The sequence below is a fragment of the Chenopodium quinoa genome, unplaced genomic scaffold (assembly GCF_001683475.1).
Source record: "Chenopodium quinoa cultivar QQ74 unplaced genomic scaffold, ASM168347v1, whole genome shotgun sequence".
NCBI lineage: Eukaryota > Viridiplantae > Streptophyta > Magnoliopsida > Caryophyllales > Amaranthaceae > Chenopodium > Chenopodium quinoa.
The window spans coordinates 1,648,100-1,717,606 of NW_018745523.1; the positions used below are offsets into that span (position 1 = coordinate 1,648,100).

The window sequence follows — 69,507 nt, forward strand, 5'->3', positions numbered from 1 at the left end:
CATCGTTGACATTGAAACCAAAAAAAAAAAAAAAAAAAACGCAAGAGAGATCAAATGGTAGTGCATGTTGAAAAGAATTCATCACTTGATGATATCAAATAAAAATATATTGCCTATTGGGTAAAGCATATCCTCACATCTCCATGCAAATCCGAAAAATAAATCAAAATGAAGGAAAAAAAATGTATGTTTGATTTCCTTAGACCCCGTATATGTTGGAAAAAAAGCTATTGTAATGAAGAACAACCATTAGACAATGAAGAACTTCCTTAGAATGATTATTACTCCCTCCGTCCCCTTTTGATAGTCTTTTATAGATAAATTTTAATCCCAAATTGTTCACCTCATTTGTTTTTTTTCCAACAACCATTATTATTAATTTTTTTACCAAAATTCCCTCCAATTTGCAACAATTTTGTGCAAATTTAACTTTTCCATGTAAATTTTGTTTTCCCATGTACTTTTATTACTATCTCTCTCTACTTTTTTGCATACCCAATGTCAATTTACTTTTTCAATGTACTTTAATTATTCTTATTTGTGTTTATTAATTTACGTGAAAATGCCCTTAAAGGACTATAAAAGGGGGACGGAGGTCGGAGGGAGTATAGATTATGAAACCTCCTTCGGTTGTGTCATAGTTTGGGACCCATTACATAAAAAGCGAAATATACCACCATAGGTATTGGAAAAAAAAAGGTAAAAAAACACAAAACAATTGCCCTGAAATACCCACATGCAAATGCGCGTGAGCAATCGGGCTGTGGCATTTTGCAAATAATTTGGAACTTATATAAAAGGTACCAAATTTAATGAAATCTTTGGCGTCCTTGGTGATGGGATCCTTAATGAAATAATATAAATTCTTATATGTGGTTCTCCACACCATATGGCCAGCCATCACATAATTACTTCGTTTGTGTAATAGGGGTTATTTGGTCCGTATTAAAGGGTTACTCTGTTAATGTTAAAATGGTTACTCAGTTAGTGTTACAGGGGTTACTCAGTCAGTATGACATGGGTTACTCAGTCAGTATGACAGGGGTTACTTGTCAGTATTAAAAAGGTTACTTTGGTATTTTATAAGTGGCCACATGATTTGGCCAGTCATACACAAGATGGATTGATAAAATAAATAAGTGAATTTAAGATATAATTTTTTGGATAAAAAATTATTTTAGAAATTTGTCTCTAAAAGGAATTCTAATTTCCATATATTTATTTTAGAAATTTATATCTAAAAGGGCTTCTAATTTCCATATATATAAAGTAGATTATAACTTTTTTTTTTAAAAAAAAATCTTATAAATGTTTTTACATTATAAAATATCTTTTAAAAAAAACGTTGTACAAAACAAATCCATTTATGATATTTTAATTAACTAAAATGAGACATCAAAATTTGAGATATCAACTTTTTTCCAAGCGTCTATTATATAGACAACAGATAAAAATTAGTGTGTCATGTAGTAGGTTTGATTTGTGACCATAGGATGAGAGTTTGATCTGTGACCATAGGAGGAGCGATATACTAGTATAATACTATCTCCAATTCAAATTACTTGAAATTTTGGAATATTTTATATATCACAAATAATACCCCAAAGTTGCGAATAATTTGAACCGGATGTAGTATATAAATGGAGTTAGTTGTCAAAATATAAAGGATTTAATAATCCCAATAATAGTTGATTTAACTAGAATATCCCAACTAAGGGCCTGTTCACATTTACTGAATTGAGCTAAACTGCACTGAATTGAACTGCTTGGAGCTGAACTAAACTGAACTGAACTGATTGGAGCTGAACTAAATTGAGCTGAAATGAATATTTTATGAGAGAGGGAAATTAAGAGCTGAACTTAACTGAACTGATTGTAGCTGAATTGAACTGAACTGAACTGATTGTAGCTGAATTGAACTAAACTGAACTGATTGAAGATGAACTGAACTGAAATTAAGTAAATGTGAACAGACCCTAAGGATTATTTTCTAACAATCTCAACTTTGGCTCTTATTTTCTTCCACTAGACCCAACTGGTCAATTACGGGTCAACAACTTGTTATAACAGGTCATATGCGACGTGTCAACACACGATTTGTCAAATATAAAAAATTCAAAAATAAAAAATAAATAAAAAAAGCGTCGGTAGAAATACATATATATGGAAATTTTGTAAAAAACTACCTATTATAGTCCAGAATTTGCGAGAAACTACCTATTAACAAAAATGTTGTAATTGACTATCTAATTTTCGAAAAATGTTGTAATTTACTACCTTACGCCGGATTATAAAGGAGTATGATCAAATTTCTCCGGTGTTGACTTGGTCACGTGACCATCACGTGACACTTAATGACCATTTTCTTTCACCAAGTGTCACGTGACCAAGTCAATGCCGGAGAATTTTGGTCAAACTCCTTCATAATCCGGCGTAAAGGTAGTAAATTACAACATTTTAAAAAATTTAGGCAGTCAATTACAACATTTTTTTTAATAGGTAGTTTCTCGCAAACTCTGGATTATAATAGGTAGTTTTTCACAAAATTTCCTATATATATATTTATATATGTATGTTGGTATGTAATTGTCTCATTAAAAGCGTCGGTAGACTTGAAATTAGGGGTGTGCAGAAATGGACCTGGACCGGACCGGACCAGTTGATTCCGGTCTGGTCTTCGGTCCTCACAAATTAAGGTACGGACCGGAAAGTGTATTTTTGTAATTTTTTGAGTGAAAAATTTAAATTTTATGTTTAAAATTCTAAAAAATTTAGGTACAAAACTTGTAATTTATAAATTTTAGGTGCAAAATAGGAAAGCACGCAAACAAAAACAAGACGTTAAAAATGTATGTATATATTAAGATACTAAAATGAAAAAGAAAAATAAAAAAAATAATGTAACCGCTCCATCCCGGTCCAAAATCGAACCGAAATAAACAGGTCTGGATCAGAATCCGAACCGGTTGATTACGGTCCGGTCCCGGTCCCCCAAAAAAAATCAATTCTGTGTTCCGGTCCCGGTCAGGTTTTGGACCAGTGCACAGCCCTGCTTGAAATTACGATGAAAAATCATGTGTGATTTATTTTGTGAGGCCTACACCATTGACTTTTTTTTTCTTTTTTTTTTTTGGAGGAAGCCTACACCATTAACTTCTACACAAATATAAGATTAAAAAAGCATGTCCATTATAAAAGTATAAAAGCACGTACATTTCCACATAATCATCGACCAAACACCCAAACAAGCATAACCTGGCCTAAACACGTACTATACTTCCTAATGGGGTAGTACATGTTGATCAATACACTGATCCTCCTTTTTTTTTTTGGCTTTATTTTGCTTCATCTGTCGCAATAAAAATGGGCTTCCATTTAATGGCCTCTTGTTGGGATGCTTCCTGCACTCCTCAAAAACCACCATAATATTAATGACTTTGCTTTTCATCTTATGGAAAATTTTAACATGAATTTCCATTTCATGGGCCCTTGGTTTGCCAACATGCACATCCTAGTAACTGTTGATCCTCCTAACCTTAACCACATATATTGCAAAAAATCTGGAACTTATATAAAAGGTACCAAATTTAATGAAATATTTGACGTCCTTGGTGATGGGATCCTTAATGAAATAACACAAATTCTTATATGTGGTTCTCCACACCGTAATAGGGGTTACTTGTTCAGTGTTAAAGAGGTTACTTTGTTAATGTTAATAAGGTTACTTTGTGAGTGTTATAAAGGTTACCCAGTCAGTATGACAGGGGTTACTTATCAGTATTATAAAGGTTATTATATTATTTTATAAGTGGTCACATGATGTGGCCAGCCATACACAAGATGGATTGATAAAACAAATAAGGGAATTTAAGATATAATTTATAGGATAAAAATTTATTTAAGAAATTTATCTCTAAAAAGACTTCTAATTTCAATATATTTATTTTAGAATTTTATCTCTAAAAGGACTTCTATATATATATATGTGTGTGTGTGTAACTTTTATTTTTAATAAAAAAAAATCTTATAAATTAAATGTTTTTACATCATAAAATACCTTTTTAAAATTTGTACAATACAAATCCATTTATGATATATTTTAATTAAATAAAACGAGACTTCAAATTTGAGATTTCAACTTTTTTCCAAGTGTTCGTTATATAGACAACAGATAAGAATTAGTGTGTCATGTAGTGGGTTTGATTTGTGACCATAGGATAAGAATTTGATTTGTGACTATAGGAGGAGAGATATATAATATATAAATGGAGTACGTTTTCAAAAAATAAAGAAAAATAAAATACACTTTAATTATCCCAACTATTGGTGATTTACCTAGAATAATCCCAACTAAGGATATTTTCTGACAGTCCCAACTTAGGCTCTTATTTTCTTCCACTAGACCCAACTAGTCAATTACGGGTCAACAACCTGCTGTTATAACAGGTCATATGCCACGTGTCAACACACGATTTGTCCGAAATAAAAAAAAATCTAAATTTTTTTAAAAAATAATCAGAAAAATTAAAAAAAAAACAGAAAATACAAAATAAAAAATGAGAATATTTCATTGCGTGAGTGGCTTGCTGCGAGCATGTACGAGCTAGTTCGAGGCCAACACGCTACTGCTGGCGCGTCAAGCAAGCAGCAGCCCGCTAGCAAACAAGGCATGTTTGCTGGGCCGCGCATGTTAGCGACCAGCTAGCAGGCCCAACCAAGGAGCCAGGTGCCAGCAAGGCAGCCTTGATGCCCAAGGCTAGGCACGCCAGCTGGCGCGAGCTGATTGGGCCGTGAGATAGAGTGTGAGGGCGGCTTGTGGGAAGCTTGGGGAGGAAGGAAATGGTCCCCTCCCCTTGTGGTCATCACCTACCCTCTCCCTCCTTGTTGCAACTTGTTGATTGATTATTGATTTGCAATTTTATTTTTTTTTGAATCAAAAATAAAATGAAAAATGATTTTTACCAACTCTCCCACATTGATGGGAGAATGGAATGTTTTCTTGGAATTCTTTGCAAATACCCATGTATTGGGACTTGAGAATTCCTCTTGAGTTGGAACATAAAAAGGCATATCCATAATAGTGAGAAAACCTTTAAGTTCACATAAAACTCGGGTAGTTGTTTTTGGTCCGAACTCGGCTAATCTCCGAGTTAGCGACTGTTTAGGTCGTTGTTGCGGGTGGACTATCGTTAGAGGTCTACGCACTTGCGAGACTCAGCTTTCAAAGAAAGAGCTTGTTGGAACGAATGAAGCACGCATCAAGGGCAAGATGGTCTTTTCACTTTATCTTGTTATTTATGTCTTTTAATTATATTAATTGTGAGCAGGTCTAGGAGTCGGGTTTTGTTATGACTTTCCGAAACCCAACATGGCAACCCTTAGCAAGCTGGATAATAGCAAAGCGTGCCTCGTGGCAAGTGCTTCAGCATCCTCGAACTTGCTTACCCCTAAGACAAGTAGAGGCAACAACATCACCAACATAATAACACATTACACCCCTAAGCCCCACGCCATCAAGCCTGAAATATATATATATATATATATATATATTTCTTTTTTTTTTTTTTTTTTTTTTTTTTTTTGAGGAAGCCAACACCATTAACTTCTACACAATACGAAGTATAAGATTAAAAAAGCATGTACATTATAATACTATAAAAGCACGTACATTTTCACATAATCATCAACCAAACACCCAAACAAGCATAACCTGGCCTAAACACATACTATACTTCCTAATGGGATATTACGTGTTGATCAATACACTGATCCTCCTTTTTTTTTTTGGCTTTATTTTGCTTCATCTTTCGCAATAAAAATGGGCTTCCAACTATATGGCCTCTTGTTGGGATGCTTTCCTGCACTCCTCAAAAACGTCCATAATAAAAATGACTTTGCTTTTCATCTTATGGAAAATTCTATCATGAATTTCCATTTCATGGGCCCTTGGTTTGCCAACATGCACGTCCTAGTAACTGTTGATCCTGCTAACCTTAACCACATATATTGCAAAAAATCTGGAACTTATATAAAAGTAGAGCTGTCAAAAATTGATCCGACCCGAGAACCCGACCTGAACCAGCAATGATTTGAACCCAACCTGTATCCGAATAATGGGGTGAAACTAGTGATCTGTAACCCAACCTGAACCTGACTTGATCTTGACCGAAAACCGATTTGATCCAATACTTTATGACCCGAACCCGAACCTGCACCCGACCTGATAGTAACCGTCAACCGATTTAATCCGACCCGACAACAATCCGAACCCGAACTAGTACCCGACCCAATTAAAACCTGTACCCGAGTCATGGAAGGTTTAATAAAAAAATTTATATCTTTTATTCAGCTTATATATATACTGATATAATTTTGTAAACCCTCAATCCGATTTAATAAAATATTTTGTTCAGCTTATGTACCTTTTGTTCTCTATTATTCGTATATAGGTTTAATAAAATCTTGATGATGCTTGATCAAATTATGAAAGGCGTAATTATATAGTACAACTTGACCACATCGATATTTATTAGAATTGAACTTGAACCAAAACCCGACTTAACACTAACCCGAACCTGAATGTACCATCTTATTAACCCATCCAAACCCGACTCAATACAACTCGAACCTAAAATTGAACCCGATCTGAATATGATCCGAATTGAACCCGGCCTATATCCAAAAAGGTGAACGGCCCGTTATATCTTGAACTGAAATTGTCCCGGCCCGAACCCGAACTTTTTCTCAAGCTAGATTAACCCGACATAACCTGATCTTGATTTAACTCGAGACCCAATTTGACCCGACCCGAACCCGACTTGAATACCCGAGTTGACAGCTCTATATAAAAGGTACCAAATTTAATGAAATCTTTGACGTCCTTGGTGATGGGATCCTTTATGAAATAACACAAATTCTTATATGTGGTTCTCCGTACCGTGTGGCCTGTGGCCAACCATCACAGAGTTACTTCGTTTGTGTAATAGGGGACTTGTTCAGTGTTAAAGGGGTTCCTCTGTTAATGTTAAAAGGGTTACTTTTTGAGTGTTATAGAGGCCAGGTTACCTAATCAGTATGACAGGGGTTACTTGTCAATATTATAAAGTTTATTTTATTATTTTATAAGTGGTCACATGATGTGGCCAGCCATACACAAGATGGATTGATAAAGTAAGTAAGCAAATTTATGATACTACCTCCGTTACATATTAGTTGCAACTTTTGCCATTTAGGGGTGCTACACATTAGTTGCAACTTTCTATTTTTTCCCTTTTTAGTAAGTTTTTTCAATAAAAGTACGAATATACCCTTATTAAAGAGTTCAAAACCACAATTAGCTACCAAATCAGGTTTCATTAAATTCCTAATAAAACTTATTTAACATATTAATGTCACCCAATTAAATAACAAAAATCATCTAAAATCACTATTTCCCATTTCATCTCCCACGAAAAATCAGACACCCACCACTACCTTTACGGTCGCCTTTTTCAAATCAATCACTACCTTCAACGTCATCGTTTCCAGATCAAATACTACCTTCAACGTCGTCAACGCTCATCACCACCGTCAAAGTTGCCTCCTCCTCCTCCTCTTGTGTTCCTTTTTCGTTCTCTTTTTTTCTTTTTTTTTTTTTGAAAAAATTTCATTCAAATCTGATAGTTTAAGGGGTGGGTAGGCTAGTTTGGGGTGGCTCCAGGCGGTTTATGGGTAAATTAGGGTGAGTGAGGGTGGTTTCGGTGTGGTTTTAGGTTGAATGGGAGTGGTTTTGGGGGTGAGTGAGGGTGGTTGTTCCGGGTAGTTATAAGGTGGTTCGAGCCAAGATGGAGTGGTTTCGGGGTTGTTTGCGCTAAGAGAGGATGATTTCGGGGTTGTTCAGGTGGAGAGCGAGTGGTTTCAAGGTGGTTTGGGTTGAGATGGGGTGGTTTGGGGTAACTACTATCAGCCGACGGTGGTGGGACTGCTATTGTCGGTCGACGGTGATGGGACTGTTGTTGTTGGTTGACGGTGGTGGGGTGGGTGCTGTTGATGGTGGTGGGTAATTTATTAATTACCCTTCACTTTCTCTCTCCTACCTTACTTAATTACCTATTCTTTATTTCATTAATCTACCATTATGAAATTTTGTCTTAAAATCCGTGTCAAGCTCAAAGTTGCAACTAATATGTAACGGGGGTAGTATAATTTTTAGGATAAAAATTTATCTCTAAAAAGACTTTTAATTTCTATATAATTATTTTAGAAATTTATCTCTAAAAGGACTTCTAATTTCCATATATATATATATATATATTTAAAGTAGATTATAACTTTTTTTTTAAAAAAAATCTTATGAATGATTTTACATCATAAAATACCTTTTTAAAAGTTGTACAATACAAATCCATTTATGATATATTTTAATTAACTAAAACGAGACATCAAAATTTGAGATTTCAATTTTTTTCCAAGTGTCGGTTACATAGATAACAGATAAGAATTAGTGTGTCATGTAGTGGGTTTGATTTGTGACCATAGGATGAGAGTTTTATTTGTGACCATAGGAGGAGATATATATATAATATATAAATGGAGTAAGTTGTCAAAAAATAAAGGAAAAATACACTTTAATTATCCTAACTATGGGTGATTTACCTAGAATAATCCCAACTAAGGATTATTTGCTAACAGTCCCAACTTAGACTCTTATTTTCTTCCACTAGACCCAACCTGTCAATTACGGGTCAACAACTTGTTATAACATGTCATATGTCACGTGTCAACACACGATTTTTCCGAAATAAAAAAAATCTAAAAAAAATTAAATAATAATAAAAAAACAGAATTACAAAATAAAAAATGAGAATATTTCATTGCGTGTGTGGCTTGTTGCGCGCATGTACGGGCTAGTGCGAGGTCAACACACTACTGCTGGCGCGCCAAGCAAGAAGCGCCCAACAACAGCCCACTAGCAAGCAAGGCATGCTTTCTAGGCCGCACATGCTAGCGACCAGCTAGCAGGCCCAGCCAAGAAGCCAGGTGCCAGCAAGGCAGCCTTGATGCCCAAGGTTCGGCGAGCTAGCTGGCGCGAGCTGATTGGGCTGAGAGATAGAGTGTGAGGGGCGGCTTGTGGGAAGCTTGTGGAGGAAGGAAATGGTCCCCTCCCCTTGTGGTCATCACCTACCCTCTCCCTCCTTATTGCAATTAGTTGATTGATCATTGATTTGCTATTTTTTTAAAAAAATAAATAAAATGAAAAATTATTTTTACCAACTCTCCCACATTGATAGGAGAGTGGAATGTTTTCTTGGAATTCTTTATAAATACCCATGTATTGGGACTTGAGAATTCCACTTGAGTTGGAACTCAAAAAGACATATCCATAATAGTAAGAAAACCTTTAAGTTCACATACAACTCGAGACTCGAGTAGTTGTTTTTGGTCTGAACTCGGCTAAACATCGAGTTAGCGATCGTTCGGGTCGTTGTTGCGGGTGAACTATCGATGGAGGTCTACGCGCTTGCGAGACTCGCCTTTCGAAGTAAGAGCTCGTTGGAACGAGTGAAGCACGCATCAAGGGTAATATGGTCTTTTGACTTTATCTTGTTATTTATGTCTTTTAGTTATATTATTTGTGAGCCGGTCTAGGAGTCGGGTTTTGTTCTGCGAAAAGTCGGACTTTCCGAAACCCAACATGGAAACCCTTAGCAAGCTGGATAATAGCAAAGCGAGCCTGATGGCAAGAGCTTCTGCAATGTCGTCAGCCTTGAACTTTCTTACTCTTAATGTGAAGACAAGTAGAGGCAACAACATCACCAACATAATAACGCATTACACTCCTAAGCCCCACGCCATCAAGCCTGAAAGTGGCATCGTCAGAATAGTTTTTTATTACACCTTGCGGTAAAAAATAAAACACATCTATACTTACATACTAAAAAGCGTTTCTAAAATCGTTTATGTGCCAAATCATCACTTAATGACATGTCATTACAAACTAACAAATCATTCCAACTATTATTGATAGATTAATATTAAAAAGCATTTGATGGGTTTCAAACATTAGACCTTGAGGATACAAGATCTTACTCTTTCCCATCTTAGCTAATAATAATTCATGTCATTTATAAAAATAAGGAAAATTTGGATTTTAGTACCTCAAAAATGGGGGTAATTGAATTTTGGTACCCATTTAATTTTTTTTTAAAAAAATTGGTACCTAAAAAATGAGATAATTGTAGCTTTCAGTACCTCCGTCCAACTTCTGTTAAGTTTTCCGTTAATGGGGCCCAGCCATGCTCATGCCACCTTCCAGCCGCCCCCTCCTCCCCCTCAGCCACTACACTGCCAGCCTCCCTCCTTATACCTGCCCAACGGCGACCACCAAGCTACAGCAGGCTGCCGCCGCGACCAGGTCGAAGCCTAGCCACAGCAGGCTACCGCCGCGGCTAGGCACGAAGCCTAGCCATAGCAGGCTGCCGCCGCGGCCAGGAATGAATCCCAGCCACAGCAGGCTGCCGCCGCGGCCAGGAACAAATCCCGGCCACGGTAGGCTGCCACCGCGGCCAGGAACGAATCCCAACCATAGTAGGCTGCCGCCGCGGCCAGGCACGAAACCCAGCCACAACAGGCTGCCGCCGCGGCCAGGAACGGGGGGAAGGCTGTGGTTGCTCTAGGGTTTTGGGGAAGGGGAAAACAGGGGTTATGGGCCCTTATGGCTGGGATTGGAGGAGGGAAAAGGGAGGGGGTGGGGTGGTCGACGCCAGCGCCGGTGCCCGAGGAATTTGGCCACCAACAACCGGAATCCGGCTCAGGGGAAAGGGTGGCAGTGGCAGGTGTTTTTTTTTAGAAAAATTTGTTTTTTCTTTTTTTTATATAAATAAATTAAATTATTAAAAAATTAGTAATGGGCCCCTTTAATGGAAAACTTAACGGAATGTAGACGGAGGTACTGAAAGCTACAGTTATGTCATTTTTGAGGTACCAATTTTTTTAAAAAAAAAATAATTAATTAATGGGTACCAAAATTCAATTACCCCCATTTTTGAGGTACTAAAATCCAAATTTTCCTAAAAATAAATATAACTATAAATGGCACGCACCAATTACAAAGAAAACGAGATAAGAAATTTGAAAAAAAAAAATAAGAGGAATTAAATCAACATTTCTCAAACAATAGAGTAATAAAAATTGCTTTCTATACTCATTGTTAATTAATAACATTATGTTTAACATTTATGCATAACATACATAATAAATGATTATATATTTCACAAAAAAAATAATTTAATCTTTCGAAAAAAGAACAATTTAATCAAAGCGGTAACCTAGTGCAACGCTCGGGCCGCACACTAGTTTGAAATTAAAAGGTGTTGGTCCCTTAAAAAAAACGTTGGTAGATATATATATGTAATTGTCTCATTAATTGTGACTTAAATTAGGAAATATAGTTGAAATTAACATGAAATTAGGGGTCTCAAAAACTTACCCAACCCGAAAGGTTTACTTGAAACCGAACTATTTTCGAACTGGTTGGACTCGGATATTTTTTATCCGAATCCGATCTGGAGTCGACTCGACGTTATCTCGAAACCGACTCCACCTGGTAATTTATGATCCAAACCCAATTTGAAATCGACTCATATTTAAACCGAAACCAATAAGACCCGATAATATAAGATTTGAATTCGATCTAGCCCGAAATGAAATCTACCTGAAACCATTTAGACTTGAAAAAATACCACTTTTTACCCGACCTTTAATTATCCGATTTAAAACTTCCTATGACCCAATTAAAACCGACCCGAAATTACTCATAATTCAATTAAACCCAGCTTGTTTCTAATTAAACATAACTTTTTGTTCTATCTTGAAATCAAATTCTTTATCACTATACATTTGTGGTAGAGAATGGTTGATGGCTCAACCTTGGAATCATATATCCTTACATTTGAGTTACATTGTTTGATGAAGTCTTTCTAAAGTCAACATTCAAGTTGTGAATTGTAGAATTTGTAGAGAGAACAAAGAAGGGAGTCATAGAAAAAAATGATAATTGATTAATTGATACGGAGTACTATAATAAAATGGTAAAAAAAAATATAAACAAATGAATAGTAACAATTGAGATACCACAAAAGTAAGGCAAAGCAATAAGAATATGTTTGAATGGAGTCAACATTATAGGAACAGTACATTGATCGATATATTAGTGAGTTAATCCATGATTTTAGCACTCTAAAGTAAAAAAAAAAATCCTATATTATCATTATATACCATAAAATATACTTCCAAAACGTATAAAATTTGAAACTTATAATATAAATATGTATGTATGATATATTAATGTGATTTGGTGTGTTATATTCACCTGATTTTGACGAAGATGTATTTATTTCAGCTTAATTGAACTTCTAAATTTATATAAAATAATTCTAAATTTATTTGAATTTATATAAACGTATCTAAATTTATCTAAAATCATACTCTGTATTTAAACTTAGCTGAAATTATTTGAATTTATAAGAAAATGTCATAATTATATGAAACAATCTGAACATATATTAATTCATCTTAATGTATATGAAATTATTCAAACTTTTCTGAATTTATTTAAACTAATGTGAATTTATCTGAACTAATATGAATTTGTATAAAATTATCTGAAATTATATGATATTATCGATTTGAACTTAAGGTCTGTTCACTTTAGATTAATTTCAGTTCAGTTCAATTCGGCTCCAATCAGTTCAGTTCAACTCTAATCAGTTCAGCTCCTAATTTCCCAAATTCAAATTATTCGACCCAAAACCGAAAAGTATTATAACCGAGAATGAGCTAATAATCGAAGCAACCACATTCAAATTTTAATCGGAACTGAAGTGATTTGAACCAAGATCTAATCGAATTCGAAATGAGCCGATCCAAAGTCAAATAAATTCACTTTGACCCAAATAAACCCAATAAAATCCGGATCCGAGTTCATCTTAACTCGATTGACTCGACTTGAATTTGACTCGACCCAATTTGATTTGTATCTGACCATACTTGAACTCAACTTTAACCCGAATCTGACGAATCTCAACCCGATTTGATTTGGTTTGTAAGATTAAAATGACCCATCATTACCCGACCCAAACGTCCCGACCCATTGTGGGTCAACCCAAACTCCATCTGGGTACCCGATTTGACACCTCTGCATGAAATGATATGATTTTCATGTGTGATTTATTTCGTGAGGCCTACACCATTAACTTCTACACAAATATAAGATTAAAAAAGCATGTTCATAATAAAACTATAAAAGCACGTCCATTTTCACATAATCATCAACCAAACACCCAAACAAGCAAAACCTGGCCTAAACACATACTATACTTCCTAATAATGGGGTATTACATGTTGATCAATACACTTATCCTCCTTTTTTTTGCTTTATTTTGCTTCATCTTTCGCAATAAAAATGGGCTTCCAACTAAGTGGCCTCTTGTTGGGATGCTTCCTGCACTCCTCAAAAACGTCCATAATACTAATGCCTTTGTTTTTCATCTTATGGAAAATTCTAACATGAATTTCCATTTCATAGGCCCTTGGTTTGCCAACATGCACATCCTAGTAACCGTTGATCCTGCTAACCTTAACCATATATATTGCAAAAAATCTGGAATTTATGTAAAAGGTTCCAAATATAATGAAATCTTTGACGTCCTTGGTGATGGGATCCTTAACTCCGATTCAGATGTGTGGAGTTACCATCGAAATGTGGCTCATTTGTTTTTCCATCATCCTCAATTCCACCACTCGTTGATCTATATAACATGGGAAAAAGTCAAGAATGGACTCATCCCATTTCTTGATCATGTTGCTAAGCACTCGATTGAGATTGACCTTCAAAATATATTCTTAAGGTTCATGTATGATACAATGAGTAAGATCATGATGGACCATGATCCGGAATCTCTTTCAATCGATTTGCCTGATTTTCCACTCTTAAAGGCTGTGGCTGATCTCGAACACACTATTTTCACTCGTCACGTATTGCCAACATGCATATGGAAATTCCAAAGGTGGTTGAATATAGAGGGAGAGAATAAGTACAAGCAAGCATGGAAAATCCTTGATGACTTTATTTACAAGTGCATAAATAAGAAAAGAGAAGAAATGAGGAAAGCAACATCTAAACCAAAGGATAATGAAATAGAGGTAAGTAGAGTAGATCTATTGACCTTATTTATAGATAGCGATGAAAACACTATTAGGTCAAAGAGCCATAATGATAAATTTTTAAGGGATACAGTTTCAAATTTTTATCTAGCCGGAGGAGAAACAACAAGTATTGGATTGACTTGGTTTTTTTTCCTTCTCTTGAAAAACCCACAAATTGCTCACAAGATTAAAATGGAACTAGATGGTATAATGATACAAGTGAACAATAACTATGATAGATTTCTAAGCAATTTTATAGAGTTTAGTGGCCAGCTAATACATCTTCATGCTACATTATGTGAATCTTTAAGACTCTACCCAGTTTTAACAAGCAATCACAAGTCACCAATTGAGCCAGACATCCTTTCTAGTGGTCATCAAGTGAATCCAAATACGGAAATTATCATCAACGCGTACGTGATGGGAAGGATGAAATCGATATGGGGAGAAGATTGCAACGAGTTCAAGCCTGAAAGGTGGATAACTGAAGGTGGAACGATTAAACGTGAGCCATCGTACAAGTTTGCGGTGTTTAGTGCAGGGCCAAGGTCTTGCATGGGAAAGCAAATGGTTTTCACCCAAATGAAGATTATAGCTGCCTTCATCATCCAACACTACAATATAGAGACCGTACAAGGATATTATCCTGTCCTCGATCACTCTATACTTCTTCGTTTGAAAAATGGTTTTAAGGTTAAGATAAGTCGTTCTCAAAATTAATATGAAGTATAAGGTATTATATGTGGGCCTGCCAAAAATGTACGTAGGTTCAAATATTAAATAATCATGGACTTTGTCCTTGCTTCCATTGTTAGATTTGTTACATGTGATATAGAATATTTCAAGGTTGTTTAAGATATACAAGTAAATTAAATAAGTATTGTCATGAATTGTGTAAAATTATCTTCCCTGATAGGTTGAATTGATATTATATAATATGAATTTGTATTACTTCCTCCGTTTTTTTATTATTGCACCATACATGTTGGGCTCATTTTTTGGTAGTGGGAAAAATGAGGAGAGAGAAGGGTAAAAGTACAAATAAGGCCATGTGATGTAAACATAAAATAAAGAATCAAGTGTTAAAAGTAAGGGTATATTGGATATTTACAGTGTGAACACACATATTTTGTTTCTTTAAATGGAAATGGTGCAATATTTGTGAAATTTCCTTAAAAGATAAGTGGTGCAATAATAAAAGAATGGAGGAAGTATATAAAATCTCACATATCTCTGTGTAGATAAGCTGGCAAACGTGTCATATCATGTTATTCCCATGTTCGTGTTCGAAATTATACGGGTCAGAGAACCTTAACACTAACCAATGCTAACCCGTCGTATAATACATGTGTCGTGTTGGGTAGGGCTGGCAAACAGAACAGGTCAGATCAGGTTCGTGTTCGTGTTCGGGTCGACTAATTTCGGGTCAGCTACCCCCCAACTCAAACCTAATCCATTTAACTTTTCGGGTTGAAAATCCCAACCTGAACGTGATATTTTCGAGTTTGGGTCAACCCGAAATAGACCTTATTTGACCTTTTTTTTCGGTTTTGAATCAGGCTGCTTTATACTAAAATTAGTCTAAAACTGACCTGATTTTTATCTTCAAATAATAATTGGATCGGTGCTTCAATTAGGTGAACCGTATAGATTATATGAATATATAAGACTGTAGAAATTTTGTAAATCGTATACATTATATCAACAAAACAACAACAATAGAAAATAATAAAAATATTAAGTGTATTAAACTTGTAATTTAATATTACAACAACAAAAATCTAAAAGTAAAACAATATACGGAGTATAAAATTCTAAATTAGTAAAAACAACAAGCATAATCCAATGAAAGGGAGGAGCACTTGAAGTTTGAGCACTTGCAACTTGAAGCTTGATGTCCGTGAAGGAGAGGAAGACGTGAAGGAGGATGCACTCGCAACTTGCAAAGGATTTAGGAATTGATTTCTTGAGAGTTGAAGGGAGAGAAAATTGATTTTGACAATTGATTTACCTTAGGAGATTGAACTTTGAAGCCTTTAAAGAGAGAAGATGAGATAAAGAGGACGGAGTATGGAGCAGCGACTACATCTAATAAAAGTGATCCTTATGGTTTACTTTTTATAAGGAACATGAATTTTGGCTTGGTTTGGTTACTTTATTTAGAATTTTTTAAAATGTTTAATCATGATTTGTTTTCGGGTTATTCAGGTCAGGTTCGAATTAACCCGACCTGATTTCAACCCAATAATTTTTTCGGGCTATATGGATCGTTTTCGGGTTCGAATTTTCAACCTTAACCTGACTAGGGGTGGCAATTCGGGTCAGCAGGTCGGGTTCGGGTCAGATTTCGGGTCGATTTCGGGTTATGCTTAGAAACTATTAAAAATAGTGTAAAACTTAATATTATTACGAAATATGAAATTTGGGTCAAATCGGGTCGAATTCGGGTTGTTCGGGTTCGGTTCAGGTCGGGTTCGGGTCTCTCTCAATAACTTCGGGTCGGATTCGGGTCGGGTTTTCGTGTCGGGTCAGGGTTTGCCAGCCCTAAATCTGACCCATTTAATTTTCAGGTCGACCATTTAATTTTTTGGATCGAAAATCTCAATCCTAACCCGCTATATTTAAGTCGGGTTCGTGTCGGGTTATCGGGTCGGGTCAGCTTTTGCCACCCCTAGTGTTGCGTTGAGTTGTTGACCCATACAGTTTAACTATTCTTGTCAAAAGAGGTATTAACACTAACCCTCCTTTTTTCGTGTCTAGTTCATGCTGTGTTATTGTGTTCTAAGTAAAAACGTTAGCCTCACTCAAAAAATTATCATAAATTATTGGTCATTTTTCTTAAGAGGGGTAATTCGTGTTAATTTTGTATTGAAATTCTCTGCACTAATGACCCAACCTGGTTAATTAGACGTGTCGTGTTGATTCATTTAATTAAATTTGTCGTAAACTTTTGACAATAATTCAAGCCAATATTCTGAGGTTCGGATTGTGTCGTATCGTGTTGATTTCTGATTTGAGCTTGATACATTTAATGGAGTAATCCATAGTAAAAGTTATTTAGTAGGCATGCTCACTAGTAGAAAAACATTCATTCGCTTTGCCTTATTTGCGTCATTCATAGAAACAAATGAAGCGAACGATATATTTTGGCTTCATCCTAAGTGATTTGCGTCGGACATTAATTAGTAATTGTTGTAAGGTGTACATAATGACGACAATGTGTTGCTTTTTGCAATGTCTAAATGGAAACTTTTTCATGATGGCATTGCAGCCAAAGCAAATTTGGCTAGAAGGGGTATTCAACTGAAGGAGGTTTGTGATCACTGTGGGGTGGCCTCGGAGGACAGCCATCATCTCTTTAGTTCTGTATTCTGGCAAAGGAAATTTAGGTGAATGGCCCTCTTTCTATTTGCCATGACTCTCTTGAGACCAGCCTTTTGAAAGGTTGGATTCAGCACTATATCCTGCTCTTTTATAGCGAGGATGGTAAGCACAGTCACCGATGTGCGTTGTTTATTGCAATTTTATGGGGACTATGGAAGTCAAGGAATGAAAGATGTTTCAAGAATGCTAGGAGCACGAGAGCGCAAGTGATGGAGCTTATAAGTCTAGCGATGAAAGACCACGAGACTTTCACACAGCAAGGACACTTGGCTAGGGATGTGGAGACTAACAGTGGGAATGACCCAATCTTTCCTCCGGGGTTCAATTACGTTCATTTAGGTAAAGAGACGGATGGGTTTGATGATTTCATAGTAGAAGTGGATGGGTCCTGGGATAAGAAGACTACAAGAGCGAGCATTGGTTGGGCGGTGAAAAGCAATTCTCAAGGCCATGAATTGGAGGAAGGGGGGAAACATGGAGCAGCATCATCGGTGCTCCATTGCGAGGCTTGGGCTTGCCTTGAAGCAATGAAATGGGCCCATGCCAAAGGTAAGCAAGGGATTCTTATCTTATCCGATTCAACCTCTCTTCTGGACAATTTACAAGATAATCTAGGTAGAGATATTCTAATAACCTGGATTCTAAAATAATTAAGGGAGGTTGGATCGGCTTTTCGAAGGTGCACAATCTTAAAAGTTCGGAGGGACCAGGTTCAAAAGGCGGACGACATAGCTAGGAATTGTCGGTCTACCTTGTCTAGTTTTCTGTAGCACTTTGTTTTCCTTTTGCTATTGTCAAAAAAAAAAAAAAAAAAAAAAAAAAAAAAAAAAGACATATATAGTAGTTAAAAAAAATGGAATATGAATATTTTATGGAGTAGTACTGCTTATTCTAATGTACATATATAATTTGAGGCTTTTTCAGTCTTGTCATGATTTTCGTGGAATAATTGATGCATGGTTTGATCACTTACCCGGCCAATGATTTTGCGTTACATAATGCCCAACTTTGATACATCATTAAGGTACAAGTATGATGACTTATTTCAAAATTGACTAATATGCTAAGCTAGATGCGATCTTGAATTTATATTTTTTAGAACATCTTCAATGAACACTTTATATTCATTAGAAGAGAAAAGGTAATAAAAGAAAAAATAAAGAATAACATACATAGATAATCAAAATAACATTCTCAACAAACTTTTAAGATATTACAACGATAAAATCAAGATCTCACATAAGCTTTATTTAATTTTTCTTTTTACAAAGGCAAGTGAATAGTTTGGTATGGTCGATGTTGTCCATTTCTAGAGTTAATTACACATTGTCAACAATTTTGACAAAATATTCTACTTTTATGTATGGCCTAAATTGTACGTATAATTTTTTATTTATTTATTTATTTTAAACGGTAAGATATGGGGGATCTCCACCCTATCATTGAAATGGAGGATGAGAGTCAAACTCGCCAACCACTTAACCACCCCTCCATCTCCAATGTCCTATCGTTGCACGCAGACTTTAATAAAATTGAAAACTTATTAAAGTCTGCAATTGAAGTAGCTACATAGGGGAACAAATTTAGCAACAATACTTTATTTATGTGGGCAATGAAGATTATTATTAACGTGATGCTTGTCGGAAATAAATTTGCAGCACGAATTGACTCAAGCTTGGAGCACCAAGTGTATGGTGGATTGTAGTGCGACTTGGTGTCATTATCTACAAATATTTTTACCAAAATTTAGTGATTATTTTCAATTATCACAATTAATTAAGCTCTCATGCACATTTAATAGAAAATAACATTACAAATTAAACCAAGCTAAGCTATCTTTTTTCTTTCCCGGAGTCTTTTTAAAGGGATACACAGGAGTTCAAATTTTTGAATTGCCTTGTCCGGCCGATCATTCTGCTGGCATCTCGCATTCACACCCTCGTTTGACTGCCTCTCGGGATGTAGTTGTCCCGCTTGAAGGAGATACCCGACTTCTTTGGCTTTCGTTTAGCCAACTAGTGAATACCTTGCCTTGAGAAATAGAGTAAGAAAAAACCTAATTATTCCTCCAATTTTCCCTCATCTAAATTATCTTTTGTGAGACAAACAATAAAGTGAAAAGATCAGACAGATCAAATCGGAGGAAACAATTAAGATTTGTGTGGGGTAATAGTTTTGCTCTAATTAATTAATACTCCCAGTATCTCTTTGGTAACTTTTAAGTTCAACAAAGCATTTAAGATCACAACCCATTTTTGTTGGATCCCTATTTTAAAAATCATTTCGTGGTCATTGGCTCATTGCGTATTTCATGTTTTATTTGTTAGCATCAGCATTATTGATGTGTTTATAATTACAACCAGTATTTGTGACACTGTTTTTGTATCTGATAATATTCCTACGTCAACTTTTAAAGGTATGGAGTTCAAATGCTACCAACTAAGGGTGAAAAAATTCATGAGATTTGAGGGTCAGGTTCAATGAGATCGGGTCGGGTTTATTTTAAATATGAGTCATATTAAATTATTGTGTCTAGAAAAGTTGAAATTTGAATTTGGTTTATTTCGAGTCGATTTCGAATTGGGTGGATTGGGATGAGCAGCGCATTGAATAATTCCTGACAACATAATGCTATGCTGGCCTAGGTTTGCTTATTGAAAAATAATCGGAAGTGAATCAGGTATGAAAGAAAAAAAAAAGAGAAAAAAAAAAAACAAAGTTTGATTTCCTTAGACACCGTAAATGTTGGAAAAATAGCTATTGTAATCAAGAACAACCATTAGACAATTAAGAACTTCCTTAGAATGATTATTATAAAACCTCCTTCGGTTGTGCCATGGTTAGGACCCACTGCAAAATAGATATTGAAAAAGAAGCTCAAAAAACACACAAAACAATTTCCGCCCCGAAATACCCACATGCAAATGCGCTTGACGACTGCCGCAAATATTGCTGCGAGTGCAGCTCGAACTGCGGACGTAACATTACTAAAATTATCACTCCAACGAACTGCAGACGTAGCATATACTTCCTAGGTAGCTCGACTCTCTCCGACTCGCATTACTAAAATTATCACTCCAACGATAAACGCCCATGAGAGTATGTCGGTTGAGTTTTCGCTCACAGATCAAAAAAAAATATCATTACAATATGTTGATAAATGAAGAGAAAGAGAATTAAACACTTTATAAGGGGATATTGCTCCTCATATTTCTTATTTTGAATAAAATACTACTCATTTATATGTCATTCGAAGTATGGTTTTTGATTGGAATCTCCTTGAACTTGAGAAGTGGCCGGACTAGCTTATCCATGTGAGGGGGAGTTTGAAAATGCGCTTATAGCACAACGGCACAATCTTCTCACAATATTATCCCACGTGAATAAAAGAAGATCCTGAGAGTTTAATATACTTCGTAAAAGACAGAGGGGCCAATTCACCTATTTGTATGTGATAATAAAAATTGCAATTATATCAAATTTCTAGCGTTTCATATACAAATAAATTTTTAAATAGTGCGCTTTGTGCAACTGGACATATCATGTAGCCGCTTGTAAAAAAACAAAGTAATTCCTATAACACTGATTGAGTAACCCCTATAACACTGATGAAGTAATCCATGTAACACTAACCGAGTAACCTTTATAATACTAATAAAGTTACCCCATAATGGTTGGCCACATGGTGTGGCCAGCCACATAGTGTAGTATAAAACTTGATGATTTTTAAAAGGGACGGAGGGAGCAAGGAAGAAGCATATAGAAACTTTTCTATATTTTTCTATTTAAAGAACTCTTTCACATGAAGATGAACCATCCCATTTAAACTCCCACCAAACCTTACAAAGAACTATAATTTCTTAGCAAACAATGACATACTTGGTTATCTTTACTTTGCTCATTTGCTTGTTTATTTTTTGCTACTTTTTCCGCAACAAAAATGGTATCCCAACTAATTGGCCTCTTGTTGGGATGCTTCCTGCACTCTTCCAAAACTTTCACAGAATCAATGAATTTTTCATTGAAATTATGGAGAAATCATCTGAGCTAACGTTTCTATTTAAGGGCCCTTGGTTCAGCAACATGAACGTTATAGTTACCGTTGATCCTTCCAACGTTCACCACGTGCTTAGCAAGAGCTTCGGAAACTATGTCAAAGGCCCTAAATTTAACGAAATTTTCGAATATCTTGGAGATGGGATCTTTAACTCGGATTCTAGTTTGTGGCAGTATCATCGAAGATTGGCTCATTCTTTCTTCGGCCATCCCAAATTCAATTCAATTTTTATGAAGAAAATTTGGGAAGAGATGGAAAGTAGACTCATCCCATTGCTCAATAATGTCTCTAAGCATGGTGTTGAAATCGACTTGTATGATACGTTTAAAAGGTTTACTTTTGATAATGTATGTAACATTCTCTTGGACTATGACCCTAAATTTCTCTCACTCGATTTGTCACCTATTCCACTCTTCCAAGCCGTGAATGATGTAGAAGAGGTGATTTTTCGGCGTCATGCTATGCCAACATCTATGTGGAAATTTATGAGATGGTTGGGTGTAGGGGAAGAGAAATACCAAAAAGATTGCCAGATGATTTACGATTTCACTAACAAGATGATAGCTATGAAGAGAGCAGAAAGGAAACTCGATAATCCTAAAGAAGAAAGTGAGGTAATATTCGACAACTTATTGACAATTTATATGAATGAGGTAGAAAATCATACAACTCCAACAAATAGTAGCAACGGTGATGAGTTTTTAAAGGATGCGTTTTTAAATTTTTTCATAGCAGGAGGTGATACAACTAGTGTTGCTTTATCTTGGTTATTTTACCTTCTTACCAAAAACCCACATGTCACTAATAAGATTAGAGAGGAATTAAATGCTATAATGGTAGAAAGAGACGATGATGATAATAATGACGATTTTTTAAGGAAGTTTACTAAGCACAAAAATGAGCTAGTATATCTTCATGGTGCAGTATGTGAAACATTAAGATTATATCCATCTGTACCATTCAACCACAAGAATTCAATTGAATCGGATATACTTCCTAGTGGTCATCGAATTAAACCGAATATGCAAATCATCTTCAACATGTATGCCCAAGGAAGGATGAAATCAATTTGGGGAGATGATTGTAACGAGTTTAAGCCCGAGAGATGGATAACGGAACGAGGAAACATTAAGTTCGAGCCATCGTACAAGTTTTCTGTTTTCGGGGCAGGGCCGAGGATTTGTCAAGGAAAGGACATGGCTTTAACCCAAATAAAGATTGTTGCAGCTGCCATAATTCAAAGGTATGATATAGAAGTTGTCCAAGGACATCAAGTTGTTCCTGATGTCTCCCTTAAACTTCAAATGAAACATGGTTTTAAGGTTAAAATTGTTCGATGTTAATAGTAATAAAGTGCGTGATTGTTGAAGATAACGAGTACGATTATCTTAGTGAATTTGATGTATTGTTGTTTTGTATTGTGAATTCGCATTGTTTCTATGATTAAAATGAGTGTATGTGTGTGTGTTAATTTTTTTTTTTTTTGGTAACAATATGTGTTAAAGAAATAAATAAATTTTTAAGTGTAGCTAATAATTTTTATCCGATTAAAACCTATTTTTAGTGTACGTGCAGTGTTAACATCATAATGAAACAGAGGTTGTATGAGTGTATAAGATTGAATGAACTTTCTTAGTGTAATAGTGTCATAGGTAACATCCAACACTACAATATACAATATGGGCTTGTTTGGCAATTGGCTTTTTTTTTATGGTTTTTGGCTTTTGATTTGGTTAACAAGCCAAAAAATATGTTTAAGTTATTTGTTGTTGGCTAAAAAGCTAAACATTCCCTCGAAAGCTAGTAAGACTAGCTTTTTTGTGTTGGTTGTTAGCCTTTATACTTACTCTTACATTATTTTTTTTCCCTAGTTAACTACCAATTTTGACAAACATATCTATTTAAGAGCTGACAATCAAACAAAGCCAACACAAACAGTTAGTCAGACCAGCTAGTTAAGGGTAACAGTGTTGTCAGCCAGCCAACAACCAACGTAACAGTCAATTGCTATAAAACAAGCGATATCTACTATCGTATTTTATTACTTGATACACTTTCGTTTTGCAGTCGCATTCTATTGCTTGGGCCTGTGTTGATTTACTGAAATGAGTTGAACTAAACTGAGATGAACTGAGTTCAGCTGAACTGAATTGTTTATAAGAGAAGGAAATTAGGAACTGAACTGAACTGATTGAAGCTGTATTGAGCTGACACTACAAGAAAAAACCCATTTACCGATGGGAAATACCGATGGCTGGTAAAATCCATCTGTAAAATTATAAATTACCGATGGTTTTATCAATCCATCGGTATTTCTCCCAATGGCTTTTTTCCATCGGTAAAATCTTATTTTTTTATAAAATAATCAATAAAAAATTACCGATTGCTTTTAGCCATCTGTATTAAAAAAATTACCGATGGCTAATAGCCATCGGTAAATATTTACAAAAAAAAAGTCAGAGTTAAAACCCTAGCAACTCCTTCCTTATTCTTTTCCTTATCTCCTCAATTCCGCCTCTAATAACACTGCTCTCCCTCTCTCCTCCTCTATCTACATCTATCTCTCCTCTCTCCTCCATGATACTCTCTTTCTCTCTCCTCCATGATACTCTTTTTCTCCTTTCTTTCTGTCGCCCTATTCTCTCTCCTCCCTCTATGGTTTTTTTTTCTCAATTTAGTTGATAGTTCATGGATAATTCGACAGGGTTCATGGGTAATTCGGCGTTGTTGCGGTCTTTATGGTCAAATTCGACCATAAAAATTCCATATTTGGAGTTTTTATGGTCGAATATGACCATTTAAACCTAAGTAGGTGAAATTGAACCATGAAAATCAAAGGTATGTTTAGTTTTGGTTGATTTCGTGTTGATTTTTGCTTTACTTACTTGATTTTGGCTCATTTTAGTTGATTTTGTGGGTTGTATTGTTGAAATGGTTTTATGGGTTAATTTTTGTGTATAATTTGTTGTGGTTTTTGCTAATTTTTGGATATTAGGTGAAATTTGACCAATTTTGCTTTAGATTTGTAGTACTCCGTAATTTTGAGTGTATTTTGTTTTTTCTCCCTTTAATTTTCGTGGTTGTTTGGTTAAATCTTATTCTTGGGTATATGTTTGATTTTTGTTAATTTTCTGTTGTTTTTGTATTGATTTTTTTTGTTCTTTTTATGTTGTTGATTTTTTTTTTTGTGGGTTGCGGTGGTTGGTGGTATGTGTTGTGGGTGGTGGTAGTTGTTTCACTATGGTGGCAGTAAGTGATTTAGGGTGGAAGGTGGTTTATGGTGGTGGTGGTTTTAGGTGGAAGGTGGTTTTGGGTTGGGGAATAGGTCGGGGGAGGGGTAGAGGGTAGGGGTTTTCATTTTTTTTATTTTTTTTTATTTTAAATTACCGATGGCTTTTGCCATCGATAATCGAAAGATACCGATGGCTTTTGATCATCGAAAAAAAAATACCGATGGATTTTGCCATCGGTATTTAAAAAGGTACTGGTGGTTTGTAGCCATCGACAAAACCATCGGTATTAAATTTACCGATGGCTTTTCCATCGGTAATTTTGATTTTTCCGATGTATTGTTATCCGATGGCCAAATACCGATGGCAGCCATCGCTAAACAAGTTACCGATGGTTTTTTATAGTTTTACCGATGGATTTTTTCCATCGGAAAAAGGCTCATTTCTAGAGATGGCAATATTAAGTGGATATCCGCTAACCCGCTCCACCCGCTTAAAATAAATGGACGAAAACCCGAATTAAATAAATGAGAAGCGGGTGACGGATGAAGCGAATGATGGATCGGATCGGATGTGGATGATATTTTTTTTAATCATATATTAAATTTTTAATCAAAGAATTTTACTAATAAAATATAGAATGTGCAAGAAAATTACTTGTTTTTTTTTTGTTGCAAATTAATTTTTCAAACAATATGTTGTTATTATTTCTTTTTTATTAATAAATTAAAAAAATTATTATATAAATAACCGAAAATTAAAGTTTATCTGAGTTTTTTTTTCATTTTAGTACTCATCCATTTGTCATCCGCTCCACCCGTTTCATCCGCGGATGATGGACGAACGGATATGGATGATGGGTGAAGCGGATGACGGATGGATGTGGATGGAGCAATTAGGATAATGGATGGGTGCGGGTGAAGCTCCACCCAATCCAAATCTGATCCATTGCCATCTCTACTCATTTCTAGTACTGTGAAATGAACTGAACTGAAATTAAACTGAAGAGAACAGACCCTTACTCCATTTCTTTTTTTGAAAACCTTTCACAATATTTTGCTGATTTTTTTTTACTCCTAGTGTACCCCCTCCTGCCCCCCCACCCCCCCCCAAACTCCATACTTTAATATTTCTAGATTTTCTCTCCTCACAACTAGCTATCATACCTAATTCTTCCACCAACTTCACTTTTTCATAATTTATTACTTTTTCTAAAAATTCGCTCATAAAGAAATAGAGCATGTAATAAAATGTGGAGGGAGTATTGATTTTTGTATTTTGTTTCTTACATCTAATTTGTATTCTCAATATAATATGTTTTGAGTAGCTTTCTTGTATGATTTGCAAAAACCACTATCAATTGTATGTATTAGAGCAAAATGCGACCAGTATTATAGAGTAAGCGCATTAAATGGCAACCTCAACATTTAAATATAAATAAAATCATTAAGATGTATATGATTACTATGAATACTATCACAAAATAATACTTTCTCAGTTTTTATTTAGTTGACACGTTTAATTTAGACACACATATTAAGGAGATGAGAGAAAGTGAAAGAGAATGATAAAGCAAATGGGGTACACTTAAAAAACAAGGGTATAAAACTTACCCAAAAATGAAATGTGTCAACTGAAAAAAAAAACTTGCTAAAAAGAAATACGTGTTAACTAATAAAAAACGAAGGTAATATATGGAATTATAGTAATCAACCTATCAAGAGATAGGGTCTGGGGTGCCTGGTGGCGGGGCTTCCTCTAAAGTTGCCGATTTCTTGAAGATGCATGAACTATATCATAGAGGTGATCATGGGCTGTGGGTTGGGCTTTACTCAAAAAAAATCGGCCTGTTTTTTCTCTTTCAATATTGGAGTTGTTTTCCATATCTAACCCTTGGCTTTTATCATTATCTTTGTTTTTTGAACCTTTATATTACACAAATCTTATTTTTTGAGCATTAGGTTTGTTCTTTTTTTTGTGTGTGTGTTGAATTGTTGATACAAGAAATGAGGAAGATCCTTTTTACGTAGTTTTTATGGACAAGGTTTTGCTAGACTCCCAAGAAGCACTACTACTTTGGGGCTTTCGTTGAGCTTTATCTGGTAAAATTATTATTATTATTATACGGGCTTTAATGACCCAATTAAGATTGGGTTTCAGGACCTTGCAAGAAAAAGCCCAAAGATAAATGTACAAGCCTGACTATATCCGGATCCGACTCGGATAGCACATCTGGCTTATGGTGGGTGAGTCTCCCAACAAGACTTTCTGCACACGGCGAGACTCAAACCCGAGTCCTCCCTTAAGTGACATCAAGTTGCTTACCACTTGAGCCGACTTTTATTGATCTGTTAAACATGTGATAAAGAGATAACAGATGTAGAGGTGTCAATTTGGATATTTGGGACAGATTCGATAAATTCAGCTCAAGTTAGATCTATTTTAAAGTTAATTCATGCTAAATTATTGTGTTCATACGATTTGAACTTATAATCGGGTTTTTTTCGGATCGTTAGGATTAGACGCCTCTAATGAGAGGTACTCCCTCATTTTCTAAATAATTACATCATTTTGATTATTGCGGTGCATAAATACAAATTTTGACTTGATTTATATTTCTAACCATTTTGGTGCCAAAAGACAAAAACTGAGCAAAAGTTAAACATAAACCTAATGTATGTATACTTTTGTTGGAGTATACACAAAACACAATGCATAAGCATAATATTAATTTAAAAAAAAAATAGACTAATACTTGGTACAACATTAGTTATTATTCTTATTAATGGTGTATTGGTACATGCATCAGTCAAAATAATGCATTTATTCTAATATCAAGGGAGTTATGAGATTTCATCCGTAGTCTTGATATTCGTGATCCAACTCCCTCTGTCTCAAAATAGTTCAAAAACTTATCTAAGCATAAAGCTTTTGTAAAGGTATTATCAATAAGAGAGTATTATATATGATTGCTTAAAGATGGGTATTATTTTATTGAATAGTGTAGAAATGGAATGTCTATTTTGCTCACCATACTTTCACTTATTTCAAGTCATAAAAGTTCAGTTAAGTTCCATTTAGGAAAAATAAGTTTTGATAAAAATAACTCGAGTTCAGATCATAGATAAAATAACTTTTAATAAGTATTATAATTTCAAATTAGTTCAATTAAGTGAAAATCATGTGAATATAACACACCCTAATGTAATAAGATAATTTTTAATTAAAAGCTTCCTATGAGAAAATGTGAAGACTTAATTTTTATGTAGTGAAAAGATTAACGTTTAAAATAATAGTGTGGCGGGCCCTAACTATTATATGGCCTTTACTCCTTTACAGTTTGTTTGGATAAAGAAAGTGGATGGAAAAGAAGGGTAAGGAGGGAAAGGAAGGGGAGGAAAGAATGGTGAGTTTTCCTTCTAAATCTCTCCATTGTTAAAGGGATTAATTTCCTACAATTTAATCATTTCATTTCTCTCCCCTCCAATTCCCTCCCTTCCTCATTTGCTATCCAAATGAAAGATACTCCATCTCTCCATTTCTCTTCCCTTCCTTTCCCTCCATTTCCTTCAATCCAAACACATCGTTAGTCTTATTCCCCACTCTTTACATGTTGTATATGTGTGAATAAGGCTTTTTTAAGCTATAATTAATGATCTGTATAAGTTGGACCAACTATAATCATGGAAAACTCTTGGCGCATAGGCCTTATGTATTAAGGATGCAAATAGGATGATATTTTTGTAAATAATGGAAACTTGAGGGTGGAAAATATATTGGCAAAAAGTACCAAAACATGCATAATAGTACATTAAAAACACTATTCAAACAACTTATAATTTAATAGTACATTATGCATATAGAATAGTACACAAAAATGTACCATTGTACCAAAACCAGATAGGAAATGTACCACCGAACCCCAGATTGCCCTCCTAAGTGCATGCCAAATACATAGGTCCTATGCGCCTAGTGAAAGGAATGATATCCTTTGAACAAGTGTACTATTCTGTTAGTGGGTTCAGAATTATTAGAAAGCTAATATATTCAGTAAGGTCAAGTGATCGGAATGCCTGGGTGGAGGCCGCTTCCGATCAGTAATATTAATGCATAATTAATATTACAGCTTAATCTTGACTAAACCCTTCAGGTCACACCCAAGCAACTAACGAACCGAAGCGACTAATTAATTATGAATTAATTAATAAGTCAACCGAGTATTTAATATTTAGACGTCGGGAAATTCGATCTTAGAGCGTTGAAACCAAACGTCGAAAGTCGAGTCGGAAAATAATAAAAGACGAGGCATGAAAATAATAAATCAACAAAGACCAAAATACCCCTAGCATCGGAATGCCCCGAGCAAACCGAGTGCTAGGGGCATGGTGGCTAGCATCGCAATACTAGGCATAGCCTAGTGCGTGCTAGCGCTGCTAAGAGGCTGCCTTGTGCGGCCATTGGCTAGCAGCCGTGCCGCAACAAGCCGCAGCAGCTAGCACGTAATGCGCGCCAGCCACAGCAGCTAGCAGCAGCATGGCTAGGCCATTACGCGCATGCTAGCGCTGCTGGGCCTGCTGGGCAGCCGAGGCAAGGCAGCCCACCTTGGGTGCCTTAGTGCCCAAGTGTGGGTTCCACGTGGCCCGAATTGAGTGGAGCTTGAAGGGGTGTGTTGGCCGGTTTTTGGAGAGGGAGTGGGGAGCAAGTTTGGTCCCCCCCCCTCCTCCAAATGGTCCTCACCTAACCTCTCACATGAGCTTGTCACTTGTTGATTTATTACTAGTTTGATTATTAATTTTATTTTAGCTTTAAAATAAAATGGAAAAATCAAATTCTCCCACATTGATGGGAGAGCTTTTCACTCTCTTATTTTCCCTATAAATACCCAAGTTGGGGTATTGGGAAAATCACTTGAGTGAGAGTTGAAAAAGGCATCACCATTGTGAAAACCTTTGAACTCATTAATCACTCGGGTTTTTGGTCGGGCCTTACTAACTCCAAGGCATTGGACCATTTTCGGTGGTCGGGTTGTGGGTGGACTATCGTTGGAGGCCGTCGTATTTTCGAGGCTTGCTTTTGAAGTAAGAGACTGTTCCGTTTGGGCGAAGCACGCTCCAAAGGTAACTATCTTGTCTTAATCTTGTGATTAATTTATTTATGTTTATGGTTTTATTTATTGCGAGTGCGGTCTTGGTTTTGGGTTTGTTTCCGCGGTGAGTTGGACTCACCAAACCCCAACACCTAGATGCACTCAATAATCATAGCAAGATTAAGAGTTAGTTTGTCCATTTTGCCTTATCTTATATTCTAATAAAAGATAAGTTTAAGGGTGTGTTTTATTTGCTTGATTTCACTTATCTAAACTTATCTTATTTTATCTGAACTTATTATACCTTAATAAAATTTATTTTAGTTGTTATTTGTACTTTGATAACGCATATCATAACTTATTTTTCCTTATATGAATTTATCCAAACTTATATGTACGTATTACACCTGAAATGAGTGAAAATAAAGTGAACGGAACATGCCCTAAATAACTTTGATATCTATTTTTCGTAAATGGGTATGTTTAATTGTGACTGGTCAAACAGGTCATCAATTATCTTAAATATAATTAAATCACAATTTAATATAATTAACTTAATTAATAACAAAATTAACAACCTTAAATTTAAATTTAAATACAAAATTTATGAATAATTTTTTTTCGGAAATTGAGGTGTCGGGCTAGGTGGTCCTAGGTTTGCGGTGGGCATCGGCGAAGGGTGGAGGTTTTACTTGTCTGATCGACAAAGGTAGGGTTGGGTGGGGGTTTCGCCGACAAGGGCAGGGGGTTCGTAAACATGGGTTTGTTGGTGGGGGGTTTGCAAGTCGAGATAGTATATTTGGACTCAGGAATGGCTGGGTGGAGTCGCCGACTGGGTTTGGGGGGTTGAAAGGGTTTCCCGGTCAGAGGTGGGGGCTAGATAGTGTTTTGCCGACAGGGATACGGGTTGGAGCTTGGTGGTGCGTGGCTGGTTGGGGGGGTAGTCCGGCAGTCAGGAGGTTGGATGTTTTTTTTTTTCATTTTTTATTTTTTTTATATTGGTTAATTATGTCATTAGCTTTTAATTAGGATTTAATTTAATCACACTTTTAAAAATATTAATTAAAACAAAGCTCACCAATAAAGTTTTGACACATAGTATTGGAGGAAGTGAGGCTGTCCCCACGGATAGCAATGAGCACCATCAGAACATCACTATTTTTGTAGATGGAGCTTGGAAACGTACTTCAGATCAGATATCCAGGTGGAGAGCTGCTGTAGGATGGGTAACAAAAGAAAAAAGGGGTGACAATTGATAGAGGCCAAGCACCGGTCTTCGCAATATCCCCAGCACAAGCAGAAGCTATTGCAGCACTCAAAGCTGTAAAGAATCCTAATGTCGCTGGAAAAAGCATCATCATTCTCACTGACTCCTTGGAGCTCGTAAGAGCTTATGAAGACGGAAGCAACGCGAAAAGGGAGGTAAAGCAAGTGGTGGAACAACTCAAGTCTTACACTAGGATTTTTACCTGTTTTTCAATTAAGAAAGTAAAGAGATGTAAAGTAGCAGAGGCCCATAACCTTGTCATTGCACCAAGGAAGAGTAGCTAGTTTGTATCTCCCCTGTTTTGCTTATTTGATTGTCCAAAAAAAAAAAAAAAAAACCTCATATAACAGGTCATGACTTAATATTGTAAGAGTGACATAAAATTTGGCTTGTTTTTTAATCAATTAAAGTTGAATTTAATATTGAAAGACCACTCAAAATTCAGCTTATTATTGTTAATTTTTCCTTAATATTTTAAGCCACATTTCCCATGACATATAATTAAAACTCATCTTTATTAAGTTTCACATGGTAATTGCCTTCGCGAGCTACTAAACTTTTTAGCAACACGCTTTTAAACTCGTCAATTTAAACAGCTATAGTTTATTGTAGGGCTACGAGTTACGACCTCACCTAACAAAAGTACAAAACTGATTATTCATGAAAACAATTACTAATGATTAAGCATCTTAAAAAGTGACTTGATGTTATAAAATAGAGATTTATTCCTAGGAAACGTTAACGAAATCATGCCCAAAAAGTAATTACCAAACTATAGGACTGTACGAAAAGTATACATGTATATAAAATTCAAAACTACTGTTTATAATATAGTATAGCTCAGTATCTTGCATTATTATGGTAGTTCCACTTATTGGCAATTTAGTTTATGTTAATTAATTGATGTTAGGAATTATTCCCAATACCTTGATCAATCAATTATACCAAGAATATATGCCAGCAACGGTCCAAATCCATATTATATTTCTTTTACATGATATCATATCATATCATAATTTTTTGCTGAAATATTCTCATATCTCTTTTTTCAGATTCGGGATATCAAATTATGAGCGAGTGATCATACAATGGAATCCACTAATGTATGTTTTGAGGTTGTTGTTAGTTTCATTTGATATAGTAATCCATAGCTAGTACAAGTTTATATTTTTGGTGACAATAGTACAAGTTATTAGTCATGTTGGAGTAATGGTTGTAAGGTGTACATTGTCTTTTCCTCCTTTTATTAATTTGGCGTACTTTAACAAAATTTTAGTATGAATAGGATATTATATATAAGATTATGAGAAACAAAGTTAGTTGGTTCATTGAATTAGTTATTAAGATCACGTCCTATATCTTACCTTAGCTTGTTGTATAGTATCGTGGTCATGGTACACCAAGGTTTCATTCAGTAGTTATTAATCATTTTTCAGTAGTTTATCACGATCCTTCTGCATTGAAATGATAGGCGATGCATTAATTGAAGCAACTACAAAAAATCTTGCACTAGAGGCAAATCTTGATAAATCATTAACATAACTATAAGCTTACCTCCTTATTTTATCATCACTTCCTTTTAGGGTCTATTCATATTTACTTAATTTTAGTTCAGTTCAGCTTCAATCAGTTCAGTTCAGCTCCTAATTTCTCTCTCTCATAAAATATTCAGTTCAGCTCCAATTAGTTCAGTTCAGTTCATTTCAGTTCAAATAAGCTCAGTTCAGTAAATGTGAACAGACCCTTACTCAATTCTTGTAAGTTTTAACATGGGAAAATTAACAAGAAACAAAATTTTCAACAAACTTTAAAGATATGGATAAAGAAATATATTTAATTTTGCTTTATCATCAAGGCAAGAGAACTAGTTTGATGTTGCATTGTCCTTTTCGATCTATTATAGCATACTGTCAACAATTTTGACGAATTAAAAGTTTCTTTGATTATATATGGTTTGAATGAAGAGTATGTATAAATATTAAATTGACAACTTAAAAAAGTAGCTATTGTGGCAATTTTAGCAACGAACCTTTATGTGGGTAATGAAGACGACTATTATATATTCTGTGATGCTTATAAATTGAATAGGGTTTAGAGCACAAAGTGTATGGTGAATTGTAGTGCAACTTGGTGACACTAATTTCTACAGATATTTTAACAAAATTTGGCGATTATTTTCAAAAATCACAATTTTGTTCTCAAGCACACGATAGAAAATGACACTACTGTCGACATCATATGAGCATGATTGATGATTCCACACGATATATATATGCTTTATTTTTATAGCATAATTATTCTTTACTTTAATTTGTTTGTTCGAAAATACATATCGCATCTCCTTTTGGATGTTAAGATTTATAAACTTTGATTGAGATTTCATGTGAGTTTTTTTGTTAAATTTGTCTTATTATTTGGTTTTATTGTATAATCATGCATGTGAGCTAAGGAAAATATATAATTGTATGCTATTGGAAATCAGCTTGATTTAATTTATAGACCATGCAAAACCAAATGTTGCATAATTTTGAGGAGGAAGTTTGTGTTGTTAGTAAAAATTACAAAATAATTGGTTATTCAAAGAAAACATAAGAAATATAGTAATATCTATAAATAGTTTACATGACCTTTATAGCAGGGTTTTATAAGCCCACACATTCATATTATTACATGGTTTTTGGTGTTGAAAAAGCACCACAAAGACACAAAAGGAAGTGAGAATTGACTCTTTATTTCCATTTTTATTTTGAAACAAACCAATTCATACATATCCCTTCTCAAAATTCCGACAATCAAGGATATGATTACATGCATGTCATTGAGGCATTCTACATGAAAATTTTCTGTCAACAACTACACATAGTATTTAACATTAAAAAAAAGGATCAAAAAAAAATCACCATGTAAACGATTGGTACTATAAGATTTCTGTCAACAACTACACATAGTATTTAACATTAAAAAAAATTTAAAAAAATGAAAAACAAAAAAAAAATCACCATGTAAACGATTGGTACTAGAAGATTATTAACAAATTGTATTATTTTAAAACAAAAGGATAATATTATAAAGAACACAACATTATAAAAACTACATTTAAAAAAAATGGAATAGATAACTTGATTTCTGATAGAAAAGTGTACAACACATTAAAATATCTATCAATTCTCATCAAAGTTCAAATTACTACGTATATAATACACTTCATTTACAACTAATACAAACTAAAAAGCTAAAGTGCAACAAAATCCACCAAATAAACTACAAAGAATCAACCTTATTTTTTTATACTTTTTTTGTTGCATTCCTCCTCTTTAATAAATTGAATTTTCCACTACCAAAAAAAAAAACGCTTCATAAATAAAAACGTAAAATAACTAACAAGCCGAGAATATGCAAATCTAAAAGACCAAAAAATTGCTTGAAATAGAAGGTTGCTCTAACCCTTCAACCCAAGCACCTCTAGTTTTACTTTCTTCATCTAATTTACCACAACTATTTGTACCACTATTATTTACCTCACAATTTTTATTATTTTTACCCTCACTTACATTTTTAACCACCTCTTCTTTTCTAAATATTCCATAAACAATACTCTCAACATCAATTGCTTTATTTCCATCTATACCCTCATCATCAACCTCTTCTTGATCAGGAATAAAGGGAGGCCTTTCTAGCCGTACGATCATCTCCCAATCAACCCCTTTAAAGAAATCATGACCCTTGATTTCCTCCAATGATATTCTTTGTTTTGGATCTTTCTCAAGTAATTTCCTGATCAAGTCTCTCAACGGCGTCGTTTCACCAACCAAATCAGGTGACTTTGATATGATTCTATAAAACGTTTCTTTCCTATTTACTCCTCTAAACGGCGTCGTTCCATACAACATTTCATGTAAAACGACACCAAAACTCCACCAATCTACCGCAAAATCGTGACCGTTCCCTTTGATGATCTCCGGTGCCACGTATTCCTCTGTTCCAACGAACGAGTTGGATTTACCCACTGAGTCTGACTCGAACGAGTTTTCTAACTCGTCCTCTGTTTTACCCGAATAAGTTTCTTCTAGTGAAAATCTAGTTTTACCGCAGTTATAAAACGCGGTAAATCTTGACAATTGCGACTTTTTCTTTCCTAAATCGGATGTTTTTACCGATTCTGCACTCGAACTCGAATCCGAACTCAAACTCGAACCCGAACTCGACCGAGTTTTAGGCGATCTAGGAATGAGTTTGGTTGAAAGATCGAAATCTACCAACATTAGATGACCATTTTCTTGAATCAATATATTCTCCGGCTTTAAATCTCGGTAAACTATCCCTTTCTTGTGCAAATATTCCAATGCCAAAACAATTTCAGCCCCATAAAATCTGCCAAAAGAAAGAAAACGAAACAAACATTAATTACAGCAATCCACACATAATTTTAATTGAATGTATTCAATGCTTATTGGAAAAAAATAACAAACATTAAAACAACGTGTGATTTTGTAATGAATTCCGTAATTAGAAAAACTAGGACAAATTATATTTAATGCTTATAGTTAATCATTACGGATACGTAAAGAGAAACCCTAATCAAACTTACCTAATTATATCATCGGAAAACATCTTCTCAACTTGAAGCTTTCTTAGAGAACTAAGACTACCACCAGTGCAATAATCAATGGCATACCCAAAAATATTATCAGTTTCAAGAACCCCTTTAAGTTTCGGCAAAAGGGTGTGATTGAATTCCTTCAAAACTTGTTGTTCGAAAAATACTCTGTTTTGAACTTCAACAACCCCATTACTCTGTTTCTCAGTTTTGGATTTAATGGCGGATTTCAACACCACTTTTAACGCCAAATCTTCACCCAAATCATTGATTTTGACATGAAAAACAACCCCTTTTGCTCCTCTTCCAACTGGGCCAAAAACTTTGAGTTGATTTAATTCTAATTTTGGCACAATTGATTGTTCTTTCATCTCTGTTTTTCCCCTGAAATTTTGGGTATTTTTGTCAAAAAGAAAAGGGTGATTTAAGTGTTAGATTTGTGACTTGGGGAGGAAGAAATATGGTTTGAAAATGAAGGTGCCAAGAAATGAGGGAAATTGTTGAAGAATGAGGAAGGTAATGATGTTATGGAGTACGTAATGTTATGCCCTGTTTCTGCTTTCTAGAAGAAGGTGTGACCTTTTGATATGAAAAACCGATAAAGAAAGTATAAAATAATGATATAAATTCAAATCAAAAGGAGAGAAAAATGGGGTTGGTCAATAAATATAGGAGAGAGAATATGAGAATTTGTTTGGGAAGCTAGGTGTGTTCATTGTCCCCAAAGAACAAGGTTATGGGCCTTGTCATGGGTTTTATGTTTTTTTTTTTTGGTATTTTATAATGAGAGGTTGAAGACTAATTTGGAAAGAAAGTTAGGTGGTTCAAGGTTGCAACATGTTATACTAGTATAAGGAATATTCATATTATGCCATTAAAGAAAATATTTACATTTATATATTAATATATTATGGTCGACCAAATTGTTAGAAACATGGGTGCTTAAAAAATGGTCCGATTTAAGGCGGGTCAAAGAAAATCGATCTGATCTTGTAATTCAGAAATTTAATTTTTTAATTATCATTTAATCTTTTAAAATCGCTTTTTAATGGAGGACACTTGTTTCATTTTTCAATTTTCATTTTGACTCAAGCCAAAATCTTTTAGAAATCGCTTTTTAATGGAGGACACATGCTTTATTGATTAATATATTGTACAACACATCTACAAAATGCTGTAAATTCTCCTTTAACATGTAGGAATTTTTCTTTTATGTTATTGTTTTGTATTAAGAAATTTAAAAAAAGGTAGTAAATTATTAGTTTTCTTTGATTTATTTTATTAAGGAAAGATTCTAAAAGCAAATTAGGGCATGTTCACTTCAGCTTAATTTCAGTTCAATTCAGCTTCAACTAGTTCAGTTCAGCTCCAATCAGTTTAGTTCAGTCCATTTCAGTTCCTAATTTCTTTCTCTCATAGAATATTCATTTCATTTCAGTTCAGCTCCAATCAGTTCAGTTCAGCAAATGTAAACAAGCCCTTAATCTAATTTTGGACAAATAAACTGGTCTAGTTCGATTTTGGTCTCATCTTAACTAGAAATTTAATTTTCAGTAAGATTCACATCTAAGATTATAAAGTATTGGACCCATTCAATACATATAATTTTAAGAAACTAATATGTCTAATAACAAATTAATTCATATGGAATTTTCAAAACCTTTTATGAAATGTTAAAAAAACTTAGACAAAGTATATAAACTTTTAAAAGCCAAGATGTTCAAAAACTTATTGTGAATTTCAATAACTTATATTCGTCTCATCATGAGTCCGGGATTGACATAATATTATTCCCACAGACGCTTGATCTCGAAAAATATGCATTTTAGTATCAAAATGAGATAGTTTTACCATTAAATACCCTGACACTAATTTTTGAAGACCTAACGCAGAAAACCTTGGAGATCAACAAACTTAAACAATTGAATTACACTCATAATTAGTGATATTTAAACACCGCCAAAATGAGTTTTATTTCAACATAGTGACCTTATTTTTATTATAATGACCTTTTTTTATTAATAAAACAACCATAGTTTCTCTAATATTATTGGTCCACAATAGATTAGTGTGAACCACATTCATTTAAGAATTTGTGCCCAACTCATCCTTCTTCACATCCAATGATATATTTATTGAAATTCCAAATGAATTATCATAAGATAAAATATGATATGTATATCATTATTGCAATACAAAACAATTTAAAAGATTAACATTTTTTTAAAAAATATTTCATCCGTTTTTTAGATCTATCACTTTTGAAATTATGGATTTTAAACAATTTTTAGAGTTGTGAGATAGAGATTGAGAGGGGAAAAGTATGGAGGGTCATATACTCATATGTGATATGAGAGAGATGGGGAGAGATTTTTTATGAGTAGCTAAAAAAAGGGATGAATTTACATTAAAAATCCATTTATAAAAAGTGATGCATTTAAACAAATAGAGGAAGTATGTACTTTTGGACACCAAGCCAACACGACTTGGTTCATCATCCGATGCCTAACCACTTAATGAGCAACTAACTCAGAGAGAGAGGGGTAGCTCAAGTGGTTAGAGCTTTCCTCCCGGTTTCAGGAAATCTTATGATCGATTCTCACACCCGTCCTTTGTTGCTCTTTTAACAAAAAAAAAGGTTTAATTTCCCTACCTTATAAAAAGTAGAAAGTTGTTCTTACGAATACTGAACGGACTTTTATACCCTTCAAAATGTTATTTTACCTTTATACCCCTATTTACCCTTCAAAATGTGTTTTCCTTTGTACCCCTATTTGTAATTTTGTACTCCAACAGTCCATCTTCAAATTGTTCTTACCCGTCTACATTTGCTTACACATTTGAGCTTTCTCTCCTCCTCTCCATGACTTCATATCTTGAAAGCTTTTAACTTTCTCTCTCCACACTATCATTGCCATTTCCAAGTACTAAATTCCACATCTTTGTTTACCACCTTCCCAAAATTTCCAAATCAAATTGTGGCCAAAAAAAAGTTGACAAAACCAATATAAAGTGGTTGTTTAATATTGTTAGCCTATGTGGTGGGTTAGGAATTGGTCGTTTCGGTTTTATCATTGATGATTTTTTTTCTATTTCGTATTGTACCACCACAATTAAGTAATGCTAATATCAACACTGCAAAAATAAACAAACAACAATTTTAACATTTATTCCTTTTCTACATTATCATTGAAAACCCTAAGAATTATATTCTACTGTGACTCAGTGACTCTACATAGTATTCCAATTAAAAGAATCATCGTATACAAATAATAAAAAAATAAAGTTTTTTTTTTAATATACGATATATTTCACACGTAACATTCAACTTAGCACGACTACAAACAAACAATGCCTAAGCAATAGAAATACTACCTCCGGTTCAATTTACTTGCAACAAAGGGGTATTATTTGGAGACATAAAATATTCCTTTGTTGCGAGTAAATTGAACCAGAGGTAGTATATTCCTTTGCCGGTCTTTTATTCCTCCATGTGAAGTGCAAACACAAGACAAGTAAAATTAAGTTGCAAAGGCTAGCCATTTCGCGCGCAACGCGCGTTGGTTGCACTAGTTACTATAAAAATTAGGGGTGAGCATGGGACGGGTACCCGTACCGTTAGTACTAACAGTTCTGGTACCCGATAACCAAAATTCCTAAAAGTGATATCCATAACCCGAACCGATAAGTTCGGGTACTCGGACTTTGGGTAACCGCATTTTCGGATCGGTTATCGGGTACCCAATAAGATATCCAATAATGATAATTAAACTTAATTATGTAGTTATTATGATATAATTTGCCACTAATTAACAACAATATCATATGATTTTGACCAAATTATTAATAATATTACTAATCGTTGATATTATGAGGTAATAATAAAGTAAAGTAAGTGTTTAGATTTTAAAAAATTAGATTTAAGATGGGAAAAAAAGCAAAAAAATGCTTATCGAACGGATCGGGTAACCTTAATTTTAAAATGATACCCAATAACCATACTCGATAACAAATTATCGGAACGGGTACCCAAACCGTTATGGTTATCGGATCGGGTACCCTAATTTTCGGAATGGTTACGGATCAGTTTTTCGGATAATTTTGCTCAGCCCTAATAAAAATAGTTAAGTTACCCTCAAACTCTCTGTTGTATGATAAAGATTAACGCACACCCGTTTTACACAAGACTTGTTTAGAGTATTTTTATTTATTGAAATTTACTAATCTAAATTTATTTTTCAAGAAACTTATTTTTATCTAAATTAGAATTTCAAAAAACTCATTTATAATATTATTAAAACACACAGGACAATATGGTAACGCCATGTATCACTTGCATCAATATGATTTGACGTCACATCCTTGCTTTGTGTCACCCTATGTGTCTTCACTCTAAAGCTTTTCATATGTGTAATCTCCGTCTTTAATTTTCTCTAGAATGTAAATTCTAATTAATTGCACAATAAATTACAATTTAATTCGTAAGAAACAAATTACATACTAATGGTCGTTGATTCTATGGATGGTACAAGTAAGTTTCTAGATTAGAAACTAGTTAACCAATTACACGGATTAATATTTATAAGTATATTACTACATTTCTCTTTCAATTCTCAGATTATTTTCTCATTCTTAAAATTTATTTCAAACTTTAGATAATATTTTCAATATATTACCGTATATAAATTTAGGCATTTTTTCATTTTATACTCATATATAAACAAAAGTCGAGGAATCGCATGAGCCACAAAATAGTTACTCTTAAAACTTATTTCCCCCAAAAGTAGAAATCAACCCTAAATTAGGCAACAATTACTCAAACTTGTATTTTGCTGTCAATGTCAAACTATCTCATAATGTTTATAGGATAGAGGACACAGTTTGACAAAAACCAGAGGATTAATCCCATCGATTCTCATTGAATTCAAGTGGATAAGCAGCCAAAAGCAATCAATCCCACAAATTCCTCTCTTTTGCTCCCTCCTCTTTTACCTTTCTCTTCTTCCTCCCCACAAAATCTGTGACAATCAAATTTCAAACTTTCCAAAAACCCAGAAAAAAAACACCATGAATTCTGAAGCTCGAAGACGAATTGCTGTACTATGCTCTCATATCTGTCCTTCCCACATCAATTCACAAAATACCCATATCGTATCTACTTCGAATTGTTCATCTGAGTCGACTACAGCTCAAGTTCAAACTAGGGATTTGGTGAAAAACCCCAATTCTCAAGATACTTGCATTTTTTGTCAGATTATTCAGGGTAATTCCCCAGCTTTTAAGGTACAATTACAACAATATTTACGCAATTTTGAATGTTGGATGGGTGGAATTTATTATTGTGTGTTGTATTCTGATTGAAAATTGGGGTTTTGTTGTTCAGCATTTATGTTTTTATTGCAGTAATTGAGTTGAAGTTATTTATTATTAGCATGCCTGTTTTTTACTGGAGTTTGTTGTCTAATTGAATATTGGAACAGAAGTCAGAATTCTCAGAAATGGCACTGAACAGTTTATGATATGTCGCCGTAATTTATGGTTCCTTTGAATGAGTAAAGAGAGTACGTTAAATATAAATTCATTTCCATTACGACCATTTATTACTGCCCGTCGAAAGGGCTGGTAAGTTTGTTAATAAGGAATGATGTATTGATTGTGTGTGTTGTGTTTAGTGGGGTTGGGGTTGGGGTTGGGGTTGGAAGAGAAAAGTAAAGGGGACAGGAAAATTGAAACTTACTAAAAAAGGACTTTGATTTCGTAAAGTAGTCAGGATGATCCTCAATATGCACATGTAATCTATTACTCCGTATCATGAAAGGGTTCTTGCTCGATTTGATTTAGCTTATATGATTAGTGTAAAATAAAAGTAGACCAATCAAGGGTTTATCATTACTAATAGCCTTATACAATGGCAGAGGGGTTTTGGGAGATCATCCGATGTTTGGATGCACGAGGTTGGGGAGGGGGAGGAGATTGTATTTGTAATCATCCTAGGGTGTGTTTCATCACTTAACTTTTGACTTGTATCATATTGGAACTTATTAGATTTTCATTTTTTGGGAAATTCTACATGTTGACCTCGTGTTTTTGCAAATTCCACTTGGTGCTTTTTTTTTTTTTTTTGGTTGCCATTTTTTCAAGTCACTCTCTACTTTTGCATAATTCTACCTAGTGGCCATATTGTCATTAAGACAGCTAACCTAAGATTAAAAATTTAATTTACCAATTTACCTCTAAACTTATTGCTTCCTTAAACTCTCCGACCATCAACCACCACCATCCACACAATCGCTACTCTACCCACCATTGGAGGTTTTCATAGGTTAAGTGACGGATTTTGGTGGGTGAGTGGTGGTTTTTGGTGGATGGGTGGTGATGTTGAGTGTTGGGCAATGATTTTTGTATGTTTTTTTGTTGGTGGGTTGCTAATTAGATTTAGAGGTTGAGTTGTGGTTTTTGGTTGGCAGGTGGTTGTCTAAGAGTTTATTCGTTGGTTTTAGATTAATGGTTTCTATGGATGGCCAGTGGTTTTTGAAGGTTGAGTGGTGGTTCTTGATGGGTGGGTGGTTGTTTTAGAAATTTGGTGGTTGATTTCAATGTTTGGTTGGTAGTTGTTGTTTCAATAGGTGGCAAGTGATTTATGTTAGGTTGGGTGGTTGAGTTGGGTTGGACAAGGGATGTGGGTGGTTAGGTTGGTGTATGTTCATGGGGAGAGGAGGTTGGTTGAATTAGAAGGGTACACTAGTAAGTTTGATTATCAAAGCTAAGGGGGTTAGCCATAAAACACCAAGGGTTAGCCATAAGCCCATAAAGCATAAGTAAGGGCACACTAATTAATTATGCAAAAGTAGGTGGTCACTTGAGGAATCCACAAAAAATTTACCACCAAATGAAATTTGCAAAAACAAGTGGCCACCATGTAGAATTACCCTTTATTTGTTTTAAGAACTTACTATTACGAGTAGAACTTAATTCTCCTTAACTTTGTTTGTTTTATGGTGAATAGAATAGTGTTTTAATGTTGACCTTATACAACCTGTTTTTTGGTGAAATTTCCATTTTTCTTGTATGGCCACTTAGCCAGCTCACAGTTGTTTTAATGTTTTCTCCTATAGCTTTACGAAGATGATACATGCATTTGCATTTTGGATACAAGTCCACTCAGTCGTGGGTAAGGTACCATTCATTTATAGTACTTTTAAGTCTGGTAAAGTTGTCCTTAAAGTACTTTTGTCGTCATGCTGTCATACTTACTCTTTTTGCATGCTTTTACTCACAGGCACTCTCTTCTCATTCCAAAACGTCATTTTTGTTCCTTGGATACAACTCATCCTTCAGTAAGTAACCTTCACAAATATTTTAACTCAATTCAGTTTCTACGGCCATATATTGTTGCCTTGGTGCTCAAATCTGGACAAAATTCTGCTGTGTGATATTGGGTGTGCCTATTGTATATACTATGATCCTATTTCCTCCGTGCTCTTTTAATTGCAACGTGGAGGGGATACACAGTATTTTAGGAGAGGAGAGAGATTAAAAGAAAGACCCATGTGATGAGGAGAGAGATAAAAAACATCATTGATTCATTGGCCAAATAAAGTAATGTTGCAATCAATTTGCAACCTCCTGAAAAGGAATATGTTGTGATTAAAAGAGAACGATGGAAGTATTTATATGAAGGGCATCCTTTATACTTCCTCCGTTTCTTTTTAGTTGATACGTTTCTTTAGTCACGTTTGCCATTGCACAACTTTAACCATTCTATCTTTAACCGATAAGCAAAAATTATAAAAGTTGATATTTTGAAAATATTTATCGTGACGAATCTAACAAGATCCCACGTGACTATATTTTTCATTACGTATAAAGCACAAAACATGGTCAAAGGGGAGTGTGTGAATAGTGCTAAAGTCAAAACGTGTCAACTTAAAAAAAAACGGAGGTAGTATTATTTAATTCTGTGGATCTGCACCATCTAATTCTGTGAATGTGCACCATCTAAATGTCCTGAATTTTATTGATTTTTGTTATATTACTTGGACCTTTTTTTTCCATGCCACCGCCTGTATAGAGGGATGTGGTGAAGATCTTTCTGCTAGCATCTGTTTAAGAATTACACAGCCATAGAGCCTATTGGATCCAGTAGCTAGTCTAAATCCATTAGGTTGATGTTATTTGAGAATAGGTAAATTTTTTGTTGAAATGATCAGTTGGTTTTGTGGTGCTAGTTTGTTGGTGCCTTGCTGGAAGAACTTTATATGTTTGTAATTTCTGTAGTACCATTGTTTTCAGAATTGTCATGGCTAATTCATTGTAATCCAACAGTAATAAGTGGTTGTTTCAATCATTTTAAAATTTGGATTTGTGTGGTCTTTTTCCTATTCTGCTCAAGTTGTGTTCCTTCAAATAAATTTTGGCTGGTTCTTATTAATATGATTGAAAGCTAGTGCTATCTTACATTACATGCATTCCTTGAACTATAGTTTTTGATAGAAGCTTGTGATTTTCCATTTTTTTTATAGGACTGAGGCTGCATTTGGTTATTCACATAATTCACATAATCTATTTAATGTCTTTCTAATGTGTGAGCTGTTATAGCTAAGGGTTTAGTAAGATCCTTGATTGCAATGTTATATAGCTGCAAACTAAAATGTTATGTGCTAACTGCTACCCTCCTCCCTTGAACCTTTATCAAGTCAATATATAATTAATAGAATATGTGTCTGGTCAGGAACTGCTTCAATGAGCTACTGCGCACTGTGATCTTTTGAGTAAGTGATTTCGTGTATTGATACAATAAGTGAAGTAACCCATGTAACTGAATTATTATCTTAAAACATTTATGCGCAAAGATATATTTGGTAAAACTGATACTCTTGAGACTTGTTTTTTCTTGTTTTAGTGAAGTTCCTACCTGATATAAGTTATAATGTCAATATTGCCTCCCCGTTCACATCTTATGCTTGGAATATTGATGAACTAAGGTGTTGCATGAAATTAGATCCAAGCATTTCTCCTTGGATTTATTTTCGTGATTGTTCTTTTTTTTTTTTTCCACCTTAGACATGTGGATTATGATTGATTGAGGATTGAAGCTTTGACTTTTTTGTAAAATTTGTCAAATAGTATCTTTTTAATGGGTTGAGCAATACCTTTTACAATTTTTTGGGGTTGAGAACTACTGTACCTTTTATGAAAGTTATGGTTGTATGATAATATCTTTTTGGCTGTTTTGTGGTGAGAAAAGTCAGCAAACCTAAGTTCCCTGTCATATGATTTGTCCTTGCCTTATCTTGCCCATCCTTCTCCTTTATAAACTCGCATTACTTCATTTATATCCCAAAGATGATCTGCTGTTATTGACTTCTTTGTTCTCTATCCATGATTCCTTACAAATTCTTTCCTCCATTATTCGTCTTTCTCTCTATCTACCTCTCTTTTACTGCTTGGAAGTTGGAACATGTAATTGGAATATATATAAAAAGCAACCAAGAATAAGGTGCTGCATAGTGCATACAGTATCAGACAAAATACAAAATGAGATAAATATTTTCCACATCACAATATCTGCAAGCCCCATTAGGTTATCATTTTCCAAGCATCAAAAATTGCTGCAATTGGCCCACAGTGACATTCGATGTGAAGTAAAGGGGGCGGTGATGAACATAATCCTATTGTTACACCTTTCACCTGCATAAGGATGGATGGATTTGTATTTTAATTAAGTTAAGGGCTAGGAGGCTCTCAAATTATTAAAAACTAGATCATGCTATCAGATAACCTCTAATTTGGTTTTAATGCAGTTAAAATATCCCTACAAACCGAAAAACTAATCCTTCGATGCCCTGCATTCTTTTATCCCTGATATCAATGCAAGCCCTAATTTTAAGTGTAACTAATTAGCTATGCTGGAATATGGACACCCTTTTGTTGCATATTTATTGCAATCGAAACCCTAATTATCAATGAGATGTTCTGAAGAAAAAAAGATACTTTTGTATTTACAGGATTGCATTGCCTTGTTGAGAGTGCCTCAAATTGTTGCAGGTTGTAGAATATAATAGGGTGAGGATGGATGAGAAGAGTTGGAAACGAAATATGAGACACGGGAGAGGAAGTAGTTCAGTGTTACGGTCCATTGTAAGGTATGGGACTTGAGTCCCACATTGGCATATGGGGGGCTGATGTGGGGTTTATATAGGAAAATGGGCTCTTCTCTTAAGTTAGCTTTTGGGGATGGCTCTCCTATTGGCATGTATCATTCAGTACTTGTTTGTCGACTTATTACTGGAATAGGGCTAAAGGTGTAATTATGCAACCGAAACTATTATAGAAGATTGTTCTTCACAAACAATAAATTTAAAAGGTGGTTCCTCACAAGGATCCTTTTAAAGCAATGTATCAAATTTTCATTCTATTTTCTGTGTTATATTAGCTGAAAATTTTTAGAGTTTGTCACTGATGGAGAATATGATCTGAAACCCATTCTACAAATTGCTTTCTCTTTCTCAACATCTGAGTTGATTGTGCTGCAGGTGATAGCTGCCATGTGTTCGAAAATACCGTTCATTAGCAATGCAATTAAGAAAGCTACAGGCTGCGGTAAGTCCTCAGGGCTCTTTCCTGATCTTTTATAGCCGTTGTGCCAGCTTTGATAATTCATTTTGACCTCCCTCACCGTCCCTCTTATTTTTTGTCTGCATGTTAGCTCAATATGTTCTTTGGCTAGAGAGTTATATTAAGTTTTGACATCAATTTATCATCATAAGACTCAAATTAAGGTTCTTTAAAAAGTTAAATTTATCTTAATGGAGAATGGTTTATTTTTATCTAAATAAAAAATTAAAGAACACTCGTATTTGTTTAAATAGATGAAGCCCACTTGTTTCATGTTTGACCATATTTGGGCTCATACTCACTACCTCTAGCTTCACTGAGTTGATTTTTCTCAAAGTGCAAGAGCAATAATGGCCTTGTATTCAATAATGGGAGTCCCTGCTTCCAATAAAGGCTCTCGCTACAGGATCTGGAGACGGGGCGCATCATTCTTCTTCTCCATTGAGCATTTGCTTATAGGGGAAGTCTTGTGCAATTAAACAATATGTTGGATATCATTGATTGGCTTAACGTCTAATTCTGGATGAAATGCAAGATTTATTGTCATAAATGCTAAGGTTGTTTTATGCATAAACACCCTTTAGGTAAGAAAAAGGCCGTAACCTAGGATGTGAAGGATTCCTTGAAAAGATTGGCTTAACGTTTTTGTCACTTAGTTCCTTCGCACATGTAACTCTATCATGGACATGACTAATTCTTTGCACGTGTAGTCTTACTGCTGATTGAATTGAGCTTATTGGCCTGGCCAATGTCAACACTATAAACCTCCTCCCTTCTCTTTGGGTAGTTTGCGAGAGCCATTTCATCCTTTTCTATTCTGTTCCAGGAAGTTTTGAGGCTGTATGTCCCTAAAAATATTGAATTCATTACTCACAACAGATTGATTTTGGGATTGTTGGACCTTCCCCACTTAGGTGACATTACTTGAAGCCTTGGTTGGCCTTGGGATTTATGCTTCCTAGATGAGGAGCTCATTGTCCATTCTATTCTCGCAATTCACAAGTATTACATGCTGGCTGCAAGAGGAGTTTACTTTAATCTAGCGATACCAACATCATCTTTTAATATGCTACGGGCGTAATTTTTTTTTGCTGCAACGCTACGGGCGTAATATTTTTTTTGCTGCAACGAATGGGCGTAATTGAATGCTTTGTAGATGCTCATAATGATCAAGATGGGCGTAATTGAATGCTTTGTAGATGCTCATAATGATCAAGTTCATCTTGTGCAGTGACAATGATATTAATAACGTTGTATATTCTCATACATGCTGATCGGACTTGCTTTACCACTCTTCTTTGTAAACATCCCTTGATCCTTAGACGGTTTGTCTTTTATGGTATCTGGAGAGTTGGATTCTTGGGAAGCTCACATTCATCTTGATGTTAAGTATATGTCCATTTCAAAAAGCAGAGTTCAAACTTCCAAAAATGAAATGCTTGCATGTTGTCCTGATAAAATCATGTGTACCCTTCTCAATGCTGTTCTTCTAAAAGGAAAGCTAACGTCAAGTTATCATTCATACAATCGAATCTGAATTTTGCAGATTCCTTCAATTTAGTAGTCAACAACGGTGCTGCTGCTGGCCAAGTCATATTCCATGTAAGTAAATTACTGTTATCCTCCATCTTATTAGTCCGCCGAAGTTATAAACCTCTGCCTTTCAAATTTGATTGTTTTATTCCATGGAATGTTTTTCTATGTTTTTTTTTATTAAGGATGTTGTAGTTGCTCTACTTAGCTTTTACTTATTAGTATTACTGATCATATACCTTAAATTCCCTGCAATTCTTTGTGGCATCTTTAGACACACATTCATATAATTCCACGAAAGGCACATGATCGCTTGTGGGATTCAGAGGTATTCCTTCTCCTCATGTAATAGCTTCATACTTCCAACCATTTAGGAATAGAAACTGATAAGTGTGTAATTATTGTAGAGTCTGAGGCGACTATCTGTGAAATTGGATGAGGAAGCACCTCATCTTGTAGAAAGCATACGGGAACATCTTTTGCTTGCAAAAAACGAGGAGGAATGCAAGGATCAAGGATCAGCTTTGGCTGGGAATTGTAGAGGATGACACTGTTAAACGTAATCTTTGTACACTAATGAATGCTTATTCTTTTAGTTTGGTTTTCACGAAAGCGTGCACAAATATCCAACAATGTATAAAAGAAAAAAAAAGTACTTTTTGTGATCAATCAATTTGATGGATATAACACACATTGAATATATAAATACTACTTGTATCATTTTATACCCATGTAATTTTTGGACTATTTATTTGATCGACTTTTTCAAAATTCTACACTAATAAGTCTATCAGTTTGAGTTCTCGATTGACAGATTCATATCACACAGTTTCAGCTCACTCTGAAGCAATTTCAGAAGGATTGGACCATCCCCTTTCTGGGAAACAATAACTCGAAATCGAGATGTTGGATCATGAATTTATGTTAGTATGGACTAGTTTTGATAGCCCAATTTGGATAATTATGGAGGTCAAACAGAAGATTATACAAGCAATCTTTTTGGGAAGAAGGAACTTGGAAATGCTAAGTAATAAATCTTCTAAGCACTTATTCCAAAACTTTGGATCCAACTCTTTACTGATATACTGTACTACCATTGAGATCTTAGCTTGCTAATCAAAATCAGGTATTTATTGATCCAACTCTTTACCTTAATAGTTTATCTCCTAACTCTTACCATTGACTCAACTTTGGATCCAACTCTTTACCGTAATACTATCCGTGAGATTAAATTTTCTTTATAAAAATATAATCTACATTCATTACCATTACCACTATTTATTACCACCTACCAAATGAGTCATAAAAGTTATATAGTCAGTTTTTTTTAGCACTTATCATTGTATATGCATTTAGGAACTATGATAAGGGGATAACAAAACATACTGTGTAGTTTCCACAAGGATTGTGGCATGAGTGCATGACTATCAATGGTGGTGGACTAATGGGTAGGGAATTAGGGATTAAAGGGGATTGGTAATTAGTCAACCAACTAAACCATTCAATATAAAGCTAATCCACTTTTTTGTCATTTACTTTTTGCTTTTGCCTTGGATATGGTGAAATGCTAACAAGGTAGACTTAAATGAAACAAAGAGAATAACAAAATTTTTTTATTTTTTTATTTTTTTTATTATTACAAGGGCAGGTGTGATAAGAATTGATTTCAGGATTTCCTGAAACCGGGAGGGATCTCTAACCACTTGAGCTATCCCTCACTCTCAATTAATGTAATGTCAACATGCATATACTATATCCGGTTCGGTCTCGAGTAAGATTCATCATTATAAATACTCCAGTATTCCCCTCAACTCTCAAGAACGGATATAAATTACTAAGAGATCATCTTTTAACATATTTCAATTTTTTTGAAAACTACAACCTTACGTCACTGATAGTCTAATACGAAGTGCTACCTATCTAGTTCAGTAATTATATTATTCCGTATTTATCAGATGCGTTATATCCATAAGTAATTCTATCATTCCGTATTTATCAATTATTTTACGATCACACGTACAATTATTTAGGTTATTCAATCACTCCAAATGTCGTAATGTCGTATTTTCCTCTACTCACTAGACTTCGAGCGTGAAGAAGACGAAGATTTTATGTACAATTGTACACCTTCCTCCTAAAAACTAAAAACCGAAAGAACAAAACACGTACGTAACACTCTAAAACTTCCCCCTTTATATTCATTTCTTCAACTTAAGACATTGTCTTCTTCAAACTGTTTTATTATTCATTTCCCCAAATAACCATTTTTCTGGGTCAAAACATTCTCAAAACTTCCATCTTCAAATTCTCCAGAATCTTCCGATAACTTTACACTAGGAGAGAGAGAAGCAAGAAATGTCTCCAATGGCGGCCATCTCTTCAGTGGCGAAACAAGCGGAGCAACTTCGACAAGACGGAAATAACTGCTTCAAGAAATCAAGGTTTGGAGCTGCCATTGATGCTTATACTGAGGTATTTTTCATTTCTGTAAAAAAACCCTAATTTTGTTTCTAATCGTTGAAATTTGTTCATAATTTATGATTAACGTTACAATTTATCATCCAATTGAGAAATAGAAAGCGATTTTATGTCGTAGGCACATTTTGATTGGTGAATTTCGTGCGATTTTTATAGGCAATTACGTTGTGCCCTAATATTCCGGTTTATTGGACGAATCGTGCTCTTTGTCATATGAAGAAGAAGTATGTATCTTTATATTTGATCATCTATTTTCCATTTTAATTTGTTTTGATTGATTTTTTTTTTTTAATTTTTTTTTTCTGTTTACTGTGTAGTAATTGGGATAGAGTTATGGAAGATTGTCGAAGAGCAGTACAACTTGACAATAGTTCGGTTAAGGTGTGTGGTTACTCTTTGAATCTTTGTTGCTGTAATATATCATGGTTGTTTGGCAATTTTTGGTAATTTGTCTCGGCTTTTCGTGTTGCGCAACTACGGAGTTTTTCATATAATTCGGACTTTATGTGCCCTTAATTTGCAGTCTTACATTGGTATTGGTTGACATTGCACTAGGAAATAAGTTAGCGAAGATGTCGTTTCATTTGGGAATGTTAGATTGAGTTCCTTGTAGGATTTTTGAGTACGAATAGACTTAGTTAGCATTGATGTTCTGAGGTGTTGCAAAGGAAATCAGCTGAACTCTCCCAGGAGATGGAAGTTTACTATACTAGAGAAGTTTAGGAATGTATAAGGACATAATATGCAATCTTGTGTATTTTATATTGTTTATTGTCGAATGTTTTCTTGTTAAGCGTGTGACCATTTCAAAGAGTTCCCCTTTGGCTGTCCCTTGATAAGCTTGTGGCCAACTAGCCATTTTGAAGACTTTTGTTATTTTAGGAATTAGGTGACAATACCCTTTTTGTGTTACAAACAAAGCAACAAGAGATGGGATTTATACATAGTTACAAATCGATCCCTAGATTCCTATCATACCTTTGAGATGGACCGTTTGGTTTAGAAAGAATTGCCCTAAAGGTTTGAGCTAATACTCACAACTTGAGAGAAGTGACATTTTTTTTTGACTTCCGACCTAGCAAGTAGCTATGCCTATGTGGTCTTTAAAATGAACAATGTTAACAATCTTTGTAGGAAAGCCAGGGGTTAATATGACACCTACAATGTCACGCTCGAGATAACCAACCAACAATACAATCCAATGAACCCAAACAACCACCACAACAACTAATCATCAACTAAAAAAAGCAACAAATGCAGTATAAAGACAACAATTACAGGAAGATTCAATTGCAAAGAACACACATAAATTATATGTGAAAAACCCCTTTGATGTGAACCACGGGACAATTTGAGGAGTATACCGTGTAGGCGTGTACATCTCTTATTGATATTTGAGTGTAAAATTAATTCAATTCAGTCTACAAAAGGTTTACAAACCCACCTAAAAACACCAACTATTAGGAATGAGCAAAGTAGTAGAACTGTAGAAGAGCAAAAGTGAAGAAATCACCAAAACGTAGGCTTTCGTCCAACAACAATTCCATACAGACCAGAGCTTCAAATAACGATTCCAGTAGCAAGTTTGCGACTTTACACTAGACAAGACACTACCTTATGAATGGGCATGTGTGGAGGGAATTTAATAGTTGAATGCTTTTGAATGTCCTTTTTTTTTAGGGGGGGGGGGGAGAGGAATGAGCTCAAGTGCAGCTTTCTACTTCTCCATTCATTGTCTGAAATAGTCTTGTTTGAGTTATGGTCTTACCTATATGTAGAAAGGATTATCGTCCTAAATGGATTTCACACTTGGTGGACTTAGTTTTTAGAATAGAGGTTAGAGTGAGAAAATGTAGAATGTATTGCAGAGATGGAGAGAGTAAAAATTCACTTGACAAGGTAAGTGTTACTTCGTATATTTTATGGGACATCCTAAGTGTAAATTTCTTTCTTAGGGACGAGTAATTTCAATTATCAGCAAATGAAAGGTGTTAACTAACAATAGCTCTTTAGTGATGGTGAGTGCTTGATTGGATATGTTACAGTCTTTAGATTTCATTGTTTTCTCTGCCTAGAGTTTTGGAGTTTGTTCTGCTAGATCTTTCAAAATCACTTAAAGTATTAACTGAAGATGGAGAGTTGGTTAGAGGCTTCACTCTTTTGGAAGGGACACAGTCCACAATGCTGGAGAGTGTGATTTGCTGAATTCATGTCATGGGTTACTCTGCCATACAGCTTATTGGCTTCAGCATTTTTGCACTCGGGATGAGTGCAACAAGCTTGGGTTAAGTATGTACTAGCTTGCCTGCCTGCCTTGTGGTTCAAGCCAACCAATCTTGGGTGCCCCCAAAGAGTCCTGTCATGATCAGCTCTCTATCTCCCGAGGTAAAGTAATTAAGGTGTTTCTTCCACATACCAAAACTAGGGTTTAGGTTGGAAAAACCAAGATACATCAATTGAAAAAAAATAGATAAGACGATTATTTCTCATGTTGAAATGACAATTAGAAGTGGACAGGTGGTCTGCTGTCCATGAAGGATAGGTGGCTAACTTTTCCAGACATCGTTGTTGGTGGAATTACAATCTGTATGCATGAAGCCTCGTCTTCAATCCTATCCTATGACTCACTAAGGGATGGTGCTCATCTCTCTCGCCTTTTTTTTTTTGGAATCCATTTGCTATGCACTGCTATCAATGGTGTTTTGTATTTTTAATTATAACAGTTTATTTGTAATATTCCAATGCCTTTATCTTTTGGGAAGGTTTTTTTTGGTTGTTTTATGGCTTATAATATATACCATTTATAACTGACAAGAATCTTCAAGTTTAAAAATCATTAATTAAAGTATCAGGAATGTTAATTGTACTTGGTTCTTTGTGGGTAGGTTCTCATGTACCATGCCAGTGTTACATATCTATTCAAATTGTGATATGTAATACTTCCTCCGTTCTGTTAATATTGCAACAAGGAGGAAATTACGCATCCCAAAACACATTTTATATGCTAAATATCTATAATTGTGTAAGAGTAAAAATTATAAAAAGTTGATATTGTGAAAGTATTATATGAGACGAATCCAACAAGATCCCACTTGACTATATTTTGCTTAACGTATAACTCATATTATATGGTCAAACAAGAGTGATGAATAGTGCAAAAAGTCCATTGTTGCAATATTAATAGAACGGAGGAAGTATTGATTTAGGTATTAAAATTGATTCCTTAAAAGGTCAACTATACCATTAATAAGTAGAACTATTCTGTCTATTTATAATTTGAATGCTTAGTGCTTACCAATAGACGGAAAAAAAATTACTCCTTATATTAAAAAAAAAAGCATAACTTTGTCGATTAAGTGATTTAAAACAAATGGTTTAAACCTTCCCCCCCCCCCCCCCCCCAATTTCTCACATCTGGAAAAGGGTTACATTCAAACAAAATATTTAGTACTTTGGCCTGTCAAGATAGCGGAATTAGGCGACATAGTCACTGAGCAAATCGATCAATTCACAACTTTGAGGATACATTTTAATGGAAACCATAACATTTTTTTTTTCTTTCACTTATCACATTCTTCGATAGAAATTAGTCAATTTTGAATTGTGGGCTTGTAACACCTTTCATGTTGCGTTCAAACCCGCAAAAATTAGTAGACCCCTGTAATGCCTCATGAATCGATCCTTAAGCATGGCAAGATGGCAACATTGTCCAAACTCAAGACATTAACTTGATAATTGAGAAATTAGATCATGTTAGGTTCGTATGTGATATCAGTGCCTATGAAGTATGGCTTCTCTTTGGGATTTGGGAGTTTGGTGATGAGTAGGTTACATTTACTGAACAATAGAAATCTAACTTTCGTACTTCCATAGTTTTAAGACACATCATACTTGTAAGTGGAGAAATTGTTGAGTGTTGAGCCTTTTTTTGAATCGTTCTAGAATGTGCAAAGTGGCAAACCATCATTTACACTGACTTGCCATCTGAGCGAGTTGATGTATAATCTACGCCTTAGCCTTTTTCCTTAGTTGAGTGGGTGGGTGGGGATAACTTTCTTGCATTGAGTTAATGGTATTTTTTATAGACAACTTGCTTGAATCTAGCTAATTTTAGTTTTACAAATCAATTTTTTGAAATTCTGTTTCATTTTTTTTTTCCCTCTCCTCTTGGTTGCTTAGAGGTATAGTTTTTTCAGATTACTGTGTTTTAGTTTGAAGAATACATCAGTTCATCCTAGCTTTTTTATTGTAATGCAATTCTATTACAAGGTTTTTTGCGATATACTATGTATGCTCTCATGTTTTGATGGCATAGAGCTGTCCTTATTTTCTAGTTTTGTTAGATGTTTAGCAGTGTACATCATAGTATTCTGCGGAAAATCACTGATTGACATTTTGGTATTTATATTAAGAGAGAATTTAATTTTTTGTCTTTTTAACTGCTCATTAAAAAATAATTAGTATTGTTTCCAATAACAGGCACATTATATGTTGGGTCTTGCATTGATACGGAAACAAGACTATAGTGACGGAGTTAAAGAACTGGAAAAGGTATGTTATGGATTTTTGATAAATGATAATTATTGTTTGATTTTATGATTTGTACTAGTAGAGTTGTAGGTAAAGTATTATTCCATTCTACTCCTATAATCTTATCGCTTGCTCTTTTGAGCTCTTTAAAAAATTTCAACTCTGTACCTGAATTTGATTATCTGCTGCTTTACATTTTGGATTTGCTCTCTTTCTATTAGCAGTAGATGAATATATTGGAAATAAGGAAAAGATATGATAAATAATGTTCTTGACCTTGTAGTGCTTTATTTGACAATTGGGAAGAAGTGTTCTTTTTTTATTTGGCAGCTTTGGAACTAATTAGTTCTTATTTGCCAAAGCTTCCTCAAAATTAACTACTCCAGCTTTACCCTCTTGATCCTCTCTGCATGACTACTTTGCTCAGAGTGCTCTTGACACTGACTAAAGTTGAATTACTATTATATTGTATAACTATTTGAGAAATTGTCCTCTATGTTTTTTCTCCTTTTCATCACAATTACTTTTTGTTTAGGTTTTGATGTTGGTATTTTCATTCCCCTTTCCTTTTACTTCCCTTCACCTCTCCATGAGTTTTTGTTAAGATTTGTTGTATTTTATTAATTTTCTCTACTTTGTTTGCTTCTGTAATATTTTTTTGGAGGGTCTTTTGGTACTTGTATTTCTTTTGAGGCTTTTTATTCGTACCTGTAAACGATGAACTTATTGGCCCTTCTTTGAACTTATTTTAAGTTGTGAACAGTACTATTGAGCCTTTATTTCATTTTATTTGCACTTAATTGAACTTATTAGGATTTTTCAGACTTGAAACGTATGTTAGTAAGGTCAAAATAACAGGTCTTTCGGGCTACTCTACAGTAATATGTTAGACCTTCTTGACCTTCTCACAACTTGTGTGAGGGCAAAGTAAGATTATGCTGATGGTGCATGTTAAAGTAGAGGGCTCATCTGTGCACTGCAAAAGCAATTTGAAAGCTTGGGTTTAGCGCTTTAGAAAGACCTATATGGCATGCGTTGAAATAGAGTGCTCATCTATGCACTGCTTAATTACTTTGGAAATACATCTAATGGCTTAAGCCACTATTCCTATTTCCTAGCTGACCCATCATGCGAAAGGTGCACTTTTAGAATGGAAGCTTCGGTTGAAGTGCTAAAGGCTCTAATTACCTGTGCAGAACAAGCAGTGAGTTATATAAAGTTCTAGGGTTTAAATTAGCACCAATGCTTCACGACTTTGGTGTTTTTAGTACCTTGTGTGTGTGTGTGTGCGTGTGTGTTTTTTGATGCCATGATTCCTCTCAGTTATGAACCTATGGTCAATCAGTTAGTCTTCAGTTGGGATCTGAAGAGTTGAGAATATTTTGGTACTATTTACATTTCTGGAAGGATTATCTTCATGTTTTGCTAAAGCTGTCTACATATTAAGCATTTGGACTCCATATCGTTGGGAATGACATTAAGATTAACATTTGTCCAGATTGGGAATAATTATTATGATATTAGAAGATTTTGTAGCCCATCAAAGATCTAGGATATGTTTGAGGCTCTTTTATGGAGATAGGGTCAATGAGCATGATAAGGTATTAAGATGGACAAGATCTGGTGCTTTTGTTCCTTCCTTTTCCGTTTCTACCTCCTTGTCCTTGTGTTCTGTGACACCTTATAAGGTAGCAAATATCATAGTAGTCTCAAGGCAAAGTAATAAAAGGTAATTGTAGAGGGTGCCTGATGTATTAGATATTGCTGATCTTGGGTTCTGTTTAATTATCAAAACAGGTATTGACTTTATAGTTGTTGATACTGTATGATTTAGGACAACAGCTGGTCTTTCTTTTGTTGCATGGCTACCGGTTATGAAGTTTCTGTGGTTCTGGTTGCTGGTGGTTGTTTTTATAATATTGATATCATATACTTTGTATATAAATATGAATACAATTATTAAGCTTTATGTTCTATTGATTTAAGGCCTTGATCTGTTCTCTTGATATAGGGTGTTCTGGTATGCATTTATTAAGGTCTGGTCTCTGACTGAACATTAATTGTACAATATCATGTGAGATCTAGAACTTTAACTGTATGATCCATCTCAATCATTATTCTCCAAATTACAAATCTTGTAATTTTTATTACATAACAATATTAAAGATATTTCGTACCTATCAATAACTAACGGTGCGTTTGGATTGAAGGAAATGGAGGGAAAGGAAGGGTAGGAAAAGGAAAGGGAAATTGAGAGATGGGGTATTGATCCCTCCAACTATGAGGAAGGAAGGAAAGTAGGAAATTGATCCCTCCAACTATGGAGAGAATGAGAGATTCGGAAGGAAAACTCACCATTCTTCCCTCCCTTACCTTTCACTTCCTTCCTCCCCCTTCTTCCACCCCCCCCCCCCCCCCCACCCCCCACCCTCTTCTTTTCCCTCCCCTTTCTTTATCCAAACACACTGTAAATGAAAATAAGAAAATTTGGTGGTGTTTGATCTGATTTTTACTAGAGTAAACGATAAGTTATTATGGTGAATTACTGAATGTACTGGGTATTTTGGACCTCCAGGCATTAGATCTAGGAAGAGGTGCAAATCCAAAAGGTTATATGGTAGAGGAGATCTGGCAAGAGCTTGCCAAAGCAAGATATCTATTGTGGGAACAGGAATCTAGCCAGCGTTCGTGGGAATTGCAGACCTTAAAGTATGCAATGTTTTACGTTAGCTTTTTCCTTCTTCTTTCTGACCACTTCTTATAGTATCATATTCTACATTGAAGTTTACTTCTTTCGCTTCCATTTTGTTTATCACTCAGAGAAGCATGTCAAGAGGCTCTTAAGGAGCAGCATATAATGGATTCTTCCAAGACTGAAGGATTTATTAGTGAAGCAGATGCTGGCCTTATGAAGCAGTTAGATGCATTGGATAATGTTTTTAGGAAAGCTGGAGAACATGACATACCTTCTGAGGTATTCAACTGTCTTTAAATTGTTTTCTGTTACCCCCATCCGTCAACACACACGCACTTACACAAAATAGAACAGAGGAAAAGCAAGGGGGGGGGGGCACTTGTATTGCAGTTTTTTATCAGATGTGCTTCAAAGATACTTCTGTGGCAGTTACTGATGCAGAAAACACAAATTATCTTTCAGGTGCCTGACTATTTATGCTGCAGAATCACACTTGACATATTCCGCGATCCTGTCATTACACCAAGTGGGGTCACATATGAGAGAGCCATTATCCTTGAGCATCTTGAGAAGGTTAAATTTGAGTCTTTTTGACAATATTTCTTCTTAATTTCATGTATATTTTATCACTATGTTGAGAACTTATTTTTCTTTTGGAACTTAGATGGGTAAGTTTGACCCAATCACTCGTGAACCACTTGATCAATCCCAATTGATTTCAAATTTGGCCATAAAAGAAGCAGTTCAGGCATATCTGGAGGATCACGGGTGGGCTTATAAGACAGACTAGCAGTGGTATGCTAAACTTCTTGGTTTCAATGGTGCGTGGATTTGGTCGTAACTCAAAGTAAAGCTCAAGTACATCCTTCCTGTGGAACCTGTGATCTTCCCATCTGGTCCTATTACTAATCACATCTTGTGCAATTCTTTACATTATAGAGTATTACTGTCATTCAACCGTTTGAGAGGTAATATTTATCTTTTAAATTGTACAGTTACTATGAGACATAGTTGAGGACTAGGGGTTGTAAAGCTTGTAGTCTTGTACAGTTAGTGAAACTTTGTGGTCCGAGGCAGAAAAAATGAAAAAATTTCCCTTGGGTTGATTTGTCCTTGATTGATTTTGCTGTTGTTTTCATGTCCTGTGGTTTCAGCTTATAATCATGGTTGTCAATTTTTTTATTTTTAAAACAAAATTACCGGGAAGAGATGTTTCTGTTATTACCGCGTTCTTCTCAATGTCTTTGCTGATAATCTGTTGTATCCTACTAGAATTGATGCGGTAATATGCTAAGGGCATCATACTTTTGAGCTAAATATCATGTGCACTGAAATTCATTTCTGGTTTTGACAAGAAAATGCGATAAATAAATCCCGACCAACAATTTATTATTTTGGCACAAATTATATGACTTATTATTGCCTCAATTTAGCAAGGTGTTGATTATATCCCTTTTCTTTCATAATGTACTTGTTAACAAATTGCAATGATTTTCTTCCTATATCTGATTGAAAGTTGCTAAAATTATCGCGCTTACCATACAAAGACGCGTTAGTATTCGGTTCCAACCTGAAAATCTTTCTGATATCTTGAGTTAGATCAGCTTGGCCTATTATCTGTGAAAACTTGACTGGTGGGACAATGTGGCTTAGTGGCTGGGATTGTGATTGTGTACAAATGCAGTTTGTTATGAGGATCTAACATGAGTAAAATTATAGGAAGTAATAGTGATTTGATGACCATTTTGGTTCACGTGTATAGCTTGGCATATTTGCTGGTTCTGAGACCTGTCATCATCTGTAACTGGAAGTTTACTGAGATCCATCTTCTTTGGTTTCTTCTGATGTTTAAATATCTGCAGACTGCAGGTATTATCTTCAGTTATCACTCAACATGCCTTATCTTTTGCAGACTAAGAAAAAGACAGTTTATGGAATAGTGCAAAGGTTGGATATCTGACATGCAATAATATTGAAGCAATTATTGTGGATATTAGCTGCCGATGACAACTAACTTAGTTGGTATTGTGAAACGTTGATAATATATTGCCGAACCATTTTATATCTAGACCTAGCAAGACTAAATTTGATTTTGATGAACCAAAATAAAACCTGGTTGGCTTGAAGATATTTTAATGGTTGATTTAATGAATAGATTCTAATGACTCAATCTGAAGTTGACTCGACCTGAATTCAATTCAAATGGCTCGGGTTGTAAATGTAACTAGATCTAATGACCAGTCTGCCCCATCCATATGTAAGAAACTCTGAATCTGTCTGGAAAAGAATGACAGAAAACCAGCAATAATACAGGATCATCCTGGCCTGTAGGAACCTGTGAAATTGAATATGGAGGGATCCAATGTAGAACTGAGGTGTTTGTGTGTTTGACCAATTGTGAACCTGACCTACTGCTTGTCTTTGTGCAAAGAACACAAATTTTAATTTAATTATGTATGGGCTGCTAACTGCTGTCTTCCCATGAGTATATTATCCAAATTATCACATGATTTTTTATACTAATGTCCAAGCAACTTAAGCTGGAACTCCCATTAATTCATGATTGATAGGGTATTATGCCTTAACGATTCGGAGATTGTACGCCTATCTCATTAAACTAACTAGTTACGCTTATAAGTGAGGCTAGATTTATTAAACAATACGAAGTAATACAATTCGGAAAATTCTTATTTCATCCCTTTGGTTAGTCTGTATGATTAGTAATAGATATGCAGCAGTTTGCAATGAAACATCTATCCATGTCAAATGTTCTTTGCATGAAGATAGAATGATATATCGCTGGTGCTTAAGCATTATAATGGTAACAGACGAGAAGATTAGTATCATCCACGGGTATGGAGTCCAAGCCAATGAAGCAAGCAATGATCCTTTTTGAGCTAAGAATTTGATCGGTAACTTTTACAGAAAACTTACATCGGAAAGAATAACTTAGAGATAAAATATGTAGATATCAACTAATTTAATTAAAGAATTAGGACGTAGTATTGGTAGTTACATATACGATTCGTATCACTTGCGAAATGTGATAGTAAGTGTTGTTTACTTATATAAGAGACACGGTAGCATTCAATATTCTGATTATTCCTCAAACCTTTAGGCAACTCTAACTCATTTATTAATAGGATACGTTCATCAACAGCAAAAAAGTTTATTTTCTTTGAGGAATCTATCCTTTTTTCAACGTCAATTTCATGAAGGTCTTTATCATAACATTATTGGATTCTTGTTCTTGTTCCAAAATGGATGGTTGTTACTTTTCAGTTATCCCCAACGAATGAGGAAATAGTCTTTTGGTACTCAGGATATATATGTGCTGGCTTTGATTTTTCAGTTGATTTACCCTAATACAAGATTCCTAATTCCCCATCATCACTCATTACTCGACATCGCCCATTCACCCGTGATTGAAGTTTCCTAGCGAATCCGTTTTAAATTGTATGATCACTTACGTAACATTTATTTCAATATTATTTGACCACTTAATTAACTTTTATTTATTTATGTACTAGATTAATCTCATGCGTTCCATGGTTTAAATAGATTTTATTTGTTTAAAATAGTTGTCAATATTCTTTATTCGAAAAAGTGTAATCATACTCTTATTTATTAATTTTGAAAGAAAAATGGTAATTGTTTAGTTTTAAAACTTAGGAGAAAAAAAATGATGATGTCAAAAATAGTTTTGGTGGGAAAAAATTTCATAAGAAATTGACAAGTGTCCTTTAATGATGTCAGCATGTTTTGTTTTAGTTTTAGTTAACAGATGTCAACTATTGACTATTTTAGTAAGTAGGTTTTTTTTTTTTTTTTTTTTTTTTTTTGCTATGATTGAAGAGTTTTTTTTGGCTTTTAAATTGACTATTGAACAAATAAGAAGTGTTAATTTACTATTGAACAAATAAGAAGTGTTTCGATAAACTCAACTATTAGCCACTAGTTGTAGGTCTATAAGACTATAAGGTTGTAACTATGCTAATTTGCACCCGGTGATACCAAAATAGACGTATCTTTTTCCATTTTGAATTAAAAATCCGCTTATCAACCAGTTGAAAAAGTAATTTATCACATCCTTTTTTACTATTTGATCATGTTAGACAAAAGATAATAATTACATAAACACCCCCAATATTTTTTTTTTTAAAAAACCTACACTCATTACTCAAGGACAATCATCCCACAAGACAATAGAATGAAGGAATAAATAATTTAGTTATCAATCATTCAATGATCCATAATATATAATTAAGTTTTATAGTATTTGTTTAACACATTGTTAATTTTAAGCATGCAATTGCTCCAATGGGCCATCTCCCCAATAATTCATGCATCCACAACACAAGATGCTCCATTATTTTTGCTAACTTTATAAAATTTAATTTGTACAATTGTACTCATGTCCTATCTTCATTGGTTCATATCATTAGGAACTTTTTGGATAAGTAGTGTAGTAGTTTCTTGAAGAGGAGTTTGGAGTTAGGCAGGTATGATATATTGCCCACCCTGTCTAATATAATGTCTTTAGATGAATGATATAACGAAGAGACTAGGCTCTAACATCCGCAATTAATATGTTGGGTGTTTATATAAGCACTTGTGCCTTGTACCACATGGTAGACCTTTTGTCTACTTACTACTTCTAAGTGTTTTTGTTTCCTTTATTTCTTTTCTTTCTTTTCTTTTGTCCTTGGGTGTTTATGAGATGCGTGACGTGGATCATTGATAAAACATCTATAGAGTTCAGACCTTTTCGCTCATTTTTCATGCAACAATAATAAATTTGGAGTTTCTTATTGATTTGGAGGAAGGGTTTAAAATATAAACATTTTCGACTAGATTTTTTAGTCTAATTAATATCATGAATCTACAAGAAACTCCTCTGATATTAAGGGTAAGTAACTAAAAGATCCTATAAGGTACCACAAAACAAACCCCTTGTAAGGTCTATAATGGTTGTTTTGAATTAATTGCATAAAACCATTATTGTGGTTGTTTAAAAGCACTTGGTGTTATGGTTTTGACTTTGTTCATCAAGCCTTGGTAATCTAATATGCTTACCATCAATTTTATTTGTATGATTTCATATTCAATGTCATTTATGATTTTCATAGCTAATAACTTGACTCTTGAAAACTCTTATAGGCAAATTAAAATTGGGGGAATTGTCATAATACAATATTTTAATAACATTGATATCAGATTGAAATAAGGTGTCATTTCAATTTTCAATTATGAAAAAGACTTCTACTTACAATTCTACATGAGAAAATTTAGATGTTTCTCCACCCAGTGCATATTTGCATGCGTACGTAAGTATTATTTAAGTGTTTTTTTTTTATATATAATTTTTATTTTATATCTAGGACATTTAATATTGTGACTTGATGAGTATAAAACTTGTACTCAAAAGACCCTGTCTGTTTTAATTTTTTTTGTTGAACAAGGTAATATAACTAGGTTACAAAAGGCATTGAAGTATGTGATAGAGTATAAAAACATATTCCCGAGCCTCAACCATCAACTTAAACTTTTGGTATGATTTGGTCCTTTAACATGGTATCGGATCCAGCGGGGTGATAGGCCGTCGTCGAGCCTACCAAAGATAATGATTCCTATCTTGGTCTCACTAACAATAGTAAGGGTAAGAAAGGGTCGAACCCAAGAGAGGCGTTGAATCAACCACCGAGTACTACCGTTTAAATAAGCTAAATAAATTCTAAATTGGGTTGGTTTTGAGTAACTTCTTCTAATTCAACTCAACTAAAGCTAAGAGGAGATTAACAATATTAAGAGGAATCTAGGGCTTGGGTTATACCACTCAACTTCATCACAAATCACAATTAGCATGCAACAATCAAGGTAAAATGATGGGATAAATTAGGGGAAATCATCTAAAGCACCCAACTACTCTCTCAAGCTAGAGGGATTACTTGAATCATGAATACAACCTACTCTCGTGGTTACATAGCATAAAACAAGTGTTAAAGCATAATCACGATGACATAAACATTCCCTTGACCGGTAATCCCTATTCTCATGGCATTTCGGGTCAATCAAGCATAAGGGAGCTAACTCAAGTTCATCTCTCGATCTTTCGTTGAGAAAGCTTGGATAAATAGTTCTAGCAATGGTCATATACAAGAACTAAGCATTTAAACCACTTAAGCCCAATTAATTAACATCCCACAACAACCAAATTAACACATGCAACAAGTAATTAGTGACTACATTGAGGGTTTACCCAAACCCTAGAATTTAGACTACTCACAATCCATGGAGGTTAAAGCAATTAAAGATTTCAAGCAATTCATGAACAAGTTCAAACTAAGGATTAAGCTAATTAACAATCTAAACATGCAAGAACTAGCAAATAATTAACAACAAAGTGAAGAGAAGTAGAAAAGATGAGTAAGAAATGGTTACTATGAAGCTTCAAAGTGAGCAACAATGGTGGATTTGTCTTCTACAATGATTGAATTTGAATGTTTCCAAGCTAATAATTGAGAACTAACTAATGATTTGAGAATTTAATGTTCTAAGACTACAAACTAAGAGGAAAGCTCTAAAAAAACTGCATCCCCGTACAAATGAGCTCTAAAGGGGTATTTATATGACCCCCAAATAAAAAGGACGGAGAAAACAAGGAAGGAGTTCGACTGCAGGTCTGCACGGACGTGCCAGATTTGGCACGGACGTGCAAGATTTGGCACGGACGTGCAAGGCTAAGCACGGTCGTGCCAAGTCTGGCACGGACGTGCAGGAGGGCCAAAATGGAGGCAGAAGCTTCTGCCAAGGTCTGCACGGATGTGCAGCTTTTGGCACGGACGTGCAGAATTGCATGGACGTGCTATCATCTTGCACGACCGTGCAGGATGCCCTGCCTAGACTGCTTAACTTTGGGAAGCTTTAACTTCTACGTTTCTTGTCGGAAATGGACTTGTGACCAGTCGTTGGAAAGCTCTTGAGACGAACTTTAATCTCCAATTTGAATCGCTTCAAAAGGTTGATAAGATCAAAAGTTATGGTTGGTTGAAGTTGACGCTTACGCAAACGACCTTTCAAGGTTCTCCAAAAGCTTTTCATTTCCCTTTAAGGCATTCCTCCTTCTTCCTCCATGGCTCTATCAACCAAGCTTGCCCTTATCCTTGCTCGCTCATGCTTGATCATGTCCATAGTGCTAAAAATAGCTACATTACATCAAAAACACAAACAACCGGTGAAGCATGGATGGTACAAAATTTGCATAAAAATAGGATAAAAAATGAACTTTGATGTCAATTAATAACGAAAACAAGGTTCAAAAGTACCCTAAAATCATGCCAAATAACAAATTATCACGTGGAACAAAGATCACGGGTCGAATCTCATCCGGCCCTCCTTCAAAGTGGAATTAATTTGCACCAGTTATGGGTGGGTTTGTGTTGCATCCACATTTCAAGCCTAAAGCCTCTTTTATGTGAGGGGGAGTGATTAGGGGTGAACATGGTCTGGTTTGGTGCAGTTTGAGTATAAACCAAACCAAACCGCAAAATACGGTTTGGTCAATTTTCCAAACCAAACCATATTTATATTGAAACCAAACCAAACCAAACCGTAATAATGCGGTTTGGTTTGCGGTTTATGATGAGACGACATTTTTTCCTAAAAATTGTCAAATATTAGTAAATTTATAATAAAGTTCAAATAATTAGCCCAAACGGATTAAATTATACTACAAAATTTTAATAAAAATAACAACCAACTAATCAAGTGCTAACACAATAACACATAATAAAAATAATACATAACAAATTAATAGTGGAAAAAAACATAATACATTTGTCCAAAAAAATTCATACTACATTATAGTTTTTAATAATTGGCAGCAACTTGACAACATCAGGGGCTACATTATGCGATATCAATGATTGTCGGAGCTAAATTGATCTTGGAGTATAGTATTATACAGAATTACTGACCGTCTTCTAATGATTTTTCATGTTTTTTATTATTTTTTTTTTCTTTTTTAAAATATATAATAACTATTTTAATTTTTATAAATATTATATAAATATTAAAATGCGGTTTACTGGTTTACGGTTTGGTTTGGTTTATAATTTTTGAAAAACCAAACCAAACCGCAAACCGTATTTCCCAAAAAATCGAAACCAAACCGTACGTATTTTTCCAAGCTGTAAACCAAACCAAACCGCTACAATGTGGTTTGGTCTAATTTGGTTACGGTCCAGACCAAACTCTGTACAACCCTAAAAGTGATAGAGTATAAAAACATATTCCCGAACCTTGTAAATTCCAAGTTATACATGTACATGGTAGATGATGAACTACAAAACAATCTATAGTTACGTTCCTTTTAACTCTCCCTTTAAAAAATCTTTATATTTTGACATTTTTTGTTAGGTAACTATCCATATTGGAAAAACTATTAGAGACATATGTAATAATACGTATAGGTTTTTACAATTCTTGGCCATTACATAACTTGTTGAATTTTCCGACTCGCATTAGAGAGCTTCACCTCCATAAATCCTTGTTGACAACGAATTGATCGACATGCGTGCATGCCCTAAATTTCTCGTCTTCAAAGCTATAATCTTTAATTTATTCCTCATTTATGATTTCAGAGTGAAAGATAATTGGTGATTTTTGTCAATTACAATTTTGCAATCTAAAATTGTTGCCAAATAACTTCCTATAAGCCCCTATCCACGTAAAGCAATAAGTAAAGTAGCAATGATATTCCACAAGAAAATACATCTGTAATAATTTTAAGTTATGATGTAGATTTTCGTCTGTATGTTAGTATTATTGGTTTTTTTTAACATGAGTATTATTGTTTTATTATCAACTTCTACATGCATCTATTATCTTAACATTATCTAATACAATAGTAATCATTTAGGCCTTGTTTGGCAAGTGGCTGTTGGCGGTAGGCTGTTGGCTGGTTCACTTGGCTTGTTTGACCAGCTGGTATGTGGTTGTTTATAATGGCTTTTGAAATTGGCGGTTATAGCTGGCTGTTTATAAAAGTGTTTGGTAAATTAATTGTTGGTAGTTGGCTGTTTATTAGATAATTTGTGGGCCAACAAGCCAAAAGCCAACAAAAAAGCTACTCAAAGCAGCTTTTTCATTTTGGCTTAAAAGCCAGCTTTTTCACTGACTAAAAAGCCAATTACCAAACACATTTTTTGGCTGTTTGACCTCATAAAAAAGCCAAAAGCCAAAAGCTAACCAAAAAGCCATTTACCAAACATAGCCTTAATATAAATAATGGACCAAGTAGTATCAACTATCAAGGGGTATAAAATGTCATTATGTTGTGGTGTTCTACCTATAAACTTTACAACGGAATACATTTGTCACTAGCGAAGTACCCCTAGATTGGAGGAATGCCATTTAAAAGTGGGGCAACATCTTCAATTTCTATCTCCTTTGAGCTACTCAAATAAGGCAACAATTGACAAATCTTTATAGGGCTAAATCAGGCCAAATTAGGAGGAGAATACTAAGTGCTAATGAGCGAAGTGATGGTATACCAAAATTACTTCTCGTTTCATATATGTTAGTCATTCTCATCCCCTTATTTCACTGTAATACTAGACAATTAATCTCCAACTCGCATGTGAGTTATTCTTTTATTCTTATGTTATGACACGTACTTATTCTTACATTGCTCCAAATATATATCTTCAAATCCTTTTCATCCTACAATCTTCAAATCGATAGGTCCTCACTAATTATAGCCTTGATAATAGATTATTATAATATAATACCATATAATTTTTTTTCATTGAATTAAACCAAACACATATAGGAGCTAGCGGTTATATGACACAAATAAACTCTTCAGATTTTCATATTAAAAGTAACCGATAATGAGTGGGATTATCCCCACTACACTTTTGTTAAATGAGACAATTATATTAGTCTCTACATGTGTATAATTTTAGTATACTATGGAAAAATCAACCGTAGATGTTTCATATAATCCGACCTTTAAATTTTGAAGTTACTACGGGCCTGTTCTGATACAATTATTTTTAGTTTAGTTCAGCTCAGCTCAGCACAGCTCTAATCAGTTCAGCTCCTAATTTTCTTCTCTGATAAAATATTCATTTTAGTTCAGTTCAGTTCAGTTTAGTTCAACTCTAACAAGTTCAGTTCAGTTAGTTTAGTTCAGCTCTAACAAGTTCAGTTCAATTCTGATCTAATAAGTTCAATTCAGTTCAGTTCAGTTCGGCTCTAATAAGTTCAGTTCACTTTAGTTGAGCTCAATTCAAACAATAAGAACAGTCCCTAAATCTTCACTTCTATAACATAAATTTTGCGTCAACTACACCCGAGTGGCCAAGTATAAGAATTCATTCACAAATGGCTTTTACTTCAATTCAATTAATTTAATGCACTATATCTTACTGTCTATATGTATATTCCCACCCGCAACACAACTTTAGCTAAGGAGGAATCTTATAAAATGATGTCAATTTAAATACAAGATACTATTGACTAGTGAGATGACAAATCTTAGGAAGACGACATCAAAAAGGAATAGTGGATAAAGCAATAAAGATAGAAAATAATAGAATAATACTCTAATAATTCTTAGTAAAAAAGAAAAGAAAATTCTTAGTAATATAATACTCTAATAATGTCCGAAAAATAAGCTCAAAGTTAGTTGGAGTTAGGCAGAAACTACTACTAATAGTAAATGATTTATGAAAGACAGTGATCAAGGGTCCAAATCAGCAGTTACTTCCACATCATTTTAGTGTCGGTATTCTCCATTTCCCCATTTTTTTTTGACTAATTTGATGAAGAGAAAATCCAACTTTTGCTGGCTTCTATCATCATTATTATTCCATCATTTTTGTTTGTGCACTCCCACTTCATGTTAACAATTGTTTATTAGTATTTTAATTGTTGGAATAATTAGTGATTTCAATTTTGGATAAGGTTAGTTGTTTCTAAAGCTACTTTCAGTTTAACTTAATTATGTCAATTACGGATTAAGAGTTTGTGTTAACAAAGAAGAGTCGTAATTATCAATCCATATTAGTGTTCATATAACTTAACTACTATTAATATTTTAATACAATAATAGAATAATACATCATCAAATTGAGATGCAAATATATTCTAAGGAATAATAATTGAATGAATTACCAAATAGTATAACAAAATGATGAGTTAGGCTAATAGGATCCTTTTCCCAAGAGTTTGTAGGTTTATACTTCTAAATTTACGTAAAACCGAAATTTGTGGATATTATTAAGCATAAATTGAAAAATTGGCTCAGAGAACTAACTGCGCAATTAGTGGCATTTTCAGCTCTTAGATCTCCCACAACAGAACATAAAATGCCCTAACCAATTAACCATACTTTGGACATTGAATTGGCTAGTTCTTTATCGACATTGCTAATAAACTTATGTAGGCACCCGAATATATCCTAGTACAAAACTGTGTTCTTTGTAGTGATTCCTTCTTAAACCTAACACGTATAAACGTAGTAAACTAGTAATATGTACACTCTCTTAACGCACTGATGCTAATAAAGGATGTTTGTACTTTACCAGAAATGACCCTCATTTCTTCCATATATAGAGAATTTCTAGTTGTAAGAAAACATGTTGTCTTACTATTAGATGAGCAACCAAGCCATAAGGTTAAACTAATGGTTGAAATTCAAGATTGGTTTATATAACTGTATCACTCACCATAATCAAATCATGTATTTCTCACCTATCCACTAATACTCGTGTCATTTTATAGTACAAAGCATTAGTGTTATCAATGCTACCGCTACTACTACTATTACTACTAACAAGTAA

At 34.6% G+C, this 69,507-nt stretch overlaps 6 protein-coding genes across 6 annotated transcripts; 5 read left to right on the plus strand and 1 right to left on the minus strand.

Moving 5' to 3' along the window:
* Window positions 1-13,229: 13,229 nt before the first annotated feature.
* Window positions 13,230-15,137, plus strand: LOC110715404 (alkane hydroxylase MAH1-like). Its single transcript, XM_021893987.1, has one exon. The coding sequence runs from the start codon at window positions 13,366-13,368 to the stop codon at window positions 14,902-14,904; it is 1,539 nt and encodes a 512-aa protein (XP_021749679.1). The 5' UTR covers window positions 13,230-13,365; the 3' UTR covers window positions 14,905-15,137.
* Window positions 15,138-17,418: 2,281 nt separating this feature from the next.
* On the plus strand, window positions 17,419-18,218 carry LOC110715447. Its single transcript, XM_021894028.1, has 2 exons — window positions 17,419-17,573; window positions 17,663-18,218. Exons 1-2 carry the CDS (start codon window positions 17,419-17,421, stop codon window positions 18,216-18,218), a joined length of 711 nt encoding a protein of 236 aa, XP_021749720.1.
* Window positions 18,219-21,401: 3,183 nt separating this feature from the next.
* On the plus strand, window positions 21,402-23,504 carry LOC110715506 (alkane hydroxylase MAH1-like). Its single transcript, XM_021894086.1, has one exon. It carries the CDS (start codon window positions 21,439-21,441, stop codon window positions 22,966-22,968), a length of 1,530 nt encoding a protein of 509 aa, XP_021749778.1. The 5' UTR covers window positions 21,402-21,438; the 3' UTR covers window positions 22,969-23,504.
* A 10,288-nt stretch (window positions 23,505-33,792) lies between these two features.
* Window positions 33,793-36,751, minus strand: LOC110715570 (serine/threonine-protein kinase OXI1-like). Its single transcript, XM_021894154.1, has 2 exons — window positions 35,797-36,751; window positions 33,793-35,579 (listed from the first exon to the last, which is right to left on the minus strand). Exons 1-2 carry the CDS (start codon window positions 36,174-36,176, stop codon window positions 34,610-34,612), a joined length of 1,350 nt encoding a protein of 449 aa, XP_021749846.1. The 5' UTR covers window positions 36,177-36,751; the 3' UTR covers window positions 33,793-34,609.
* Window positions 36,752-40,549: 3,798 nt separating this feature from the next.
* On the plus strand, window positions 40,550-48,711 carry LOC110715372 (adenylylsulfatase HINT3-like). The gene is made up of 7 exons (XM_021893947.1): window positions 40,550-41,088; window positions 42,921-42,976; window positions 43,085-43,142; window positions 46,341-46,407; window positions 47,969-48,024; window positions 48,230-48,283; window positions 48,363-48,711. Exons 1-7 carry the CDS (start codon window positions 40,873-40,875, stop codon window positions 48,501-48,503), a joined length of 648 nt encoding a protein of 215 aa, XP_021749639.1. The 5' UTR covers window positions 40,550-40,872; the 3' UTR covers window positions 48,504-48,711.
* Window positions 48,712-50,004: 1,293 nt separating this feature from the next.
* On the plus strand, window positions 50,005-58,779 carry LOC110715369 (E3 ubiquitin-protein ligase CHIP-like). The gene is made up of 8 exons (XM_021893943.1): window positions 50,005-50,427; window positions 50,590-50,657; window positions 50,751-50,814; window positions 54,913-54,984; window positions 57,539-57,672; window positions 57,784-57,937; window positions 58,121-58,231; window positions 58,323-58,779. The coding sequence occupies exons 1-8, from the start codon at window positions 50,311-50,313 to the stop codon at window positions 58,446-58,448; spliced, it is 846 nt and encodes a 281-aa protein (XP_021749635.1). The 5' UTR covers window positions 50,005-50,310; the 3' UTR covers window positions 58,449-58,779.
* The last annotated feature ends 10,728 nt before the right edge of the window (window positions 58,780-69,507 follow it).

Coding starts and splice junctions, on each gene's coding strand:
- LOC110715404 (XM_021893987.1), top strand. CDS start 13,366: ATGGGGTATTACATGTTGATCAATACACTTATCCTCCTTTTTTTTGCT.
- LOC110715570 (XM_021894154.1), bottom strand. CDS start 36,176: ATGAAAGAACAATCAATTGTGCCAAAATTAGAATTAAATCAACTCAAA. Junction 35,580..35,796: donor TTTTCCGATGATATAATTAG/GTAAGTTTGATT, acceptor TTCTTTTGGCAG/ATTTTATGGGGCTGAAATTG.
- LOC110715372 (XM_021893947.1), top strand. CDS start 40,873: ATGAATTCTGAAGCTCGAAGACGAATTGCTGTACTATGCTCTCATATC. Junction 42,977..43,084: donor ACAAGTCCACTCAGTCGTGG/GTAAGGTACCAT, acceptor TTTTACTCACAG/GCACTCTCTTCTCATTCCAA. Junction 48,025..48,229: donor CTGGCCAAGTCATATTCCAT/GTAAGTAAATTA, acceptor TGGCATCTTTAG/ACACACATTCATATAATTCC.
- LOC110715506 (XM_021894086.1), top strand. CDS start 21,439: ATGACATACTTGGTTATCTTTACTTTGCTCATTTGCTTGTTTATTTTT.
- LOC110715369 (XM_021893943.1), top strand. CDS start 50,311: ATGTCTCCAATGGCGGCCATCTCTTCAGTGGCGAAACAAGCGGAGCAA. Junction 57,673..57,783: donor TGGGAATTGCAGACCTTAAA/GTATGCAATGTT, acceptor TTTATCACTCAG/AGAAGCATGTCAAGAGGCTC. Junction 58,232..58,322: donor TCCTTGAGCATCTTGAGAAG/GTTAAATTTGAG, acceptor TTTGGAACTTAG/ATGGGTAAGTTTGACCCAAT.
- LOC110715447 (XM_021894028.1), top strand. CDS start 17,419: ATGTCTAAATGGAAACTTTTTCATGATGGCATTGCAGCCAAAGCAAAT. Junction 17,574..17,662: donor TTCTGGCAAAGGAAATTTAG/GTGAATGGCCCT, acceptor GCTCTTTTATAG/CGAGGATGGTAAGCACAGTC.